At 42.0% G+C, this 72,089-nt stretch overlaps 1 protein-coding gene, 1 long non-coding RNA gene and 4 other non-coding genes across 9 annotated transcripts in view; 3 read left to right on the top strand and 3 right to left on the bottom strand.

Moving 5' to 3' along the window:
- Positions 1–3,514, bottom strand: part of LOC129857590 (uncharacterized) — a 7,718-nt gene extending 4,204 nt beyond the window's left edge. The window contains exons 1-3 of one of the 2 annotated variants that reach the window (XR_008759917.1): positions 3,088–3,514; positions 2,431–2,594; positions 1,738–1,798 (exon numbers count right to left, since the gene is read on the bottom strand). This is a non-coding gene — a long non-coding RNA (uncharacterized LOC129857590). The remainder of the gene's footprint in view (positions 1–1,737; positions 1,799–2,430; positions 2,595–3,087) is intronic. The other variant, XR_008759918.1, reaches the window with a different exon arrangement.
- On the bottom strand, positions 1,859–1,965 carry LOC129858745 (U6 spliceosomal RNA). Its single transcript, XR_008760097.1, has one exon. It is a non-coding gene; the product is annotated as a U6 spliceosomal RNA (small nuclear RNA).
- Positions 3,515–15,687: 12,173 nt separating the features above from the next.
- trnat-ugu (transfer RNA threonine (anticodon UGU)) lies at positions 15,688–15,760 on the bottom strand. Its single transcript has one exon. It is a non-coding gene; the product is annotated as a tRNA-Thr (tRNA).
- A 7,436-nt stretch (positions 15,761–23,196) lies between these two features.
- Positions 23,197–61,662, top strand: LOC129857589 (protein O-linked-mannose beta-1,4-N-acetylglucosaminyltransferase 2-like). Of its 3 annotated transcripts, none has more exons than XM_055926012.1 (5): positions 23,197–23,623; positions 24,143–24,280; positions 24,913–24,973; positions 28,575–29,669; positions 53,168–61,662. In XM_055926012.1, exon 5 carries the CDS (start codon positions 53,242–53,244, stop codon positions 55,015–55,017), a length of 1,776 nt encoding a protein of 591 aa, XP_055781987.1. In that variant the 5' UTR covers positions 23,197–23,623; positions 24,143–24,280; positions 24,913–24,973; positions 28,575–29,669; positions 53,168–53,241; the 3' UTR covers positions 55,018–61,662. The 3 variants fall into 3 exon arrangements, with proteins under 3 accessions (XP_055781987.1, XP_055781985.1, XP_055781986.1); XM_055926010.1 differs by having other exon boundaries at positions 24,117–24,280; XM_055926011.1 differs by lacking the exon at positions 24,913–24,973 and having other exon boundaries at positions 24,117–24,280.
- LOC129858743 (U6 spliceosomal RNA) lies at positions 24,746–24,852 on the top strand. The gene has a single exon (XR_008760095.1). It is a non-coding gene; the product is annotated as a U6 spliceosomal RNA (small nuclear RNA).
- On the top strand, positions 27,626–27,698 carry trnat-ugu (transfer RNA threonine (anticodon UGU)). The gene has a single exon. It is a non-coding gene; the product is annotated as a tRNA-Thr (tRNA).
- Positions 61,663–72,089: the final 10,427 nt, after the last annotated feature.

The following is a 72,089-nucleotide window of genomic DNA, read 5'->3' as shown; positions in this document are numbered from 1 at the left end:
ACTAAAATGGATGAGTGGAACATTTTTGGCAGCATGACTATGGAATAATTGGGAAAAAGAGATGGCAATAATACACAGGCATACAGATTTGTGGGATACTGAATTGAATGACCTAGAGAAAAGCCGCAACGGGGGAAAAAAACACAGTTAAGAATACAAACTGGGCTGTGCGTTGCTTCGAGGGCTGTCTAGCAGAGAATAAAAAAGTTGTTGACTTCAAAACTGTCACTAAGGAAGAGTTTACCATTGTTCTCCGACAGTTTTATGGAAATGTATGAAATGGGAAGGGGGAAGAGTACAGCATAAGTAGCTACCTGGCACTCCGGAGTGGGCTCAACGGGTTTCTAAATGACCCAACCACCAGTCGCAGCTAGTTCCTTATGAAGGACACTGAATTTACCACCTCGAATCATGCATTTCTGGCCAACATCAAACAGCTAAGGCAAGGACAATATATCACAAACAGCCACCCTCCCATCACTGATAAGGACATGGCCCAGCTCCAAAACTGCCAGGCTCTGAATCCTGGTACACCAAGGGGTCTGGTCCAGAAAGTATGGTTCGACCTCCAGTTACATCTGGGTCAAAGAAGAGGGGAACAGACAACTAAAGCCCAACTCATTCCTTATTCCTTGTAAAAACAGACAAGAACAGTCTAAGGTATGATGTTCATAGCCTGTTTTTTTTTTCTTCTAATTTGCACTCGTAATAGGCTACTGGAAAGCAATATTATAACAACGCATTCTCTCTCTCAGATACGCCACTCTCGCATATAAACGAGGCCACAAAGAATCGTCTGGACCCAAGGGAGAGAGGCAGGGAGTCCAAGAGGGGATTCATGTTCGAGCAGCCAGGGAACCCACTATGCCCGGTGGCATGACTGGAGAAATATCTACTGAAATGCCTGGAGAACAGCCTTGCATTTTTATCTCCACCCAAGGAGAGGAGTGTATCGGGGACTCGATCTGGAACACGTCAGTGCCGATGGGCGTGAACTATCTGGCAGCACTTCTACCCAAGATCTGCAGGGCAGCGGGAACAACTACATACACAAATCCCAGCATCAGGACCACGACAGTCCAGAAACTGGCCAATGCTGGTTTAGATGCGACGGAGATTATGTCAGTGAGTGGGCGTCGGTTCCAGTCAATGAGTTCAGCCCCTCGCTACTTGAGTGACAGCTAGCAAGAATCAGAGAAGAGCGAGAGAGAGAGCGCAATGACGTGGTGCACACATCTGCACATATGTGATGTAGTACGCAATTGTCGGGGACAACTTTTGGCTCATGAGTTCTACTTTCAGAACTACTGGCTAAAAAGTATTTAAAAGTACGGGAAAATCCCTTTAAAATATATGTACAGTAGCACCAAATGTTCCAATAGAATAACATTCTAAATGTTGATACTTTCGGTGCTTTTAGAAAATATTAAATTTCAATCTAGGTTGCCAAACTCACACAGAAACAAGCCTGGGCAGGATAACGAATAGCTTTAACACGGGAATAGTGTAAAACACAAAAACAAGTTGAATCTTACATCTAATGAAGGAATGAATGAGTCATGGGGGTTCTGGTCCTCAAGGAGGGAGCTGTCATTTTTCCCGTGTTGTCACAATTAATTGTCACAAATGTATTAAGTCACGGCCTGTTTGCAATTATATGGTGTGGTTTAGTATGGGTATAAGTGATTTTCTGTCTACATTGGTCTGGGTTTAGTTCAGCTGTCCTGTTGCACTTACCCAACATGACCACTAGAGGGTACCAAACATCCACAGGAGTGCCTGCTTTCTCCACCACACACTGAATAGAGAAAACACAATGTTTTAGGTCTGAAAAATAGAATTTTACCCCTCAGGGAGAGAAAAGTTGGAAACGCTTCCGGTTATGCGTGTCATCCTTGCGCAGGGGCCATGCTAATCTTCTCTGTATCGTTCCAATTTTAGTATATGTGCTGCCGAAGCGAGCACAAATAGTCCTTATTTACAGTCCTTAACTATAGGACCAGACTAGACTAGCAGTCTCATTGACGGTTAATCTCTGGAACCACCCTGACACTCACAATTACTTAAAACACAGTCAACCACCGCTATACACACACAGCACTTTTGGAGGTACTATCTAAAAGATTCTAACAGATGCCTTTCACCGACCCGGAGAGCAGGCTGGGGGTTATGTAGAGTAGCGGGCTGTGCTGTGATTGGTGTCGTTAGACAAAAACCAGGCTGTATTCCCCCCTCCCTTCCCCCATAACACTCTTTGTTAGGCTAGTAGAAACTAAACTTATCTTAAATCTGTATCTAGTGGCAGCTTTTACATAGAGCTATGACAGGTCAGGCTTAGTGTGTGTGCTTTGAACACTTTCACATCTGTAAACAGCAGAAACGCTTACCAACAAGGAGGGTATAAACTAAAGACATTTGTGCTACACTCACAAGTCGCCATCTTGGATTATTTTTTTTTAAAACCAGTCTTCTTTCACGTCTGCTGGTGCAGTACTGATTCTGTCCGCCAGACGGGGCTCCATCCACAGCAAATAAGACTTTGCAGAGGGCTGATAAACGCTGTTCCACCTAGCAGCCAGAAAGTCAAGTCAAGTCTGTTGACAGCAGATGGACATTTTATTAATTTCACACGTTTGACATCAACACATTTCTACAATTTAGGATAAATGGTCAAATACAACAACCATGTTTTCCCAGACGAATCTAACGTTATATATTAGAAGACAAAGTTCAAAGTAGACAAACTGACAGACTCAAAAATGGAGGGGAGTGAACCCGTTTTAATATAAATGGGTTGCACTTTAGAATGCAGCAGCACTGAATAAAGTGGTGGTAATTACATGTGGTAATTAACAAGTTGTAGCTAGCTACTCACACCGAAGTGCAGCGGAACGTGTGTAGCTAGTCTGAAGGTGCCCCAGTATCTGCGCGTTAGAGATGTCGACGATGAATATCAACATCTCTAAAGAACAGATACTTGGGCTGTCTGAAGGGAATGCGTGGCCATAACATAGTTCACTTTGACTTTTTCAACAGCAGCAGCTATAACATTAGGTATTTTATAAAACCAGAGCATCTCAAGCTTACCTTTCGCAAGCAAGTATATAACTTTCAAGGTGTGGTTCTGGTAGCTGCTAAACCGTATTTTCGATAGATTACAGTCTCCCAAATGCGCTATCATCAGAAATGGCTCTTCATAGTTCAACGCCAATCAACGCTCGAGGCGCCCTATCACCGCAAATTGTCTACACACTCCTGGAGATGGTTGAAAGAAATAGACCCTGCTCTGCATGCATTATGCAAATATCCATGTACACACTAGGCCTACACACAAAATAAAATGTGGTAGTTGTTACTCCAGATATGACGTTTGAGAACCACGGTAGACGGTTTGAAGAACGTTTTTGAGTAGCGATTCTAGAGGCATGTTTCTAATATCAGTGCGCCATTCTATATTCTCTCTGCCATTTCCAGAGAGGCAACGTGCAAACACAACGGTATTCCAACCACTCAGGCTGACGTCAACATTGAAGGATCATACCTGAAATATTGATGTCATCATGTGAACCAATGTCCAACATAGATGGAAAATATTGTAGAAGGTGTTGACTTTGTAAATCTGAAAAACGCAAGATCAGCTAATGTTTACTATCAGAGAAAACAATAAACTGGGCAAATGTATCTACAGCTGTTTATTCCATTCTAAACCCTATCCTGGCCTGCGTATATACACTACATTACCAAAAGTGTGTGGACACCAGCTCGTTGAACATCTCATTCCAAAATCATGGGCATTAATATGCAGTTGGTCCTCCCTTTCCACTAGATGTTGGAACATTGCTGCGCTGACTTGCTTCCATTCAGCTACAAGAGCACTGATGTTAGGCGATTAGGCCTGCCTCTCAGTCGGCGTTCCAATTCATCCCAAAGGTGTTCATTGGGGTTGAGGTCAGGGCTCTGTGCAGGCCAGTCAAGTTCTTCCACACCGATCTCGACAAACCATTTCTGTATGGACTTCACGTTGTGCAAGACAAGTAACGAACAGCAAAATCACTAGCCTATGTCAATCTACTATGCCCCATAGTAGAGCAGTTTACCTATTCTATTGGTCAGCTTGTTGAGAAAGAAATAGCCCAATAGCGTGAATGTTTGTTCCATAATGCAATTAGCAGGAAAACCTGTCAAAAGCGCTCTGCACATCCAAGCGGTTTCCTATGACAGAGCTTCAAATATCCATCAGAAATGTAAAAAGAGGGGAGATGTAATATGCAACAACTAGCATGGGTTGCTAATATGACTAGGATTGTGCCTTTGGCTATGGACAATGAAAGAAAGTTGATATAAAATAATTGCCTCCATGGATAGTCTGATTTTGGCTAGGCTACTTTGAAGCAAGATACGACCTGCACGTCATAATATGTATTAAAACTTTCAGGTTTCAAACAATTAAGTATATATGTTTTCAAAATGCATACTGTCTTCCGCTCATTGGAGAGTGGTGTGTGACGCGCTGATGAAGCCTAACTACCGTTGCCTATGCATTTGCTGTTTGAGATGCTGTAGCAGCAGCTCTCGCGCTGTCTGACAGATTTTCCGCTCAAAGGCTCTGTATATGTATGCTGAACGAGTGTGATAAGATACATAACGTATATACTGTACACGCCAATTTAATTCCACTAAATTATTCAAAATCTCAGACTGATAAGCATAACCAGTCAAATGTACACTGAACAAAAATATAAAATGCAACATGTAAAGTGTTGGTCCCACGTTTCCTGAGCTGAAATAAAAAATCCCCCAAATCTTCCATAGGCACAAAAAGCTAATTTCTCTCAAAGTTTGTTCACAATTTTTTTTACATCACTGTAAGTGAGCATTTTTCCTTTACCAAGATAAACCATCCACCTGACAGGTGTGGCATATTAAGAAGCTGATTAAACAGCATTATCATTACACATGTGCACCTTGTGCTGGGGACAATAAAATGCCACTTTAAAATGTGCAGTTGTCACATGACACAATACCACAGATGTCTCAAGTTTTGAGGGAGCGTGCATTTGACATGCTGACTGCAGGAATGTCCACCAGAGCTGTTGCCAGAGAATTTAATGTTAATTTCTCTACCATAAGCTGCATCCAACTCCATTTTACAGAATTTGGCAGTACGTCCAACCGGCCTCACAATTGCAGACCACGTGTAACCACGCCAGCCTAGGACCTCCACACCCGGCTTCTTCACTTGCAAGATCGTTTGTGCTGGGGAGTATTTCTGTCTGTAATTAAGCCCTTTTGTGGGGAAAAACTCATTCTGATTGACTGGGCCTGGCTCCCACCTAATTAGTTTTCCCCCCAAAATGGGCTTTATTACATGGCTGCAGGGCCTAATGACTTTATTTCAATTAACTGATTTCCTTATATGAACTGTGGAATCTCAGTAAAATCTTTCAAATTGTTGCATGTTGCGTTTATATTCTGCAGTATATTTCCAGCGATTGCCATTTCCATCAATGAATAAGCTAAACAACATTTATTATTCTCCCAGATAATTGGCCGGCACCAATTTTAATTATCGCTTTTCTATTATTATTATATATACATATTTATTTATTTTAATCGGTCAAAAGCCAGCTATTACCGGTTAATGGAAACCCTGCACCGTGGATACCATTTCTGCCTTCGGAAAGTATTCAGACCCCTTTTCGGATTCCTTTCTCTGCAAGTTGAACGAGTGGATTACTCAAATCGATGGTGCCAACTAAACAGACATCTAGGGATATGAAGAAGGATTTTATCTAACAAAACGACACTACTTGTTATAGCTGGGACCCTTTGGACGACAAATCAGAGGAAGATGTTCAATAAGTAAGTGAATATTTAATTGTTATACGTGAATGTATGAAATCTGTGCCGGTGGAAAAATATTTTGATGTGGGCGCCGTCCTCAAACAATCGCATGGCATGTTTCGCTGTAATAGATACTGTAAATCGGACAGTGCAGTTAGATTAACAAGAATTTAAGCTATCAGCCGATATAAGACACTTATATGTACATGTACCTAGCCCTATGTACCTAGCCCTAAGAAGATTATTAATACATTTAGAATAAGGCTGTAATGTAGCAAACTGTGGAAAAAGTCAAGGGGTCTAAATACTTTCTGAATGCACGGTATGTCTTTGTGTCAACGCCTTCAAGACTGTTGGAAAAGCATTCCAGGTGAAGCTGGTTGAGAGAATGCCAAGAATGTGCAAAGCTGTCATCAAGGCAAAGGGTGGCTACTTTGAATATATTTGGATTTGTTTAGCAATATTTTTTGTTACTACATGATTTCATGTGTTATTTCATATTTTGATGTCTTCACTATTATTCTAAAATGTAGAAAATAGTACAAATAAAGCAAAGCCCTTGAATGAGTGTGTGATATTTATACACACACACACACACACACACACACACACACACACACACACACACACACACACACACACACACACACACACACACACACACACACACACACACACTTTATTTTTAATAATACCATCTTTGAGAACTAACAATAAAAAAAGCTATACAGTCAAGGAGAAAAGAAACTGGGCATTCTGGGCACATGCACATTGATTTACTTCAGAGGAACACAGCATTAGCCATTGCAAAATGCATAGAATTGCAGGAAATTAACTTTAAAATTGCAAAATTATCAGAGCTCCATGCAAACTGTGTAGAATTTATGGAAATCAACTTCAACACTTCAAAATGTTCTCAGCTCAATGGAAACATGTGTAGAATTGCAGAAAATGTGCCTTAAAAAAGCAAAATTCTCTACGCCGCCAAGATAACTTTCGAGCTAATAGACTATGTTAGTTTACATTTCCTCTTCCAATGAACTGTGGGGATCTGAAAACAATAACTGTCTACCAAATCTCTTCACTTTTAAAATGTTGATTACTTCTACTTGCCATTATCATTCACCTGATAAGACGTGATTTTATATTTTTGCTAACATATGATGAGGGTCCCTGGTTTGCCTGGCCGGGGGTCTCTGGGCAGGAAAAGTTTGAAAACCCCTAGACTAAATAATTTTAAAAATGATATACTATAGAACTACACTTCTACTAAACAAATGATTAGGCCTAGATAGACATTGACAGCCTAGGTTGTTTGAAAACCGATGTCCTCACATAGCAATAGAAGTTAGGCTATGGGGAATAACACAATCTGAATGAAGAGTAAACAGAGCGCTTTTTGCTTGACATTTTCCGTGTGAGGAAGTAAATGTTGCCTTAAGAGTAACATGATCCAATTGGAGAAAGGTCAGCATAGTTTCCATCATAATCATATGCATGCATGAACTCGGGCTACAACTGGGAATGCTTCACATTTAAATTATATTTCTGTCTGGCGTAATGTTACTGCTCCAGCCCCACTTCAGTCTCCCTAGAGTTCCCACCCACCCACCACGCTTCTCAGTCAACCACCTCGCCCACATCCGCTTTCCCCTAATAGTCCCAAAATCTTTGTTATACTGAATGCTGCTTATAAATAACAAAACAGGCATTAAGAAAAGTAAATATTCCCTTAGAAGGCAGCAGGCATGCGGTACAGTAAGTAAATATGCTGTGGGTAGAAAAACTGCTAAACAAGCCAGATTGGACAACACATTTCTAGCCTGATGTTTCACCTGACTTCTCTCTATGCTTTTACAGTAAAACATGGCTTTCTGCTTTTGTCTCTCTGAGAAGACAAAAAGCCTGGAGTAGTTCTGTCTTTTTGAGATGTCCCTGGGTGACCTTGTAATCCCAAGGCTCTTTCTCAATTGTCCTCCTGATTCCTCACATCCTCTCTCTTCACCTCCTCAAAATGCACAGAAGATCCTAGGTTCCTTTGTCTAATCTTCTCCTCCAATGCATTTTGAGGAGGCGAAGAGAGAGGACGTGAGGAATCAAGGAAAGACAATTGAAAAAGAGCCCTTGTTTCACAGAAGCTAAAAAGGTCTTTGAAATAGTAAAGACAATTCAGCATCTGGGCAACTCCACAGTAGAGCTCAGCAGAGTACAGCACAGCAGAGTGCATTTGAGTACAGTACTATAGTGTATTTAACTTATGTGCTCTACTGAACTATACTGTAGTTATTTACTGAACAGTACAGCCCTGTGCTATACTTTTCTGTACTCTACTTTGCTGTCCAAACTTGTGAACCCAACTGTGGTTTGTGACTATTATGATTTCCCCCATTGTAGCCAATCAACTGCAGAAATTCAGTTAGCGAACAAGTTATCGTCACAATAATTCATAAACAAAATTGATATCAGTAAAACACTGACTAATTAATAGATCTACCTTTATTTGTTACTTCTGAATGTTCATTATCCTCCCCTCTTAATGAGGGAGAGCAATTAGAAAATATCTTAAAGATATGTGGGTTTTTGCTAACAGAATTTTAAGGCACAAGGCAATTGTTCTTCAAAGTACAGAAGGCAGACAAATATATTCAAAACTAAATATAAAGTGTTGATATTTGTTGGCAAGGGGTCTTTTACTTCAATATGAGTGTTATGTATTTCTAATACCTTTAAACTATTTCTGGTAGATGTTCTCCAAAAAAAGACCCCTTTTCCATCTTTGCTTATTCCTACATTTTAAGATGGAAAATTGTAAAAACATATATATATCCCTTCATAAAAAAAAACTCAACTTAAATTTGACATGCTCCTATGAACTTCACATGTTGCTGCTCATGAGTTCTTTTAGATGGAAAACACTATATCCTTTTCACATAGTCACCAATCTCTTTCATCTATACATGATCACACCTCTGACATTTGTAGTGATGGGAGCAGGAGACAGTAGCGTTTCCAAACTGCTCCTATATGGGTTTGGTTACAAAAATGTGAGCAGTAGCAGCAGTAACCAAGGCAAATGTTATTAAGCCTCTCTCTGATGACATCACAGCTGTAGCAACTGAGCTAAGGCCGAGAGTGCCAGGTCTCTTCTATCAGGACTTGGCTGACAGGCCTTGCACGGCTCCCTAGTGTTTTGTATTGCCGTTTGCCTTGGAGACGATAAGCACCCTGATGATGGGGATGGGAGAAGTAGCGTAGAGCGGAGCAGCCTGGAGATTCTAATGCATTTTAATAAGGCTCCCGCTCCGCGATAGGCAAACAGCGCTGTTAGTATCTTACTCTGGCATTTCTCCTCACTACCTGTCGCTGGCTTGTCCCTTCAGGATCACCTTGGAGATTCCCTCCCTGCCTTGCATCCTCATCCTTTTGAAGGACAACTTGTTCACCTCTCCGCTATCACAAAGAACCACTTAATAGGCCTCTCTTCTCGGCTGCTTTATTGCCTGTGTCCTCCAGGCTTGTCATTTTTATTCCTGGCCCAATTGTGGCATGTCAGGTTGGATCAAGCCTCCTAGCGCTCATGTTAGCTAGAGCTACAGCCCAATGCACAACATTAGTGGCTGTACCATACTCTCCCTCTCTTTCTCACTGCTGGGGACACACTGTCAGCCTGCCACAACAACCCAGATACAGTTAAAGCCACTGCAGTCTAAGGTTTCCAATCATTTAAAATGCACCCGTTGAATTCTAAAATAACTTATAAACCCCTTAATAGCCTAGATTATTCTCCTTTAAAAAAATCTTCCAGTTTCCTTAAAGTTAACCGTACAAACAATTAATTAGGGCCGATTTCAAGTTTTTATAACGATCGGTAAATCTACATTTGTGGACGCTGATTATGGCCGATTACATTGCATTCCACGAGGAAGCTGCATGGCAGGCTGACCACCTGTTACGCGAGTGCAGCAAGGAGCCAAGGTAAGTTGCTAGCTAGCATTAAACTTATCTTATAAAAAAACAATCAATCTTCACATAATCACTAGTTAACTACACATGGTTGATGATATTACTAGGTTAACTAGCTTGTCCTGCGTTGCATATAATCAATGCGACGCCTGTTAAGTTATCATCGAATCTCAGCCTACTTCGCCAAACGGGTAATGATTTAACAAAAGCACAATCGTTGCACGAATGTACCTAACCATAAACATCAATGCCTTTCTTAAAATCAATACATAGAAGTATATTTTGTAAAACCTGCATATTTAGTTAAAAGAAATGTATGTTAGCAGGCAATATTAACAAAGGAAATTGTGTCACTTCTCTTGCGTTCATTGCACGCAGGCTCATGGTATATGCAACCGTTTGGGTCGCCTAGTTCGTTGCGAACTAATTTGCCAGAATTTTACATAAATATGACATAACATTGAAGGTTGTGCAATGTAACAGCAATATTTAGATTTAGGGTTGCCACCCGTTCGATAAAATACAGCACGGTTCCGTATTTCACTGAAAGAATAAACATTTTGTTTTCGAAATGATAGTTTCTGGATTTGACCATTGTAATGACCAAAGGCTCGTGTTTCTGTGTTTATTATATTTGTCACGGTCGTCTTGAGGTGAGAGAGTGGACCAAGGCGCAGCGTGAGAAAAATACATCTTCTTTTATTAGACGAAGATGAACCACGAACTAAACACTTACAAACTGAACAAAACAACAAACAACCGTGAAGCTAATGACGTAAGTGCATACACAAGCATCAAACGTACAACATAGACAATTACCCACATTAACCTAATGCCTATGGCTGCCTTAAATATGGCTCCCAATCAGAGACAATGAATGACAGCTGTCTCTGATTGAGAACCCTTCAGGCAACCATAGACAACTACAATAGACACTGCCCCATACACATACAACACCCCTAGACACTACAAAAACACATACATTCCCCATGTCACACCCTGACCTAACTAAAATAATAAAGAAAACAAAGATAACTAAGGCCAGGGCGTGACAGTACCCCCCCCCCCCCCCCCCCAAAGATGCGGACTCCGGCCGCAAAACCTGACACAGAAAGGGGAGGGTCCGGGGTGGTCCCCATCATGGCGGCGGCTTGGGTGCGGGACGTGGTCCCCATTCCACCATTGTCAATACCTGCTTTGGTAGCCTCCTCCAAATGGCCACCCTCCAAATTAACTCCACCGGACTGAGGGGCAGCTCCGGACTGAGGGGAAGCACCGGACTGAGGGGCAGCACCGGACTGGATGGCGGATCCTGGCTGGATGACGGCTCTGGCGGATCCTGGCTGGATGACGGCTCTGGCGGGTCATGGCTGGATGACGGCTCTGGCGGCTCCTGTCTGGCGGACGGCTCTGGCGGCTCCTGTCTGGCGGACGGCTCTGGCGGCTCCTGTCTGGCGGACGGCTCTGGCGGCTCCTGTCTGGCGGACGGCTCTAGCGGCTCCTGTCTGGCGGACGGCTCTAGCGGCTCCTGACAGACGGGCGGCTCTGAAGGCTCGGGACAGACGGGCGGCTTTGATGGCGCTGGGCAGACAGATGGCTCAGATGGCGCTGGGCAGACGGATGGCTCAGATGGCGCTGGGCAGACGGATGGCTCAGACGGCGCTGGGCAGACGGATGGCTCAGACGGCGCTGGGCAGACGGATGGCTCAGACGGCGCTGGGCAGACGGATGGCTCAGACGGCGCTGGGCAGACGGATGGCTCAGACGGCGCTGGGCAGACGGATGGCTCAGACGGCGCTGGGCAGACGGATGGCTCAGACGGCGCTGGGCAGACGGCAGACTCTGGCCGGCTGAGACGCACTGTAGGCCTGGTGCGTGGTGCCGGAACTGGAGGTACCGGGCTAAGGACACGCACCTTCAGGCTAGTGCGGGGAGCAGCAACAGGACGCACAGGACTCTGGAGGCGCACAGGAGGCTTGGTGCGTGGTGTATGCACTGGTGGTAATGGGCTGGCGACACGCACCATAGGGCTAGTGCGTGGAGGAGGAAAGGGGAGGAGGAAAGTGGCTCTGGAGACGCACAGGAGGCTTGGTGCGTGGTGTAGGCACTGGTGGTACTGGGCTGGGGCGGGGAGGTGGCACCGGAAATACCGGACCGTCCAGGCGTACTGGCTCCCTTGAGCACTGAGCCTGCCCAACCTTACCTGGTTGTATGCTCCCCGTAGCCCGAGCAGTGCGGGGAGGTGGAATAACCCGCACTGGGCTATGTAGGCGAACCGGGGACACCATGCGTAAGGCTGGTGCCATGTATGCCGGCCCGAGGAGACGCAGTGGTGGCCAGATGCGTTGGGCCGGCTTCATGACATCCGGCTCAATACTCAATCTAGCCCGGCAGATACGAGGAGCTGGTATGTACCGCACCGGGCTATGCACACGTACAGGAGACACCATGCGCTCTACTGCGTAACACGGTGTCTGCCCGTACTCTCGCTCTCCACGGTAAGATCGGGAAGTTGGCGCAGGTCTCCTACCTGACTTCGCCACACTACCCTTTAGCCTCCCCCCCCCCCCCCTTTGGCCTCCTCCACGTCTCCTGATGTACTGGCCTGTCTCCTGGTAGCGCCTCCATGCTCTGGACACTACGCTGACAGACACAGCAAACCTTTTTGCCACAGATCGCATTGACGTGCCATCCTGGATGAACTGCACTACCTGAGCCACATGTCTGGGTTGTAGACTCCGTCTCATGCTACCACTAGAGTGAAAGCACCGCCAGCATTCAAAAGTGACCAAAACATCAGCCAGGTAGCAGGAACTGAGAAGTGGTCTGTGGTCACCACCTGCAAAACCATTCCTTTTTTGGGGGTGTCTTACTAATTGCCTATAATTTCCACCTTTTATCTATTCCATTTGCACAACAGCATGTGAAATTTATTGTCAATCAGTGTTGCTTCCTAAGTGGACAGTTTGATTTCACAGAAGTGTGATTGACTTGGAGTTACATTGTGTTGTTTAAGTGTTCCCTTTATTTTTTTGAGCAGTGTGTATATATCTCACACACCTCTCATCAACTCCCCCAGACTTCCACTTCATCTACCTCAACTACAGACTGCCAGCTGAGCTCCCATTCATTATAGATGACCTTCCTAACAGAAGTGTGAAGGCAATGAAATTTAGGCATTCATATTTAGGATAGGTTGGCTGTTTGTCACTACCATGCTCCCCCACTACATCATGATATGTAGGCTATAGCAGCACCCACTCATCTGAGACCAAGAGCAACTGGTGAAAGAGGTCCATATTGCAGAAGAAGTAGCCTACTTTAAAAAAGATTAATCATTAATTTTGTTGGCTAGGCCTATTTGTGAAACTATCAACTGCATGTGTATTCAAAACGGGGGATTCAAGTGGGTCTGAGCAGGTGTAATGTTTGTAGGATGTAGTCGTGTGTATGTGTTGTATTGTTTATAAGAGATCAAATAAAATATCATAAAAATAAAGGTAGATTCAAAAACTATATGAAAACCTCAAGTTAATGCTGGTTTTCAATTTTAGTTGGTGGAATTTTCATAAAAGTCCTCCTCAGTCAACATGGATTTAGGTATTTCTTGAAAATCTAAGGGATTGATTACATGGTTTGTAATTGTCCTAGTGTAGCTAAATCTCTCCAGGATGAATGATTTGAAGGAAAAACAGTCAATCCCAGACAATACTACCTGACCAAACTGTGTTAGAAGTTACCATTTAAGTCATCCTGAATTGAGATGAACACACGTAATGACAGATTTAAAGCAAGGACAAATGAGTGTTTACTACTTCAGTCTTGTTTAGGCCTAGACAAAACTGTGTTCATGAACAATCGCGATTGAGAACAATGTCGGGGTTCAGATTACCATAGTTAGGATTGAACACGTATAGCCTAGCCATTGTAGGAATAAGCTTGATTGATATTTATAAAGACTCCATGAGCTACTTAGAAACAACAGGTCCTGTTTATATTTGAAGCCATAACGTAATTTGTCCAGGCAAACTGTTAACGTTACATTCGTGCGTTAAAATAAATTGGGTCATGCCCATGAGCAGAATGCATGGGTAGCGTCAAGATACAGTAGCGTCAAGATAATTCGCCAAGAGCCACAGTGCTTTTGAATTCGAAAATTTGTCCTGAAACTAAAAGCTTTCAAACAAACACCACATTGAAAACATGACATGCACCGATAATAAAACGTCTTTATTATTCTTACCGGGGAGTTTCGATAAAACGGAAAGGTATTTTCTTCACTGCAGCTGAACTATGGCAGCATTACTAGTGTTAGGGTTGCGTCAATCAAATCTGGTATCAGGATAAATGTGATGCAGAGTCACTGAATATACTATAAGTACTTTTAATAAAACTCAAGCGATAAATGGTAAATGCAATTTTCGTATATACGGGTTCACTGTAACACCTCGCAGGGTAGAACAGAGAACTAACTAGTTCCTGACAAAGTTCTTCTAATATACTTCTGACAGAGTTAGTTCCCGCTTCTGGGCTGGCCTGTCAGAGTAGAGGCTGAGTGTGGTTTAGACTCACTCAGCCTATCGTTGGCGCACAGGCTGGTCCCAGCCCCCAGGCGCTCCCGTTTGCAGGTGTAGTTGTTGCTGGGCAGATTATCTTCTGGGCCCACACCCTGGATACAGTTATCACACATCTGGTTCCTGTTATTGTCTAACAAAAGACAGTTTGTTCTCGCAACACTATGCTCTGTATGTGTCCCCCACAACTCATGATAACTGCCTACACCCAAGGTAAGCCACAGCTTTCCCGCTAGTCACACCATATGTTGCAAAATGTTACTTCCAGCACACACAGACACCCTCATGATAGGCCAAGCATATTTTCAACCCTCACACTAGCTCCAGAGCATATGTTACTCTCCGCAGAAACGTTCCAGAGGATTGACGTGATCGAATGAACCTCCTTAACGATATGCCTCAATGTAGGTGCAACTGTACGAAATACCAACGCATTCATTCAAGTTGAAAGTTAGACAGTATTTTTTTAAATGTTAGCTGTCAAAAAGGCGATTTCGATTCTACTTGCTATCCTGTCTCCACCCACTGCAAAGTCAAATCCCATATCCAAACCTTGAGAGATGTTATCGGTGTGTGGCCATCAAAGGTGAGCATTTGCCCGATGAAGTTGGTTACAATGCCGAACTGCAGTCAGGTCAAGACCCTGGTGAGGAAGATGAGCACGCAGATGAGCTTCCCTGAGACGGTTTCTGACAGTTTATGTAGAACTTATTTGCTTCTGCAAACCCACATTTTCATCAGCTGTCCGGGTGGCTGGTCTTAGACGATCCCACAGGTGAAGAAGCCGGATGTGTAGTGCGTACCCGCTAACTAGCTAGCCATTTCACATCCGTTACACTCATCCCCCTTTCAACCTCCTCCTTTTTCCGCAGCAACCAGTGATCCGGGTCAACAGCATCAATGTAACAGTATAACTTAAAACCATCCAGGTCACGGCACCAATGTAACAGTATAGCTTTAGACCGTCCCCTCGCCCCGACACAGGCGCGAACCAGGGACCCTCTGCACACATCAACAACAGTCGCCCACGAAGCGCCGTTACCCATCGCTCCACAAAAGCCGCGGCCCTTGCAGAGCAAGGGGAAACCCTACTTCAGGTCTCAGAGCAAGTGACGTAACCGATTGAAAGGCTAGTAGCGCGTACCCGCTAACTAGCTAGCCATTTCACATCCTTTACATTGACACAAGACATAAGCTTCTACAACAACATAATTATTCACAAGGTATGTATGTATACATGGGGAGAAGAATTGAACACAAATCGGGATTGTACTGACATGGATTAAAACATGTGATCCTTTAGTCAAGGCCCCAGCGAGAATTGAACTCGCGACCCCTGGTTTACAAGACCAGTGCTCTAACCACTGAGCTATGGAGCCTTACCTTCTCACACCTTGAGACAACAGACTATTTACATATTACAACGGATCTTGCCAGTAAAAAGACAGAAGGCCACACCTCATGCCACTCAGCTGTTAGTGCAGTCTGGCCCAACCAGCTAAACAGGTTGTTAGCATATGAAGCAAAGTAAACTACTCTAGGCTTGAGTGTCTGCTGGTTTTCAGTCTTGCTGTTACATCATGATCTACATGAGATTTAGACCAGAGAAACATAATACACATTTTTACATGCCAATTGGACCTGTGCAATAAAACACACACACACGCACACACGCACACACACACACATCTTTGGCACTGCCAGGACTTGCCACTAGAGAGCAGCAACAGACCATAAAATCCTTTGCCATTGCCAGAGAACAGCCTACAAATGATCACTGCATTTTATTGTCTGTTGCTGCGCTCTAGTGGTGAGTCCTAGCAGTGCCACAGAGAGTGTTTATTAGTCACATGCGCAGGGTTGCAGATGTAAATGCAGGGTACAGTGAATATCTTAAGCACCTACAGTGCAGGTCAAAGGGAAGTGAATGAAACAATAGCAGCATAATAATAATTGCATATTTACAACTAACATGATAAAGGTCCATTGGGTGGGGGCAGGTAAAATGTCAGATGAGGTGGTGGTGGGGGGGGGGTTAGGGGGAGCATCAATGTATAAACTTTATCTCCACTATAAAAAGCATCTAGACATTATCTCCCATTTCTTTTAGACTAGCATTTAGTTCTCAACAGTAGAGATTTGTATAAACGGGTCTGTCTCTCCGGCCTTTTCAATATTGAATTGCGATCTCCACCGTCTCATATAAAGTGAATGTGTCTGAACGAGACAGACAGCAAATTGAGCTGGTTGTCATACAGTAGCAACATACAAAACATTTTTTCAGTTGGCTGGCTACTTTTTTTCAGTTGGCTGCCAAAACTAAAATGGATGAGTGGAACATTTTTGGCAGCATGACTATGGTATAATTGGGAAAAAGAGATGGCAATAATACACAGGCATACAGAATTGTGGGATACTGAATTGAATGACCTAGAGAAAAGCCGCAACGGGGGAAAAAACACAGTTAAGAATACAAACTTGGCTGTGCGTTGCTTCGAGGGCTGTCTAGCAGAGAAGAAAAAAGTTGTTGACTTCAAAACTGTCACTAAGGAAGAGTTTACCATTGTTCTCCGACAGTTTTATGGAAATGTATGAAATGGGAAGGGGGAAGAGTACAGCATAAGTAGCTACCTGGCACTCCTGAGTGGGCTCAACGGGTTTCTAAATGACCCAACTACCAGTCGCAGCTAGATCCTTATGAAGGACACTGAATTTACCACCTCGAATCATGCATTTCTGGCCAACATCAAACAGCTAAGGCAAGGACAATATATCACAAACAGCCACCCTCCCATCACTGATAAGGACATGGCCCAGCTCCAAAACTGCCAGGCTCTGAATCCCGGTACACCAAGGGGTCTGGTCCAGAAAGTATAGTTCGACCTCCAGTTACATCTGGGTCAAAGAAGAAAAGAGGGGAACAGACAACTAAAGCCCAACTCATTCCTTGTAAACCAGACAAGAACAGTCTAAGGTATGATGTTCATAGCCTGTTTGTTTTATTTCTAAGTTGCACTCGTAATAGGCTACTTGAAAGCAATATTATAACAACACATTCTCTCTCTCAGATGCTCCACTCTCGCATATAAAAGAGGCCACAAAGAATCGTCTGGACCCAAGGGAGAGAGGCAGGGAGTCCAAGAGGGGATTCATGTTCGAGCAGCCAGGGAACCCACTATGCCCGTTTAACAGTATAACTTTAGTACGTCTCCTCGCCCCGACACGGGCGCGAACCAGGGACCCTCTGCACACATGAACAACAGTCACCCACGAAGCATCGTTACCCATCGCTCCACAAAAGCCGCGGCCCTTGCAGAGCAAGGGGCAACACTACTTCTAGGTCTCAGAGCAAGTGACGTAACTGATTGAAACGCTAGTAGCGCGTACCCGCTAACTAGCTAGCCATTTCAAATCCGTTACACTCAACCCCCTTTCAACCTCCTCCTTTTCCGCAGCAACCAGTGATCCGGGTCACGGCACCAATGTAACAGTATAACTTTAGTACGTCCCCTCGCCCCGACACGGGCGCGAACCAGGGACCCTCTGCACACATCAACAACAGTCACCCACGAAGCCTCGTTACCCATCGCTCCACAAAAGCCACGGCCCTTGCAGAGCAAGGGGCAACACTACTTCTAGGTTTCAGAGCAAGTGACGTAACTGATTGAAACGCTAGTAGCGCGTACCCGCTAACTAGTTAGCCATTTCACATCCGTTACACTTGGTGGCTGGAGAAATATCTACTGAAATGCCTGGAGAACAGCCTTGCATTTTATCTCCACCCAAGGAGAGGAGTGTATCGGGGACTCGATCTGGAACACGTCAGTGCCGATGGGCGTGAACTATCTGGCAGCACTTCTACCCAAGATCTGCAGGGCAGCGGGAACAACTACATACACAAATCCCAGCATCAGGACCACGACAGTCCAGAAACTGGCCAATGCTGGTTTAGATGCGACGGAGATTATGTCAGTGAGTGGGCGTCGGTTCCAGTCAATGAGTTCAGCCCCTCGCTACTTGAGTGACAGCTAGCAAGAATCAGAGAAGAGCGAGAGAGAGAGCGCAATGACGTGGTGCACACATCTGCACATATGTGATGTAGTACGCAATTGTCGGGGACAAGTTTTGGCTCATGAGCGCTACTTTCAGAACTACTGACTAAAAAGTATTAAAAAGTATGGGAAAATCCCTTTAAACTATATGTACAGTAGCACCAAATGTTCCAATAGAATAACATTCTAAATGTTGATACTTTCGGTGCTTTTAAAAATATTAAATCTCAATCTAGGTTGCCAAACTCACACGGAAACAAGCTTGGGCGGGATAACGAATAGCTTTAACACGGGAATAGTGTAAAACACAAAAACAAGTTGAATCTTACATCTAATGAAGGAATGAATGAGTCATGGAGGTTCTGGTCCTCAGGGGCCTCAAGGAGGGAGCTGTTGTTTTCCCCCGTGTTGTCACAATTAATTGTCACAAATGTATTAACTCACGGCCTGTTTGCAATTATATGGTGTGGTTTAGTATGGGTATAAGTGATTTTCTGTCTACATTGGTCTGGGTTTAGTTCAGCTGTCCTGTTGCACCTACCCAAAATGACCACTAGAGGGTACCAAACATCCACAGGAGTGCCTGCTTTCTTCCCCCTGCCATTTGAAGCTTATTCTTCTCTGTTCCAAATACCCATATTGTTCCATTTGTCCTCTCCTCCAATCAGAGCTTCAGCTTGTTCCAAATTGGAGAAAGAGAGCAAAAACCCACCAATGAAGAGCCTAGCTTGTTCCATAAGTTTTTCAGCCAATGATCGTCCTCCGAAGTTCTTGTAAAGTCACTTCATCACAAAAATATTTTTCTGGCAGCCATTGATTGATCATACATTCCCGGTGAATATCGGAGGCAATTTTGCCTAATTTGCAAAGAATTTAACATCAACGACTATAAATGTGAAGAAATATGACAATAACACTTCTAGCCAACCGAATTGTTTCACTACAGGGGCTACCCAAATTGTGTAATTTAACAACGTCTGTTGATCGCTAGCTACTGTAGCTATAGTATAGTGTACCGCATGCTGCGCACAGGCAAGTTAGCATTGGCTATAAAATATTTTTCTGACAGAAATTGATGATCTAAAATATTTCGCTGACAGACATTGATGATACCTGAAAATAATCGACGAGTACCACGTCTAGTCAACCGACTTGTTTGACTACAGGGGCTACCCAGGCTGTGTAATTTAATAACGTCTTTAGATCGCTAGCTACTGTAAACAAGGTTTACAAAAACTCAAAAGTTTATTTGACCGCTGACAACCCTATAAAACCTTAGCTAACATTTATATCAACTCAAAGTTGGAATTGTATACTATTTAATTGTCTATTTACCTTCGTTTTTTTGATGGCATGCGTTTGAAGTGTATGTAGTTGGATGCATTGTATGATATGTGACAACCTGATTGTCATTGGGGCAAACGTGTCTTTCTATGAATTTAACTAAACAGAATTTAACTGCATATGAGTTAATAATCAACCTAACCCTAACCCTGACCCGGCACCCCCCACCACACCACTGATATGTCCTATGCTCCCCCCCACACACACACTGCTGAACTCCTCCTAGCAGACCTATCAAGCAAACATGAGTTCCTTTATATGTATCTAATACGGTTATTCTGTCACTTGTAACTGCACTCTTCTCTCATGATAATAGTTTTTTTCTTGCCTCCTAAGATGGAAAATCCTAGGTTCCGGTTCACGCCCTCACAGGAGTTGGTCCTCAAGGCCACACCCCAGGCAGTTAAAGTTGCCGCTGACTGCCCCCCTGCTTCGGGTGCTCAGGGCCCTCCTGTGAGGGCTAAGAAGTGTGGAGGAAGTGGAGGCAGAGGCTTGAGCCCGCGTCGTCTCCGAGGGAGGTGACCCCGGTGCAGAGATGGTTGTCCTGAGCCTGTACACGGTTCAGTTCGGCAAGTACCGGGGTCAGACCTTCAAGTGGTTGATGGAGAACGACGTGGGCTACATGGTGCACCTGGTAACGGTGCATCAGAAGGAGAGGGAGCGAGAGTGCAGCGTTTCCCAGCATCCCCTGATGGCCAACAAGGACGCCTTGACTCGCTACTCATGCGCCTATCCGTCCTTCGCTGAGATGGTCAGATTCAACCGGGCACACCAGAAAGCTAAAGTCCTGTCCTCCCAGCCAGGTGAGTTTGTTTAATTCTCCTCATTGTATGTAAGATGTAACTATTTTGCTCTGACAGTTAATTGGTTTCCGTGCTGATTTCAGGCCAGGAGGGCAAGGCCCTTGTTGGCATGGGGAAGTACAAGTGGGACACGCTGCAGGACCTGTATGAGGCTACGGGTGCGGACAGGATAAGGTAATGGGCGCGCGTCTATTGTGTTTTCTATGTCCATCTCAGTGTGTTTTATGCAACATTTTACATCTGAAATGTTCCCTCTGCTGTGTCTCTCACAGATATGTCAGGAGCATGAGGACGCAGACATCCCGTTATCCTGGGAGTGCGATAGCCGCCTTGATTGACTACATTCAGAGCAGAGACCAGGAGGGAGTAGGTGCTGTGGCCAGCCCCGCCGCAGCCAGCACCACCCCCGCCAGTAACACCCGACCCAACACCCGGCCACACCCGGTCAAAGCAGCTGCTGACATAGACACGTATGTTTTTACGTCACTATTAATTGACATAGGACATTTGAGAACTATTCAGTTAAAGTTTGCTGACATATTAAAGTGTTTTGAATATTTTTTCCTATCATCAGCCCAAGGAAATGCATTGGTAAGAGTCATCTGGGTTTAGAGGAGTCATTGCATATATGCACTATTAAATATCTTACCTATTTTGGAAATACATTTTAGAATAAGGCTGTAACGTAGTAAAATGTGGAAAAAAGTCAAGGGGTCTGAATACTTTCCGAAAGCACAAATGGTATCCACAGTGCAAGGTTTCCATTAACCGGTAATAGCTGGCTTTTGACCGATTAAAATAAATAAATATATATATATAATAATAATAGAAAAGCGATAATTAAAATTGGTGCCGGCCAATTATCTGGGAGAATAATAAATGTTGTTTAGCTTATTCATTGATGGAAATGGCAATCGCTGGAAATATACTGCAGAATATAAACGCAACATGCAACAATTTGAAAGATTTTACTGAGATTCCACAGTTCATATAAGGAAATCAGTTAATTGAAATAAAGTCATTAGGCCCTGCAGCCATGTAATAAAGCCCATTTTGGGGGGAAAACTAATTAGGTGGGAGCCAGGCCCAGTCAATCAGAATGAGTTTTTCCCCACAAAAGGGCTTAATTACAGACAGAAATACTCCCCAGCACAAACGATCTTGCAAGTGAAGAAGCCGGGTGTGGAGGTCCTAGGCTGGCGTGGTTACACGTGGTCTGCAATTGTGAGGCCGGTTGGACGTACTGCCAAATTCTGTAAAATGGAGTTGGATGCAGCTTATGGTAGAGAAATTAACATTAAATTCTCTGGCAACAGCTCTGGTGGACATTCCTGCAGTCAGCATGTCAAATGCACGCTCCCTCAAAACTTGAGACATCTGTGGTATTGTGTCATGTGACAACTGCACATTTTAAAGTGGCATTTTATTGTCCCCAGCACAAGGTGCACATGTGTAATGATAATGCTGTTTAATCAGCTTCTTAATATGCTACACCTGTCAAGTGGATGGATTATCTTGGCAAAGGAGAAATGGTCACTTACAGGGATGTAAACAAATTTGTGCACAAACTTTGAGAGAAATCAACTTTTTGTGCATATGGAAAATGTTTGCGATTTTTTTTATTTCAGCTCATGAAACGTGGGACCAACACTTTACATGTTGCATTTTATATTTTTGTTCAGTGTACATTTGACCTGAAAGTTTTAATACATATTGTGATGTGCAGGTCTACCTTGCTTCAAAGTAGCCTAGCCAAAATCAGACCATATCCATGGAGGCAATTATTTTAGATCAACTTTCTTTCATTGTCCATAGCCAAAGGCACAATCCTAGTCATATTAGCAACCCATGCTAGTTGTTGCATATTACATCTCCCCTCTTTTTACATTTCTGATGGATATTTGAAGCTCTGTCATAGGAAACCGCTTGGATGTGCAGAGCGCTTTTGACAGGTTTTCCTGCTAATTGCATTATGGAACAAACATTCACGCTATTGGGCTATTTCTTTCTCAACAAGCTGACCAATAGAATAGGTAAACTGCTCTACTATGGGGCATAGTAGATTGACATAGGCTAGTGATTTTGCTGTTCGTTACTTGTCTTGCACAACGTGAAGTCCATACAGAAATGGTTTGTCGAGATCGGTGTGGAAGAACTTGACTGGCCTGCACAGAGCCCTGACCTCAACCCCAATGAACACCTTTGGGATGAATTGGAACGCCGACTGAGAGGCAGGCCTAATCGCCTAACATCAGTGCTCTTGTAGCTGAATGGAAGCAAGTCAGCGCAGCAATGTTCCAACATCTAGTGGAAAGGGAGGACCAACTGCATATTAATGCCCATGATTTTGGAATGAGATGTTCAACGAGCTGGTGTCCACACACTTTTGGTAATGTAGTGTATATACGCAGGCCAGGATAGGGTTTAGAATGGAATAAACAGCTGTAGATACATTTGCCCAGTTTATTGTTTTCTCTGATAGTAAACATTAGCTGATCTTGCGTTTTTCAGATTTACAAAGTCAACACCTTCTACAATATTTTCCATCTATGTTGGACATTGGTTCACATGATGACATCAATATTTCAGGTATGATCCTTCAATGTTGACGTCAGCCTGAGTGGTTGGAATACCGTTGTGTTTGCACGTTGCCTCTCTGGAAATGGCAGAGAGAATATAGAATGGCGCACTGATATTAGAAACATGCCTCTAGAATCGCTACTCAAAAACGTTCTTCAAACCGTCTACCGTGGTTCTCAAACGTCATATCTGGAGTAACAACTACCACATTTTATTTTGTGTGTAGGCCTAGTGTGTACATGGATATTTGCATAATGCATGCAGAGCAGGGTCTATTTCTTTCAACCATCTCCAGGAGTGTGTAGACAATTTGCGGTGATAGGGCGCCTCGAGCGTTGATTGGCGTTGAACTATGAAGAGCCATTTCTGATGATAGCGCATTTGGGAGACTGTAATCTATCGAAAATACGGTTTAGCAGCTACCAGAACCACACCTTGAAAGTTATATACTTGCTTGCGAAAGGTAAGCTTGAGATGCTCTGGTTTTATAAAATACCTAATGTTATAGCTGCTGCTGTTGAAAAAGTCAAAGTGAACTATGTTATGGCCACGCATTCCCTTCAGACAGCCCAAGTATCTGTTCTTTAGAGATGTTGATATTCATCGTCGACATCTCTAACGCGCAGATACTGGGGCACCTTCAGACTAGCTACACACGTTCCGCTGCACTTCGGTGTGAGTAGCTAGCTACAACTTGTTAATTACCACATGTAATTACCACCACTTTATTCAGTGCTGCTGCATTCTAAAGTGCAACCCATTTATATTAAAACGGGTTCACTCCCCTCCATTTTTGAGTCTGTCAGTTTGTCTACTTTGAACTTTGTCTTCTAATATATAACGTTAGATTCGTCTGGGAAAACATGGTTGTTGTATTTGACCATTTATCCTAAATTGTAGAAATGTGTTGATGTCAAACGTGTGAAATTAATAAAATGTCCATCTGCTGTCAACAGACTTGACTTGACTTTCTGGCTGCTAGGTGGAACAGCGTTTATCAGCCCTCTGCAAAGTCTTATTTGCTGTGGATGGAGCCCCGTCTGGCGGACAGAATCAGTACTGCACCAGCAGACGTGAAAGAAGACTGGTTTTAAAAAAAAATAATCCAAGATGGCGACTTGTGAGTGTAGCACAAATGTCTTTAGTTTTTACCCTCCTTGTTGGTAAGCGTTTCTGCTGTTTACAGATGTGAAAGTGTTCAAAGCACACACACTAAGCCTGACCTGTCATAGCTCTATGTAAAAGCTGCCACTAGATACAGATTTAAGATAAGTTTAGTTTCTACTAGCCTAACAAAGAGTGTTATGGGGGAAGGGAGGGGGGAATACAGCCTGGTTTTTGTCTAACGACACCAATCACAGCACAGCCCGCTACTCTACATAACCCCCAGCCTGCTCTCCGGGTCGGTGAAAGGCATCTGTTAGAATCTTTTAGATAGTACCTCCAAAAGTGCTGTGTGTGTATAGCGGTGGTTGACTGTGTTTTAAGTAATTGTGAGTGTCAGGGTGGTTCCAGAGATTAACCGTCAATGAGACTGCTAGTCTAGTCTGGTCCTATAGTTAAGGACTGTAAATAAGGACTATTTGTGCTCGCTTCGGCAGCACATATACTAAAATTGGAACGATACAGAGAAGATTAGCATGGCCCCTGCGCAAGGATGACACGCATAACCGGAAGCGTTTCCAACTTTTCTCTCCCTGAGGGGTAAAATTCTATTTTTCAGACCTAAAACATTGTGTTTTCTCTATTCAGTGTGTGGTGGAGAAAGCAGGCACTCCTGTGGATGTTTGGTACCCTCTAGTGGTCATGTTGGGTAAGTGCAACAGGACAGCTGAACTAAACCCAGACCAATGTAGACAGAAAATCACTTATACCCATACTAAACCACACCATATAATTGCAAACAGGCCGTGACTTAATACATTTGTGACAATTAATTGTGACAACACGGGAAAAATGACAGCTCCCTCCTTGAGGACCAGAACCCCCATGACTCATTCATTCCTTCATTAGATGTAAGATTCAACTTGTTTTTGTGTTTTACACTATTCCCGTGTTAAAGCTATTCGTTATCCTGCCCAGGCTTGTTTCTGTGTGAGTTTGGCAACCTAGATTGAAATTTAATATTTTCTAAAAGCACCGAAAGTATCAACATTTAGAATGTTATTCTATTGGAACATTTGGTGCTACTGTACATATATTTTAAAGGGATTTTCCCGTACTTTTAAATACTTTTTAGCCAGTAGTTCTGAAAGTAGAACTCATGAGCCAAAAGTTGTCCCCGACAATTGCGTACTACATCACATATGTGCAGATGTGTGCACCACGTCATTGCGCTCTCTCTCTCGCTCTTCTCTGATTCTTGCTAGCTGTCACTCAAGTAGCGAGGGGCTGAACTCATTGACTGGAACCGACGCCCACTCACTGACATAATCTCCGTCGCATCTAAACCAGCATTGGCCAGTTTCTGGACTGTCGTGGTCCTGATGCTGGGATTTGTGTATGTAGTTGTTCCCGCTGCCCTGCAGATCTTGGGTAGAAGTGCTGCCAGATAGTTCACGCCCATCGGCACTGACGTGTTCCAGATCGAGTCCCCGATACACTCCTCTCCTTGGGTGGAGATAAAAATGCAAGGCTGTTCTCCAGGCATTTCAGTAGATATTTCTCCAGTCATGCCACCGGGCATAGTGGGTTCCCTGGCTGCTCGAACATGAATCCCCTCTTGGACTCCCTGCCTCTCTCCCTTGGGTCCAGACGATTCTTTGTGGCCTCGTTTATATGCGAGAGTGGCGTATCTGAGAGAGAGAATGCGTTGTTATAATATTGCTTTCCAGTAGCCTATTACGAGTGCAAATTAGAAGAAAAAAAAAACAGGCTATGAACATCATACCTTAGACTGTTCTTGTCTGTTTTTACAAGGAATAAGGAATGAGTTGGGCTTTAGTTGTCTGTTCCCCTCTTCTTTGACCCAGATGTAACTGGAGGTCGAACCATACTTTCTGGACCAGACCCCTTGGTGTACCAGGATTCAGAGCCTGGCAGTTTTGGAGCTGGGCCATGTCCTTATCAGTGATGGGAGGGTGGCTGTTTGTGATATATTGTCCTTGCCTTAGCTGTTTGATGTTGGCCAGAAATGCATGATTCGAGGTGGTAAATTCAGTGTCCTTCATAAGGAACTAGCTGCGACTGGTGGTTGGGTCATTTAGAAACCCGTTGAGCCCACTCCGGAGTGCCAGGTAGCTACTTATGCTGTACTCTTCCCCCTTCCCATTTCATACATTTCCATAAAACTGTCGGAGAACAATGGTAAACTCTTCCTTAGTGACAGTTTTGAAGTCAACAACTTTTTTATTCTCTGCTAGACAGCCCTCGAAGCAACGCACAGCCCAGTTTGTATTCTTAACTGTGTTTTTTTCCCCCGTTGCGGCTTTTCTCTAGGTCATTCAATTCAGTATCCCACAAATCTGTATGCCTGTGTATTATTGCCATCTCTTTTTCCCAATTATTCCATAGTCATGCTGCCAAAAATGTTCCACTCATCCATTTTAGTTTTGGCAGCCAACTGAAAAAAAGTAGCCAGCCAACTGAAAAAAAGTTTTGTATGTTGCTACTGTATGACAACCAGCTCAATTTGCTGTCTGTCTCGTTCCGACACATTCACTTTATATGAGACGGTGGAGATCGCAATTCAATATTGAAAAGGCCGGAGAGACAGACCAGTTTATACAAATCTCTACTGTTGAGAACTAAATGCTAGTCTAAAAGAAATGGGAGATAATGTCTAGATGCTTTTTATAGTGGAGATAAAGTTTATACATTGATGCTCCCCCTAACCCCCCCCCCCCCACAACCTCATCTGACATTTTACCTGCCCCCACCCAATGGACATTTATCATGTTAGTTGTAAATATGTAATTATTATTATGTTGCTATTGTTTCATTCACTTCCCTTTGACCTGCACTGTAGGTGCTTAAGATATTCACTGTACCCTGCATTTATATCTGCAACCCTGCGCATGTGACTAATAAACACTCTCTGTGGCACTGCTAGGACTCACCACTAGAGCGCAGCAACAGACAATAAAATGCAGTGATCATTTGTAGGCTGTTCTCTGGCAATGGCAAAGGATTTTATGGTCTGTTGCTGCTCTCTAGTGGCAAGTCCTGGCAGTGCCACAGATGTGTGTGTGTTTTATTGCACAGGTCCAATTGGCATGTAAAAATGTGTATTATGTTTCTCTGGTCTAAATCTCATGTAGATCATGATGTGACAGAAAGACTGAAAACCAGCAGACACTCAAGCCTAGAGTAGTTTACTTTGCTTCATATACTAACAACCTGTTTAGCTGGTTGGGCCAGACTGCACTAACAGCTGAGTGGCATGAGGTGTGGCCTTCTGTCTTTGAATTGGCAAGATCCGTTGTAATATGTAAATGGCCTGTTGTCTCAAGGTGTGAGTAGGTAAGGCTCCATAGCTCAGTGGTTAGAGCACTGGTCTTGTAAACCAGGGGTCGCGAGTTCAATTCTCGCTGGGGCCTTGACTAAAGGATCACATGTTTTAATCCAGGTCAGTACAATCCCGATTTGTGTTCAATTCTGCTCCCCATGTATACATACATACCTTGTGAATAGTTATGTTGTTGTAGTAGCTTATGTCCCGTGTCAACAGAACATCCAGCACAGAAATTACATTATTGATGCAAGCTCTCACAAACACCCAGAAGAGCATCTATATTTATTGTTACATTTTTGTGGCGAGTTACTGGGTTTTATGGCATCAGTCATGGCTCCATAGCTCAGTGGTTAGACCACTGGTCTTGTAAATCAGGGGTTGTGAGTTCAGATCACGCTGGGGCCTTCCTCGAGGGGTCATATGTTTTGGCCCGGCTGATGTGTGCTCCAGCAGCACCACACTGCCTCCGCGACAACCTGTGTAGCCTAACATGCAGTCTTGTCTACACATTGCATTGGAGTAAAACAATGTGTGTATTAACAACATACAACTGTTATTTTGCCTCTCAATGATCATTCAACGCCGCACGATTTGATGGACAGACAGCACATCATTGAAGTTCGCCAGAGTAGCCAACTGTTCCACCTGTGGGCAGATAACAAACAGATATTTTATTAACATCTTCAATGCCTGGATCGGGAGCCGGGGTGGGGCGTGTGTGGAGCTTTGTCCCCTTGGGAAGGGCCTTGCTTGAGAGACCAATGCAACCAATGTTGACATATGAGATGAATGTGTGAAAACTGTGGATGTCGTTGTATTTGATCATGTCACCACTACAGATTTGTTTTGTTTCTGCATTTTATTTCCATTGATCTTTTTCTGGCAGAGATTAATGTATTTTTCTATATGGCATTAGGAAAGCTGTCCTACTTGAGCATTTGTTTCACTCTCCCCTCGCCAGTACGTCCAACCGGCCTCACAAACGCAGACCATGTTTAACCACGCCAGCCCAGGACCTCCACATCCGGCTTCTTCACCTGTGGGATCGTCTAAGACCAGCCACCCGGACAGCTGATGAAAATGTGGGTTTACAGAAGCAAATAATTTCTACATAAACTGTCAGAAACCGTCTCAGGGAAGCTCATCTGCGTGCTCATCATCCTCACCAGGGTCTTGACCTGACTGCAGTTCGGCATTGTAACCAACTTCATTGGGCAAATGCTCAACTTTGATGGCCACTGGCACGCTGGAAAAGTGTGCTCTTTTATATTTTTTAAGGTATCTGTGACCAACTGATGCATATCTGTATTCTCAGTCGTGAAATCCATAGATTCCATTTATTTAGAGATTGATCATGATTAATGCAAAAGTAATGTCCCCTAACCTGTCAGAAGGGTGCAAGCTAGGATTAATGAAATGCCAAATGTACTGTGAGTTGTGAGGAGAGCGGAGAAATGCAGTATGTGCAAATGTTTCCTTATATAAACACTTTACATGCAATTTGTGATATGTGTATATTAAGCTTGTCCTGAAAAACAAAGTAGTTCGCATGTGAGTGAATTGTAAGTAGTGGTCTATGCAAGATAAACATAATACAAGAGAGAAGGATTAATTTTACATACTTTTGTCGCCATAAATTATACAATCAAATCGTTGTACATATTCTGGGACCTCAATTTATATCCTCTTCTGTTATCATTATGGTCACATCATCAGGGAGTGTGGAGAAAGCGCCGATAACATCTCGCGAGGTTTGGATATGGGATTTGACTTTGCAGTGGGTGGAGACAGGATAGCAAGTAGAATCGAAATCGCCTTTTTGACAGCTAACATAAAAAAAATACTGTCTAACTTTCAACTTGAATGAATGCGGTGATATTTCGTACAGTTGCACCTACATTGAGGCATATCGTTAAGGAGGTTCATTCTATAACGTCAATCCTCTGGAACATTTCTGCGGAGAGTAACGTATGCTCTGGAGCTAGTAAAGCTGCCTTAGCTGAAATGTTTCAGCTGCAGTGAAGAAAATACCTTTCCGTTTTATCGAAACTCCCCGGTAAGAATAATAAAGACGTTTTTTATAGGTGCATGTCATGCTTTCAATGTGGTGTTTGTTTGAAAACTTTTAGTTTCAGGACAAAGTTTCGAATTCAAAAGCACTGGCTCTTGGCGAATTATCTTGACGCTGCCCATGCATTCTGCTCATGGGCATGACCCAATTTATTTTAACGCAAGAATGTAACGTTAACAGTTTGCCTGGACAAATTACGTTATGGCTTCAAATATGAACAGGACCTGTTGTTTCTAAGTAGCTCATAGAGTCTTTATGAATATCAATCAAGCTTATTCCTACAATGGCTAGGCTATACGTGTTCAATCATAACTATGGTAATCTGAACCCCGGCATTGTTATCAATCGCGATTGTTCATGAACACAGTTTTGTCTAGGCCTAAACAAGACTGAAGTAGTAAACACTCATTTGTCCTTGCTTTAAATCTGTCATTACGTGTGTTCATCTCAATTCAGGATGACTTAAATGGTAACTTCTAACACAGTTTGGTCAGGTAGTATTGTCTGGGATTGACTGTTTTTCCTTCAAATCATTCATCCTGGAGAGATTTAGCTACACTAGGACAATCACAAACCATGTAATTAATCCCTTAGATTTTCAAGAATTACCTAAATCCATGTTGACTGAGGAGGAATTTTATGAAAATCCCACCAACTAAAATTGAAAACCAGCATTAACTTGAGGTTTTCATATAGTTTTTGAATCTACCTTTATTTTTATGATATTTTATCTGATCTCTTATAAACAATACAACACATACACACGACTACATCCTACAAACATTACACCTGCTCAGACCCACTTGAATCCCCCTTTTGAATACACATGAAGTTGATAGTTTCACAAATAGGCCTAGCCAACAATATGAATGATTCCTTTTTTATAAAGTAGGCTATCATGACTTCTTCTGCAATATGGACCTCTTTCACCAGTTGCTCTTGGTCTCAGATGAGTGGGTGCTGCTATAGCCTACATAGCATGATGTAGTGGGGGAGCATGGTAGTGACAAATAGCCAACCTATCCTAAATATGAATGCCTAATTTTCATTGCCTTCACACTTCTGTTAGGAAGGTCATCTATAATGAATGGGAGCTCAGCTGCCAGCCTGTAGTTGAGGTAGATGAAGTGGAAGTCTGGGGGAGTTGATGAGAGGTGTGTGAGATATATATATATCTCTCTGAATATTAGGAAGGTAGCCTATTTGCTATCAGCTAATTCGTTGGTGTGTTATTGACAATACTCAGTTTCTGCTTTTTAGGAAGATCTATGTAATGCACACAATTCCTCTTAGGCCTGTAAATTGGGCAGCAGGTAGCCTAGTGGTTAGAGTGTTGGACTAGTAACCGGGAGGTTGCAAGATCGAATCCCCGAGCTGACAAGGTAAAAATGCTGTTCTGCCCCTGAACAAGGCAGTTAACCCACTGTTCCTAGGCTGTCATTGAAAATAAGAATTTGTTCTTATCTGACTTGCCTAGTTAAATAAAGGTAAATTTGATTTATATTCTTCTGGACTATTTCATTTAATTTTCTGGCCTTTTAGGAGTCTGTCATGTAGCTGAATTCTGTGCTATGCTGCAATGTTTCCATAGGATGATCTGTCCTCCCTTGTGTCTGACATTTCTCCTCACCCTCTGCAGAATAGATGCAATAACACTCATTTCTCATGGGCCCCTGGGGCAACGACTGGAAACAATCTCGACCGATTGTGGTTTGAGGTCGACCGATTGTGATTTTTCAACGCCGATACTGATTATTGGAGGACCAAAAAATGCTGATAGCGATTAATCGGCTGATTTTTTTGGGAATATATATATATAATTACACTTTTTTTTAACTTAATATAATACATAAATAAAATCAATTTAGTCTCTAATAAATAATGAAACATGCTCAATTTGGTTTAAATAATGCAAAAACACAGTGTTGGAGAAGAAAGTAAAAGTGCAATATGTGCCATGTAAAAAAGGCTAGCATTTAAGTTCCTTGCGCAGAACATATAGTTAAGAAGTTTTAGTTTGTAGTTATTATAGGAATTATGACTCGTCGACTATTTCTCTCTATACCATTTGTATTTCATATACCTTTGACTATTGGATGTTCTAATAGGCACTTTAGTATTGCCAGCCTAATCTCAGGAGTTGATAGGCTTGAAGTCATTAACAGCGCTATGCTTCAAGCATTGTTAAGAGTTGCTGGCAAACGCAGTAAAGTTTAAATGAATGCTTACGAGCCTGCTGCTGCCTACCACCGCTCAGTCAGACTGCTCTATCAAATAAATCATAGACTTAATTTTAATATAATAAACACAGAAATACGAGCCTTTGGTCATTAAAATGGTCAAATCCGGAAACTATCATTTCGAAAACAAAATGTTTATTCTTTCAGTGAAATACGGAACAGTGACGTATTTTATCGAACGGGTGGCAACCCTAAATCTAAATATTGCTGTTACATTGCACAACCTTCAATGTTATGTCATAATTATGTAAAATTCTGGCAAATTAGTTCGCAACGAACTAGGCGACCCAAACGGTTGCATATACCATGACCCTGCGTGCAATGAACGCAAGGGAAGTGACACATTTTCCCTAGTTAATATTGCCTGCTAACATGCATTTCTTTTAACTAAATATGCAGGTTTTACAAAATATACTTCTGTGTATTGATTTTAAGAAAGGCATTGATGTTTATGGTTAGGTACATTCGTGCAACGATTGTGCTTTTGTTAAATCATCACCTGTTTGGCGAAGTAGGCTGAGAGTCGATGATATGGCATCGCATTGATTATATGCAACGCTGAACAAGCTAGTTAACCTAGTAATATCATCAACCATGTGTAGTTAACTAGTGAATATGTGGAGATTGATTGTTTTTTTATAAGATAAGTTTAATGCTAGCTAGCAACTTACCTTGGCTCCTTGCTGCACTCGCGTAACAGGTGGTCAGCCTGCCATGCAGCTTCCTCGTGGAATGCAATGTAATCGGCCATAATCGGCGTCCAAAAATGTAGATTTACCGATCGTTATAAAAACTTGAAATCGGCCCTAATTGATTGTTTGTACTGTTAACTTTAAGGAAACTGGAAGATTTTTTTAAAGGAGAATAATCTAGGCTATTAAGGGGTTTATAAGTTATTTTAGAATTCAAGGGGTGCATTTTAAATTTCACCAGCAGTGAGAAAGAGAGGGAGAGTATGGTACAGCCACTAATGTTGTGCATTGGGCTGTAGCTCTAGCTAACATGAGCGCTAGGAGGCTTGATCCAACCTGACATGCCACAATTGGGCCAGGAATAAAAATGACAAGCCTGGAGGACACAGGCAATAAAGCAGCCGAGAAGAGAGGCCTATTAAGTGGTTCTTTGTGATAGCGGAGAGGTGAACAAGTTGTCCTTCAAAAGGATGAGGATGCAAGGCAGGGAGGGAATCTCCAAGGTGATCCTGAAGGGACAAGCCAGCGACAGGTAGTGAGGAGAAATGCCAGAGTAAGATACTAACAGCGCTGTTTGCCTATCGTGGAGCGGGAGCCTTATTAAAATGCATTAGAATCTCCAGGCTGCTCCGCTCTACGCTACTTCTCCCATCCCCATCATCAGGGTGCTTATCGTCTCCAAGGCAAACGGCAATACAAAACACTAGGGAGCCGTGCAAGGCCTGTCAGCCAAGTCCTGATAGAAGAGACCTGGCACTCTCGGCCTTAGCTCAGTTGCTACAGCTGTGATGTCATCAGAGAGAGGATTAATAACATTTGCCTTGGTTACTGCTGCTACTGCTCACCCTTTTGTAACCAAACCCATATAGGAGCAGTTTGGAAACACTACTGTCTCCTGCTCCCATCACTACAAATGTCAGAGGTGACTATGTGAAAATGTCAGATTGGTGACTATGTGAAAAGGATATAGTGTTTTCCATCTAAAAGAACTCATGAGCAGCAACATGTGAAGTTCATAGGAGCATGTCAAATTTAAGCTGAGTCTTTTTTTATGAAGGGATATATAATTGTTTTTACAATTTTCCATCTTAAAATGTAGGAATAAGCAAAGATGGAAACGGGGTCTTTTTTTGGAGAACATCTACCAGAAATAGTTTAAAGGTATTAGAAATACATAACACTCATATTGAAGTAAAAGACCCCTTGCCAACAAATATCAACACTTTATATTTAGTTTTGAATATATTTGTCTGCCTTCTGTACGTTGAAGAACAATTGCCTTGTGCCTTAAAATTCTGTTAGCAAAAACCCACATATCTTTAAGATATTTTCTAATTGCTCTCCCTCATTAAGAGGGGAGGATAATGAACGTTCAGAAGTAACAAATAAAGGTAGATCTATTAATTAGTCAGTGTTTTACTGATGTCAATTTTGTTTATGAATTATTGTGACGATAACTTGTTCGCTAACTGAATTTCTGCAGTTGATTGGCTACAATGGGGGAAATCATAATAGTCACAAACCACAGTTGGGTTCACAAGTTTGGACAGCAAAGTAGAGTACAGAAAAGTATAGCACAGGGCTGTACTGTTCAGTAAATAACTAGAGTATAGTTCAGTAGAGCACATAAGTTAAATACACTATAGTACTGTACTCGAATGCACTCTGCTGTGCTGTACTCTGCTGAGCTCTACTGTGGAGTTGCCCAGATGCTGAATTGTCTTTACTATTTCAAAGACCTTTTCAGCTTCCGTGAAACAAGGGCTCTTTTTGAATTGTTTTTCCTTGATTCCTCACGTCCTCTCTCTTCGCCTCCTCAAAATGCATTGGAGGAGAAGATTAGACAAAGGATCCTAGGATCTTCTGTGCATTTTGAGGAGGTGAAGAGAGAGGATGTGAGGAATCAGGAGGACAATTGAGAAAGAGCCTTGGGATTACAAGGTCACCCAGGGACATCTCAAAAAGACAGAACTACTCCAGGCTTTTTGTCTTCTCAGAGAGACAAAAGCAGAAAGCCATGTTTTACTGTAAAAGCATAGAGAGAAGTCAGGTGAAACATCAGGCTAGAAATGTGTTGTCCAGTCTGGCTTGTTTAGCAGTTTTTCTACCCACAGCATATTTACTTACTGTACCGCCTGCCTGCTGCCTTCTAAGGGAATATTTACTTTTCTTAATGCCTGTTTCATTATTTATAAGCAGCATTCAGTATAACAAAGATTTTGGGACTATTAGGGGAAAGCGGATGTGGGCGAGGTGGTTGACTGAGAAGCGTGGTGGGTGGGTGGGAACTCTAGGGAGACTGAAGTGGGGCTGGAGCAGTAACATTACACCAGACAGAAATATAATTTAAATGTGAAGCATTCCCAGTTGTAGCCCGAGTTCATGCATGCATATGATTATGATGGAAACTATGCTGACCTTTCTCTAATTGGATCATGTTACTCTTAAGGCAACATTTACTTCCTCACACAGAAAATGTCAAGCAAAAAGCGCTCTGTTTACTCTTCATTCAGATTGTGTTATTCCCCATAGCCTAACTTCTATTGCTATGTGAGGACATCGGTTTTCAAACAACCTAGGCTGTCAATGTCTATCTAGGCCTAATCATTTGTTTAGTAGAAGTGTAGTTCTATAGTATATCATTTTTAAAATTATTTAGTCTAGGGGTTTTCAAACTTTTCCTGCCCAGAGACCCCCGGCCAGGCAAACCAGGGACCCTCATCATATGTTAGCAAAAATATAAAATCACGTCTTATCAGGTGAATGATAATGGCAAGTAGAAGTAATCAACATTTTAAAAGTGAAGAGATTTGGTAGACAGTTATTGTTTTCAGATCCCCACAGTTCATTGGAAGAGGAAATGTAAACTAACATAGTCTATTAGCTCGAAAGTTATCTTGGCGGCGTAGAGAATTTTACTGTTGTAAGTAGAGGTCGACTGATTAATTGAAATGGGTTAGGGTTAAAAAATAAAAATATTTTTTTTAAATATTTTTTTATATATATATTTTTTTTACACCTTTATTTAATCTTTATTTAACTAGGCAAGTCAGTTAAGAACACATTATTTTTTTCAATGACGGCCTAGGAACGAGGCAGAACGACAGATTTTTGACCTTGTCAGCTCGGGGGATCCAATCTTGCAACCTTACAGTTAACTAGTCCAATGCTCTATCACTGATTACATTGCACTCCACGAGGAGCCTGCCTGTGCCGCGAATGCAGTAAGCTAAGGTAAATTGCTAGCTAGCATTAAACTTATCTTATAAAAAACAATCAATCAATGACTGTCATTGCTCCAATGTGTACTTAACCATAAACGAAAATGCCTTTCTTAAAATCAATACACAAGTATATATTTTTAAACCTGCATATTTAGCTAAAAGAAATCCAGGTTAGCAGGCAATATTAACCAGGTGAAATTGTGTAATTTCTCTTGCGTTCATTGCACGCAGAGTCAGGGTATATGCAACAGTTTGGGCCGCCTGGCTCTTTGCGAACTAATTTGCCAGAATTTTACGTAATTATGACATAACATTGAAGGTTGTGCAATGTAACAGGAATATTTAGACTCATGGATCCCACCCGTTAGATAAAATACGGAACGGAATAAAGTTGATAGTTGATAGGTGATAGGTGATAGTTTCCGGATTAGTCAAAGGTATATGGTTTAGAGAGAAATAGTCGACGCGTTATAATTCCTGTTATAACTTGCGGCTGAACTTGAAAGGGGTTCCTTCGTTATTTTACCGTTCATGTCTTCCATAGAGAATGTCTTGATCTACTTCAAATAAAAGTTTGTGTTTCGTGCAGGCTTAAACCGCCTCTGTTTTGATACCCGTGTAAATCTCACTAGGACAAGGTAACGTTTGTCAACATATTTTCATAAATCCACTCTACAATTTTTTTTATATTCGCTTATATTTAGCCAATATTGATCAGAGTTACTTGTCCTATGGATATCTACACAGTTATAAAATCGGCACGGTGGTGTAAGCCTACACGAAACACAGACCTTATTTTAAGTGAATCTAAAAAATATCCTATGGAATAAATGAAGGAACCGCTTTTCAGATTTTGCTGTCATGGGAATTATGACTCGCACTTTGGTCGTCAATTCTTACCATGCCCATTATTAAAATAGGATTTCCTGCATATAGAAATGACAGTTTTTGTTTTCAACATTCATCACAGGTAACTTAAATTCCTTTTTTTTTTCTCTATTTTTATTCAAACAGTTGAAAGTATTTGTCTCCTAAGCAGACTCTTCAGTATCATTGTCACTTCAGATGCTGTGTGTGTGTGTGTATTTATGTATTATATTAAGTTAAAATAAGTGTTCATTGTTCTTTCAGTATTGTTGCAATTGTCATTATTACAAACATTTGTGTGTGTGTATGATATATATATATTAAGCATTTTTCTTTTTATATATATATATAAATCGGCCGATTAATCAGTATCGGCTTTTTTTGCCCTCCAATAATCGGTATCGGTATCGGCGTTGAAAAATCATAATCGGTTGACCTCTAGTTGTAAGGCACATTTTCTGCAATTCTACACATGTTTTCATTGAGCTGAGAACATTTTGAAGCTAATTTCCAAGCATTCTACACAGTTTTGCATGGAACTGAGACAATTTTGCAGTTTTAAAGCTAATTTCCTGCAATTATATGCATTTTGTAATGGCAAATGCTGTGTTCCTCTGTAGTAAATCAATGTGCATATGCCCAGAATGCCCAGTTTCTTTTCTCCTTGACAGTATAGCTTCTTTTATTGTTAGTTCTCAAAGATGGTATTATAAAAAATAAAGTGTGTATGTTTGTGTATAAATATAAATATCACACACTCATTCAAGGTTTTTGTATTATTTGTACTATTTTCCTCAACATGGGGGGCCCTCAGGGGTGCGTGCTTAGCCCCCTCCTGTACTCCCTGTTCACTCATGACTGCATGGCCAGGCGCGACTCCAACACCATCCATTAAGTTTGCTGATGACACAACAGTGGTAGGCCTGATCACCGGCAACGATAAGACAGCCTAAAGGGACGAGGTCAGAGACCTGACCGTGTGGTGCAAGGACAATAACCTCTTCCTCAACGTGATCAAGACAAAGGAGATGATTGTGGACTACAGGAAAAGGAGGACGCCCCCATTCTCATCGACGGGGCTGTAGTGGAGCAACAAACTAACATGCTCCAAGCACACCAAGACAGTCGTGAAGAGGAGACGACAAAAGCTATTCCCCCTCATGATACTGAAAAGATTTGGCATGGGTCCTCAGATCCTCAAAAGGTTTTACAGTTGCACCATGGAGAGCATCCTTACTGGTTGCATCACTGCCTGGTATGGCAACTGCTCGGCCTCTGACCGCAAGGCACTACAGAGGGTAGTGCATATGGCCCATTACATCACCGGGGCCAAGCTTCCTGCCATCCAGGACCTCTATACAAGGCAGTGTCAGAGGAAGGCCCTAAAAATTGTCGCAGACTCCAGCCACCCTAGTCATAGACTGTTCTCTCTGCTACCACATGGCAAGCGGTACCGGAGCACCAAGTTTAGATCCAAGAGGGTCCTAAATAGCTTCTACCCACCCAAGCCATAAGACTCCTAAACAGCTAATTAAATGGCTACCCAGACTATTTGCATTGCTGCTACTCTTTTATTATCTATGCATCGTCATTTTAATAACTTCACCTACATCCTCAAAAGGTTTTACAGCTGCACCATCGAGAACATCCTGACTGTTTGCATCACTGCTTGGTATGGCAACTGCTCGGCCTCTGACCGCAAGGCACTACAGAGGGTAGTGCGTATGGCACAGTACATCACCTGCTTATTGACACATTGACTCTGTACCGGTACCCCCGTGTATAGCCCCGCTATTGTTATTTACTGCTGCTCTTTAATTTTTTTGTTATTATCTTTTTTACATTTTGGGGGGGTATTTTATTAAAACTGCTTTGTTGGTTAAGGTCAACACCTGTTGTATTCAGCGCATGTGACAAATAAAATTTGATTTGATTTATTTGGAGTTTTCCCATTTTTCTCTGCAGATCCTCTCAAGGTCTCTCAGGCTGGATGGGGAGCGATGCAGCACAGCTATTTTCAGGTCTCTCCAGAGATGTTTGATCGGGTTCAAGTCCGGGCTGGGCCACGCAAGGAGATTCAGAGACTTGTCCTGAAGCCACTCCTGCGTTGTCTTGGCTGTGTGCTTAGGGTCGTTGTCTTGTTGGAAATTGAACCTTCATCCCAGTCTGAGGTCCTGTGCGCTCTGGAGCAGATTTTCATCAAGGATCTCAATGGACTTTGCTCCGTTCATCTTTCCCTCAATCCTGACTGGTCTCCCAGTCCCTGCTGCTGAAAAACATCCCCATATCATGATGCTGCCACCACCATGCTTCACCGTAGGGATGGTGCCAGGTTTCCTCCAGATGTGTTGCTTGGCATTCAGGCCAAAGAGTTCAATCTTGGTTTCATCTGACCAGAGAATCTTGTTTCTCATGGTCTGAGTCTTTAGGTGCCTTTTGGCAAACTCCAAGCGGGCTGGCATGCCTTTTACTGAGGAGTGGCTTCCGTCTGGCCACTCTACCATAAAGGTCTGATTGGTGGAGTGCTGCAGAGCTAGTTGTCCTTCTGGAAGGTTCTCCCATTGCCACAGAGGAGCTCTGTCAGTGACCGACCATCTGGTTCTTGGTCACCTCCCTGACCAATGCCCTTCTCCCCGATTGCTCGGCCAACTCCAGGAAGAGTCTTTGTGGTTCCAAACTTCTTTCATTCAAGAATGATGGAGGGCACTGTGTTCTTGGGGACCTTCAATGCTGCAAACAGTTTTGTAATACCCTTCCCTAGACCTTGCCTTGACAAAATCCTGTCTCGGTGCTCTACCGACAATTATTTCGACCTCATGGCTTGGTTTTTGCTCTGACTTGCTTTGTCAACTGTGTGACCTTATATAGACTTTCCAAATCATGTCCAATCAGTTGATTTTACCACAGATTGACTCCAATCAGTTGTAGAAACATCTCAAGGATGATCAATGGAATCAGGATGCAACTGAGCTCAGTTTCTAGTCTCATAGAAAAGGGTCTGAATACTTATGTAAATAAGGTATTTCATTTATTTTTTTGACATTTGCAAACATTTCTAAAAACCTGTTTTTGCTTTGTCATTGTATTGTGTATAGATTGAGGAAAAACATTAATTTAATACATTTTAGAATAAGGCTGTAACGTAGCAAAATGTGAAAAAAGTCAAGGGGTCTGAATAGTTTCCTAAGGCACAAATGGTATCCACGGTGCAGGGTTTCCATTATCCGTTAATGGCTGGCTTTTTGCCGATTAAAAAAAAATAAAAAAATATCATAATAGAAAAGCGATAATTAAAATTGGTGCCGGCCAATTATTCGGGAGAAGAATTTTTTTTAAATCCCATTGCGAAGTAATGCTTTTTAGCTTATTCATTGATGGAAATACCAATCATTGGAAATATACTGAACAAGAATATAAACGCGACAATTTGAAAGATTTTACTGAGATTCTACAGTTCATGTAAGGATATCAATCAATGGAAATAAATTCATTAGGCCCTGCAGCCAAGTAATAACGCACTTTTGTGGGGGGAAACTAATTCTGGGCCTGGCACCCACCGGAGAGTCTGGCCCAGCAAATCAGAATTAGTTTTTCCCCACAAAAGGGCTTTATTACAGACAGAAATACTCCCCAGCACAAGTGAGCTTGCAAGTGAAGAAGCTGGATGTGAAGGTCTTGGGCTGGCGTGGTTACACATGGTCTGCAGTTGACCGAATATAAACAGTGTAGATATTCCCTCCGCAAGGCAATCAAACAAGCTAAGCATCAGCATAGAGACAAAGTAGAGTCGCAATTCAACGGCTGAGACATAAGACGTATGTGGCAGGGTCTACAGTTAATAACAGATTACAAAAAGAAAACCAGCCCGTCGCGGACACCGACGTCTTGCTCCCAGACAAACTAAATTTCTTTGCTCGCTTTGAGGACAATACAGTGCCACTGACACAGCCCGCTTCCTTCACCGCAGCCAACCTGAGTAAAACATTTAAACGTGTTAACCCTCGCAGGGCTGCCGGCATCCCTAGCCGCGTCCTCAGAGCATGCGCAGACCTGCTGGCTGACAAATTCAATCAATCCCTATCCCAGTCTGCTGTTCCCACATGCTTCAAGAGGGCCACCATTGTTCCTGTTCCCAAGAAAGCTAAGGTAACTGAGCTAAACGACTATCGCCCGTAGCACTCACTTCCGTCATCATGAAGTGCTTTGAGACTTGTCAAGGATCATATCACCTCCACCCTACCTGACACCCTAGACCCACTCCAATTTGCTTATCGCCCCTTTATGTCCACAGACGACGCAATCACACTGCCCTAACCCATCTGGGCAAGAAGAATACCTATGTAAGAATGCTGTTCATCGATTACAGCTCAGCATTTAACACCATAGTACCCTCCAAACTCGTCATTAAGCTCGAGACCCTGGGTCTCGACCCCGTCCTGTGCAACTGGGTCCTGGACTTTCTGACGGGCCGCCCCCAGGTGGTGAGGGAAGGAAACATCTCCACCCCGCTGATCCTCAACACTGGGGCCCCACAAGGGTGCATTCTCAGCCCTCTCCTGTACTCCCTGTTCACCCATGACTGCGTGGCCATGCACGTGTCCAACTGAGACGACACTACAGTGGTAGGCTTGATTACCAACAATGACGAGATGGCTTACAGGGAGGAGGTGAGGGCCCTCGGAGTGTGGTGTCAGGAAAATATCCTCACACTCAATGTCAACAAACAAAGGAGATGATCGTGGACTTCAGGAAACAGCAGAGGGAGCACCCTCCTATTTACATCGATGGGACAGTAATGGAGAAGGTGGAAAGTTTTAAGTTCCTCGGCGTACACATCATGGACAAACTGAAATGGTCCCCCACACAGACAGCATGGTGAAGAAGGTGCAACAGCACCTCTTCAACCTCAGGAGGCTGAAGAAATTTGGCTTGTCCCCGAAAACACTCTCAAACTTTTACAGATGCACAATCGAGAGCATCCTGTCGGGCTGTATCACAGCCTGGTACGGCAACAGCTCCGCCCACAACCGTAAGGCTCTCCAGAGGGTAGTGAGGTCTGCACAACGCATCACCGGGGACAAACTACCTGCCCTACAGGACAACAAAACCACAGATGTCACAGGAAGGCCAAAAAGAATATCAAGGACAACAACCACCCGAGCCACTGCCTGTTCACCTCGCTAACATCCAGATGGCGAGGTCAGTACAGGTGCATCAAAGCTGGGACCGAGAGACTGAAAAACATCTTCTATCTCAAGACCATCAGACTGTTAAACAGCCATCACTAACATTGAGTGGCTGCTGCCAACATACTGACTCAAATCTCTAGCCACTTTAATAATTAGAAAATTGGATGTAATAAATGTATCACTAGTCACTTTAAACAATGCTACTTGATATAATGTTTACACAACCTACATTACTCATCTCATATGTATATACTGTACTCTATACCATCTACTGCATCTTGCCTATGCCGCACGGCCATCGCTCATCCATATATTTATATATTCATATTCATTCCTTTACACTTGTGTGTATAAGGTAGTTGTTGTGAAATTGTTAGTTTACTTGTTAGATATTACTGCACAGTCGGAACTAGAATCACAAGCATTTCGCTACACTCTCATTAACATCTGCTAACCATGTGTATGTGACCAATAAAATTTGATTTGATTTGAAGCCGGTTGGACGTACTGCCAAATTCTGTAAAATGGAGTTGGAGGCAGCTTATGGTAAAGAAATTAACATTAAATTATCTGGCAACAGCTCTGGTGGACATTCCTGCAGTCAGCGTGTCAATTGTACGCTACCTCAAAACTTGAGACATCTGTGTCATGTGACAACTGCACATTTTAAAGTGGCATTTTATTGTCCCCAGCACAAGGTGCACATGTGTAATGATAATGCTGTTTAATCAGCTTCTTAATATGCCACACCTGTCAGGTGGATGGTTTATCTTGGTAAAGGAAAAATGCTCACTTACAGTGATGTAAAAAAAATTGTGAACAAACTTTGAGAGAAATTAGCTTTTTGTGCCTATGGAAGATTTGAGGGATTTTTTATTTCAGCTCAGGAAACGTGGGACCAACACTTTACATGTTGCATTTTATATTTTTGTTCAGTGTACATTTGACTGGTCATGCTTATCAGTCTGAGATTTTGAATAATTTAGTGGAATTAAATTGGCGTGTACAGTATATACGTTATGTATCTTATCACACTCGTTCAGCATACATATACAGAGCCTTTGAGCGGAAAATCTGTCAGACAGCGCGAGAGCTGCTGCTACAGCATCTCAAACAGCAAATGCATAGGCAACGGTAGGCAGGCTTCATCAGCGCGTCACACACCACTCTCCAATGAGCGGAAGACAGTATGCATTTTGAAAACATATATACTTAATTGTTTGAAACCTGAAAGTTTTAATACATATTATGACGTGCAGGTCGTACCTTGCTTCAAAGTAGCCTAGCCAAAATCAGACTATCCATGGAGGCAATTATTTTATATCAACTTTCTTTTATTGTCCATAGCCAAAGGCACAATCCTAGTCATATTAGCAACCCATGCTAGTTGTTGCATATTACATCTCCCCTCTTTTTACATTTCTGATGGATATTTGTATCTCTCATAGGAAACCGCTTGGATGTGCAGTGCGCTTTTGACAGGTTTTCCTGCTAATTGCATTATGGAACAAACATTCACGCTATTAGGCTATTTCTTTCTCAACAAGCTGACCAATAGAATAGGTAAACTTCTACTATGTGAGATAGTAGATTGACATAGGCTAGTGATTTTGCTGTTCGTTACTTGTCTTGTTGGCTGAGGAAAAGTAAATGTAGTATTTTGGTTTTTTATTAGGTTCGGCAAGGCTATTTTCTTGCCTGCCGAAATCCCCCCCCCCTCCCCCCCCCCCCCTTCTATCTTGGGACTGCGAGCCCTGGCACACTTCAGAATCATTTTGGTAGCTCATTTTGACTAGTAGTGTGTGCCACAGAAAACAAAATTAGAGTATAAAGAAACATAAACATTTATTTTAGAAACATTTTGTAATGTTTAAGAAAATAATGATAATACACAACTATTATCACACAATAACACAAAAACATCACAGAAAGTTAAGTTTGTTAACAAACATTAAATAAGAAATACAAATGTCGATTTGAATAATAAGATATAAAATGATAATAAATCAAATATAAAAAGACAAATAACAAACAAATATTGGAAAGCTGCAACAGCTCGACTGAACATTTAGTCCACTTTAACTCAAGCCTAACCTAGTCCTGACAGGCAGCACAGACATAATCCTCCAATGATGTGATGGTTTGGTTTGAACTGGTGGAACCATCGTGGGCATCGGTCACAACCAATCTGAAATTTATGATGAAAAATGTAAATATATTAAACATTCAATACATTTTCTTGAATTACAATTATTTCATTATCAGACAAAGTGGATAATGCTACCTCTAGAAATAATTACTGCTTATACAAATTCGTACTCCTAAAAATGTGCCTTTAGAAGTGAACAAGCAATTACCCAGTTAGTGTCTTTCTCATTATTGTCCAACTCCCCACAGAAGTGGCACAGTTGGCTCAGGTCATCTAGCAAAACATAATGTCAAGTAGTCTATATATCTTTACATGTATTTTTCTGAGAAAACAGGGAACAAGGGAATAGTGTAGGTTTCTTGTACCATAACTATTTAAATACATGTGTTTTAGTGGCCGTCTAGTCAGAAGTTGAATCACAGATAACCTTGAAAGATCCATATAAATGTTTTTGTTTTTTTATCTACAATTATATTAAATTAGAAATTGAACATACCGGTGTTTTGGAGGAGAGTGACTGCTATTTCTTCTCTCATGTTAACATCTTTGTCCATATTTGAAAAGACAATCGACTCCCCCTTCAGAACACATTTAGCAAACTGAGGGAAAAAATTGATGGGCGTTTCAGTTTTCCCCAACAAAATTATGTTACACTTAAGATTCTAATTCGCAAGTATACAACGACACAGCTATAATATAATTTGACAGTTCTGTTTTGTCTTTTAGTCAGTATACTTTCAGTAGGTTAATTGTACATTACTTATACTCTCATACTTACTTTCAAGGCAAAGACCCCACAAGAAGTGACATCTTGTTGGCATGGGTGAGGAAGGGTACCACACGCCCATCTGGAGATATTACACCCCTTCTCTCTCAGGGATGATCTGAACATGTATGTTAATAAAAGTACAGCATTTTGGAACACTTTATTGATTACAATATAGAGATTAATAACAGAAGGGAATCTGAGAAGGCAGGGATTCCAGCAGGGTGTGAGTTGAAGTAGTCAAATATGGAGCTGACAATGGCTGGAATGTAAATGACGTGATAATCATTATCTAACATCTGAGAATGGGCAGGCATTCCCTTGGATGAAGAGCATCTCCGTCTTGCTGATTATGTGCTGTCATCCAGGTGAAAATGTCACCTGTATATCTGATGTAGGAAAAGAGATAAGAGATAAGTTGAGTGTCCTGTGCATATGTACTGTGCATGTGTGTGTGTGTGTGTGTGTGTGTGTGTGTGTATGTGTATGTGTATGTATATATATATATATATATATATATATATATATATATATAAACATATATCTATCTATCTATATATATATATATAAACATATATCTATCTATCTATCTATCTATCTATCTATCTATCTATCTATCTATCTATCTATCTATCTATCTATCTATCTATCTATCTATCTATCTATCTATCTATCTATATGAACATCTATTATTGTGGTTGAGGGGTGGGGGGAGGTTGATGGTGGAGGTGCTGGGGGTGTCCTATTGAGGGCGAAGGGACCCATTGGGGAGGGGATTCTTCATGGAGGCACATTGTCATAGTTTTGTTTATTATATTATTATACATTTATTCTTTTTTCTTTTTTTTCTATTATAACAGTTTACTGTGATTATGGATATGTACTCATGTTGACTTATATATTTGAACTTTTTTGCGCAGAGTACAAATTGTATTATTATTATTATTATTTTATTATTACTACTGTACCTACATTCTTAAAAACTCAAACGGAAAAAGTTTAAAACAATGTAGGAAAAGCCATAAGAGGGAAAAGCACGATGGGATGGGGGATTGAGGGATGGGTAGAGAGAACAGTAGAGGGCTCTGAAAACTATTATTGCTGAAATAACCACTTCCTTTTGTGACTAGTCTAATAATTCCTGTGGCACACATCAGAGGGCATGATAGGTCACCAAAAATGATTCTGAAGTCGGCCAGGCCTTGCAGTCCCAATGAATAATTAATAATGAATGTACAGTGTGGAGAACAAGTATTTGAAACACTGCCGATTTTGCAGGTTTTCCTACTTACAAAGCATGTAGAGGTCTGTAATTGTTATCATAGGTACACTTCAACTGTGAGAGTAAGTAATTCATTTGCATTTTATTGCATGACATAAGTATTTGATCACCTACCAACCAGTAAGAATTCCGTCTCTCACAGACCTGTTAGTTTTTCTTTAAGGAGCCCTCCTGTTCTCCACTCATTACCTTTATTAACTGCACCTGTTTGAACTCGTTACCTGTATAAAAGACACCTGTCCACACACTCAATCAAACAGACTCCAACCTCTCCACAATGGCCAAGACCAGAGAGCTGTATAAGGACATCAGGGATAAAATTGTAGACCTGCACAAGGCTGGGATGGGCTACAGGACAATAGGCAAGCAGCTTGGTGAGAAGGCAACAACTGTTGGCGCAATTATTAGAAAATGGAAGAAGTTCAAGATGACGGTCAATCACCCTCGGTCTGGGGCTCCATGCAAGATCTCACCTCGTGGGGCATCAATGATCATGAGGAATGTGAGGGATCAGCCCAGAACTACACGGCAGGACCTGGTCAATGACCTGAAGAGAGTTGGGACCACAGTCTCAAAGAAAACCATTAGTAACACACTACGCCGTCATGGATTAAAATCCTGCAGCGCACGCAAGGTCCCCCTGCTCAAGCCAGCGCATGTCCAGGCCCGTCTGAAGTTTGCCAATGACCATCTGGATGATCCAGAGGAGGAATGGGAGAAGGTCATGTGGTCTGATGAGACAAAAATAGAGCTTTTTGGTCTAAACTCCACTCGCCGTGTTTGGAGGAAGAAGAAGGATGAGTACAACCCCAATAACACCATCCCAACCGTGACGCATGGAGGTGGAAACATCATTCTTTGAGGATGCTTTTCTGCAAAGGGGACAGGACGACTGCACCGTATTGAGGGAAGAATGGATGGGGCCATGTATCGTGAGATCTTGGCCAACAACCTCCTTCCCTCAGTAAGAGCATTGAAGATGGGTCGTGGCTGGGTCTTCCAGCATGACAACGACCCGAAACACACAGCCAGGGCAACTAAGGAGTGGCTCCGTAAGAAACATCTCAAGGTCCTGGAGTGGCCTAGCCAGTCTCCAGACCTGAACCCAATAGAAAATCTTTGGAGGGAGCTGAAAGTCGGTATTGCCCAGCGACAGCCCCGAAACCTGAAGGATCTGGAGAAGGTCTGTATGGAGGAGTGGGCCAAAATCCCTGCTGCTGTGTGTGCAAACCTGGAAGAACTACAGGAAATGTATGATCTCTGTAATTGCAATCAAAGGTTTCTGTACCAAATATTAAGTCTACTTGTCTGATGTATCAAATACTTATGTCATGCAATAAAATGCAAATTAATTACTTAAAAATCATACAATGTGATTTTCTGGATTTTTGTTTTAGATTCAGTCTCTCACAGTTGAAGTGTACCTATGTTAAAAATGACAGACCTCTACATGCGTTGTAAGTAGAAAAACCTGCAAAATCAGAAGTGTATCAAATACTTTTTCTCCCCACTGTATGTGTTTTATATTAAACATAGAGGAGGGAGTAAAATGTAGGCAAGAAATAAACATTTCAGAACAACTACTAGTCGAATAAGACATGGGAGAGATGACACATTTTGGCAGTGATTTATTTATAGACTAACACACTTCAAACAAATAGTCAAACTGAAAACTGCAGACATTACTAGTACCTCCCCCGCGATCAAACCGACATAAAAAATTAAATGAAACGCAGCCGAACGTGATCAGAAATCTCAACTAGCAAGCAAGTCGCAGCAATGAAGAATTGAGTGTGTGCGTGTTCATTTGAAGGGGGGGGATTCTGGCAGGGGGGAGCTTTTCAGCACACCGTTCCTCAAGTTATAACGGGTTAGTTGCTTACTGGACCCTGGCAAAGCTAACGAACTAACTACTATCTGTGAACTAATGTTTTCCCTCTACAATATGTGGTTAATTTTCAGAATGAGAGAATTAGGTGAAAATGAGGCGTTGCTTGTTAAACCAGTGGATTCAGGGATCAAGTGTAGCTGGAGCTGGGCCTGGCTTAAGCTGGATGCTGCTATAGAGGTGAAAGGAACACCACACCCTTTCCCTCTTTCTCACTTTGTCAATACAGTGGATAAAAGGGGTATGCCAGGTGTACTCTGCCTGAAAGAGCTCAATTATGCCAACAAAGGGTATTATGCTCTGCTGGCATATTGTAGAACAGATGTCCACAGGCAGAAAGTGTAAAATGTAATAATGTGCAGTGTAGCCCAAAGATATTGCTTTTGTTGTGACGAACTTGACAGTAACACGTCTGTGTGTGTGAGAGAGGGGGATTATTACTTGTTTTACTCAGTGAACGTTATTTTTGCACACATGTAGCCTTGTGCACTTGATCGACGTCTACTATAGTGGGCAATTCTTTTGAGCAAAAATAGATGCCTGTTTGTTTCATTCTAGTTCTACTTTAAGATGTTGTGCAATATTTAGATGTGTGTGTGGTCACAAGCCTCCTATTATAAAGGTTGTCATGGCTAACTGCAATATTAGTGTATTGTTTTTTTCTCAAGACTTGAGTGTCATTGCAGTAAAGTCTAGGCAAAAAATGTGAGTTAGGTTCACATTAACCACTTTTTATTTTACACACACAGAATGAGCATGTAGATCATATTCTTTTGTTGTTTAATTAGTTAACCTGCATTTCCCCCTAGCAGTGCAAAAAATAATAATCACCTTTTATGGCCCTCACCCGATTGCATCCCTGCTCTGTAGGGAGAACACTGGAGAGCTGAGCAGTGGAGTTTGATTCACATTTTCGCTCACAAAAACGTTAAATCTCAAGCCTGAAACCTCAACGGCTCGGTGCAGTGTTAGCTGAAGATGGTGCCATAGAATTGCCTGCTAATTTATCACAGAGGCAGGCTGACCTTTGGAATGCCCTTCAGTACTTGGCACAGTGGAATTGCAATAGGCCCTGCACGCATCCCTGTGGGCCGCCTGTGTGCATCGAGGAGAATTAACACTCACCACTGGCACTGGCACCATTGCCCTTGTCCTCATGGATTGGAGGGCAATGCTGCTTTAGGTCTTCATGCTGTGACATTTAAGCAGCAAAACAATGCATTGAGCACTATTAGCCTATTAGTAAAATGAAGTGGTATTGTCTGAATGGCATACCAACTTAAACGCTTGTAGGAATTGGTTAAATGGGTAGGCTAAAAGGGAAAGCTGAGGGGTTTGTGCTATCTGCCTATACAGGTACATTTAAAATCTTAGAAGTAATTTCTGGACCTAAATCCCATGTAGGGGGCTTGGTCAAACTTCAGAGGAACCATGTAGGTAATTCATTTTTTTTAGGGACAGCCAGAGGTGCTTCCCAAATGGCATCCTATTCCCCTTGTAGTGCACTACTTTTGATCAGGTCACATCAAAAGTAGTGCACTGTAAAGGGGATAGGGTGCCATTTGGGACAACCGTGTCCTCCTGATGACACCCAGGTCATGAAGCCTATAGGCCCAACTGTCAAGGTCACCAGCAGTGTCTAATTATGGGCTTTAGCCCGCTGTCAGTACAATATGGATCAGTGGGCAAAGGTGAGTTAACCAAACCTGTCTCCTCTGCCAGTGCCCTTGGCGAATGGCGATCCTAGTCAAACATTTGGGGAGAGGAGAAAAAAGGAGGCCCGGGTTTGGATGACAAATGAACAATGGGATTCACTCAGTTTAACTTCAAATGTAGTGCAGTTCACATATGAGTATTATGAGTACCAATACGTCTGCATTGCTATCATATTGTATCTATAGATGGAGATAAGGGCTTCCCCAATACTTTTCTCACCTGAATTAGTATCATGCTCTTTTGGTAAACTAAATCTCAAGTCGTAATGAAAACAAGTGGAAAAAGCTCTTGTGTAACTGATCTTTTTCCTGTAACTTAGCTAAAACTGCAGGGTATTACCGCAAAGACTGAGCCTACTACTACCACTGACATTGTAGCCTAGGTATTTGGATGTCAAAATAGCCTGAGGACTTTTTAGCCTGCCTCTATTGCAGCATATGAGAGCAGATATGGAAAGAGAGAATGAGAGCAGCAAGAGAGAGAGTGAAAGAGAGAGCAGGGAGGGAGAGATGGAGCCATTATGTCTTTGTTCAATCCGGCTTCTTCCTCCAGGGCCCTTGGCTTGGCTGGCTGTTAGAGGAGAGAGAGTCCGGGGCTTTAGGAGAGTGTAAGGCTGGCTGTGTCCAATGGGCCCTGGTCAAAAGTATTGCACTAAATAGAAAATAGGGTGCCATTTGGGATTTAGACAGAGTCAGGCCAGAGATACTGGAGTTCATTATGAGCTCAGTCTGGAGAGGAGAGAGAGACAGGAAGACCGTGGGGGGATGGCTACTCTCTGGGGATGCTAGTGGCAAAGGAGGATTCTCAAGGAGTTTTTAGGATAGAGCGATTTGACCCAAGGAGAAAATGAAGAAATCAGAGGTGCATGTGTGTGTGTGCAAATATGTGTTGGAAGTGGCAGTGACATTTCATTATGTTTCCATGATATCTGCTGTATGAATCTTGTGCTCCATAATGTCTGCTGCTCAAAGCATTAGAGGCATTGAGGTAGGGATAAACTTATTTTACTTAACCTGTGATTGAAGGATAGGCCAGCATCCCGGAGTCGCTTCTTCACTGTTGACGTTGAGACTGGTGTTTTTGCTTTGTCATTATGGGGTATTGTGTGTAGATTGATGAGGATTTGTTTGTTGTTGAAAAGGTTAAGGGGTCTGAATACTTTCCGAAGGCACTGTATTTGCTTGCTAACAAGGTAGAACAGTTGAACTTTTATGAATACACTCTCCTGTCTGCCTCCAACTGTTTGAACAACATTTTGTTCATTAAGTTTAGATGTTGAAAAATAAAAATTAAAAAGTGGCCTACCTGGATAAGATGCTTATTCTCAGAATGAAAACAAGTTGCTAATTTCTTATATAAATGCATATTTTTATGCTCATTGCACATTTATAAAACATAGACTAGATGGCTAGCACATAAGTCTGTGGCTAAAATGCTGCTAGCGGTATGTGGTACCCCGCCTGACAAACAGCATTAATTGATTTCCCACAATCATGTTCATTGATACTTCCATTTTAATAGATAACTAGCTACTAAATTAGCAAACCAAATGCACAACTGTAAAACATTTAGCGCTGCAAAACACAGCATCATATGATGTAAAATTCATCATATGGGCCAGATTTCTGTATTTTGAAAGTTACATATCTTGAAACCTTGATCGCTGACATGCAAAACATTTTGGGACTATATCAACAATGGACTAATGAAACAAATACCAAAAGATAGTTTTTGAGTGTAGTTTTCCTTTAATAGTTATAAGATATCTAGCTGGCAAACATTTAGTTGTGAATTCCATACTTTAACTAGATCACCTGGCGCGTGCTCACAAAGCTCCGATCTTTTGTGTGCTTGTAAACAAACGTGACTGGGGACTACCGGTAGGCCTAAACTTCACAATGAAAAATAATCTGACAGGTGAAATGAAGAACGTGATCTGCTTTATTTCCTAACCTACTGCACAAGTTGACTGCAGGTATTTACTTAAAGTAGCTAAAAATATTAAAATTTATATTAAAAATAAATAGTTTCAATGATATTGAAAAACCATCCCGTGGCTATTACCAAATACTCTGGAATACGGCATATACAGTATACCGACCAAGCCTACTGCAGACAGTCTTGCTCCAGGGAGAGGAAGGGAGTGTATTTAGTGTCTGCAGCCCAAAGTTGAAGGTTAGGGAGATAGTCCGTAGATCCTGATGAATATTATAGATGCCAATGACTACGCTAACTCTCTTGCCTCTTCTTTTTGAGTATTGCTAAGTTATGGTGATATAAAGCATATTTTAAATTAATTGATTTTGTCTCAAACCTGTATGTTATTTACACACCCTCAACTTTTTTATACTGGAATAATTATATTATTTTAATCTCAGCCGCTATTATGGAAAGTGATATTTATAGTATCCCAGGCAGAGGCTAGCCTACTGAAACATTTGTTCTTGTAGCAGTCAACCTTTAGATGACTATTTACCCACATAGTCTGGAAGCAGCTGCTTGGGATCCCAAAATCTGTATTCCCAAGATAGTGCACTACTTTTTACTGCCGCCCTATGGGTCCTGGACTGATCAAAAGTAGTGCACTATATAGGGAATAGCATTTAGGACGCAGTAGTCTGTCTCACCACATGACCTGTTCTCTCAATATGCAGATTAGTGTAGTTTTAAGAGGAACTTTTCTTTTCTCCTTTCTCTCCTCACAATGTCATTCATCAAGACATAACCAGGAGGGGAGTGTGATTTGAGATTCTAGGAAAGCCTGTGCTTATCCACAAAGGTAAACAAAGGATACGTCCCAAATGACACACTTTTCCCTAGCCTATACGGTGCACTACTTTTGATCAGAGCCATATGGGTCCTGGTCAAAAGTAGTGCACTTAAAATGAATTCTTTGAGGTTTTGGCAATGAGGCCCTTTGTCTACTTCCCCAGAGTCAGATGAAATTGTGGATACCATTTGTATGTCTCTGTGTCCAGTATGAAGGAAGTTAGAGTTAGTATTGCGAGCCAATGTTAACTAGTGTTGTTAGTTCCCATAGACTTCCAGTCATTGCCTTAACACTAGATAGCCATTGAGCTAACGCTAGTGAGAAACTTCCTTCAAACTGCACGCAGAGACAAAAAAATGGTATCCACAAGTTCATCTGACTCTGGAGAAGTAGGTAAAGGGCTTCATTGCCAAAATCCCTTTATTTGGGACACAGACAAAGGCTTCTCAAAGGGAAGGTGCTCTGAGCCATGCTTTGATCCCTAAAATGTAAATTGTTCTACCGGTATGTAGACCTTCATCAATAGCACTCCAAATAATAGGCTTGCACTTTGTTTGATATTATTTATATGATTACTTTGAGTTTGAATGTAATTTGAATTTGGAAAGTCTGAAATATATTATGTTCAGTTGGAAACATGATATCAGTAATATGCTAAAAATAATCTCTCTCCCTCCCCCCTTCTCTCTCTCCTCTCCAGGTGTATCGGCGCCTGGCTAGTGGGAGTCGGAGCATGCGTGTGAGGTCAGAGATCAAATTGGACGTGGAGCTGTGATGCGTGCGGCGAGCTGCAGGATGAACGCGGCGGCCATTCTGAACGGCCTGCTGGTGTCGGTGGTGGCAGCACTGCTCTGGAAGTACGTGAGGCTAAGCGAGCACGCTGCAGTACTGGAGGAGGAGCTGCAGCTGACCCACCAGTCCCAGGAGTTGTCCCAGGCCCGGATAGACTACCACGCCGCTCTGCTGGCCCTCCAGGAATATGGCACCCGTATGGTCTGCACCGGCAAGATGCACACTGATCGCATCTGCCGCTTCGACTACCTGTGCTACTGCACCGAGGCCGAGGAGTTTGTCTTCTTCCACAGCAACTCCTCCTTCATGCTGCCCAACCTGGGGCCCCGGCGATTCCAGCCGGCCCTGCTAGACCTGTCCTCTGTGGAGGATCACAACACCCAGTACTTCAACTTCCTGGAGCTGCCCGCAGCTGCCCTCAAGTTCATGCCCAAGCCTGTGTTCGTCCCTGACGTCACCCTCATCCTCAACCGTTTCAATCCGGATAATCTGATGCATGTGTTCCACGATGACCTGCTTCCCATCTTCTACACCATGCAGCAGTACTCGGACCTGGACGATGAGGCCCGCCTGGTCTTCATGGAGGGCTGGGGTGAGGGCGCACACTTTGACCTCTACCGCCTGCTGAGCAGCAAGCAGCCACTTCTCAAAGAACAGCTGAGGAACTTTGGCAAACTTATGTGCTTCACAAAGTCCTATGTGGGCTTGTCCAAGATGACCACATGGTACCAGTACGGCTTTGTCCAACCACAGGGCCCCAAAGCCAACATCCTGGTCTCTGGGAACGAGATCCGTCAGTTTTCCTCATCGCTGATGGAGAAGCTCAATATCACCACGCGAGGAGGAGAGGAGAGCGCAGCGGAGGAAAAGGACGAGTACATCGTAGTGTTCAGTCGCTCCATCAACAGACTCATCCTGAACGAAGCGGAGCTGATCCTTGCGTTAGCGCAGGAGTTCCAGATGAGAGCGGTGACGGTGTCTCTGGAGGAGCAGACCTTCCCCAGCATCGTCAAGGTCATCAGCGGGGCCTCCATATTGGTCAGCATGCACGGGGCCCAGCTGGTCTCCTCTCTCTTCCTCTCCCGGGGGGCCGTCGTAGTGGAGCTCTTTCCCTATGCGGTCAACCCAGAGCAGTACACCCCTTACAAAACCCTGGCCTCTCTACCAGGCATGGACCTGCAGTATGTGGCTTGGAGGAACATGGTGGAGGAGAACTCTGTGGCCTACCCAGAGAGGCCCTGGGAGCAGGGTGGTATAGCCCACCTGGATAAGGAAGACCAGGAGCACATCCTGGCCAGTAAGGAAGTGCCCAGACACCTGTGTTGCCGCAACCCTGAGTGGCTCTATCGCATCTACCAGGACACCATAGTGGACATCCCTTCTTTACTAGAGGCTCTCAGAGCGACAGTGAAAACCAGGCCCAACCTGAAGAAGGCCAAGCGTGCCAGCACGGTCCACCCAGGCCAGGTCAGAGAGCCCCAGTGCCAGACGTCGGTCCAGGCCACCAACGAGGCCAAGCTGACTGTGTCGTGGCAAATCCCCTGGAACCTCAAGTACCTGAAGGTCAGGGAGGTGAAGTACGAAGTGTGGATCCAGGAGCAAGGAGAGAACACGTACATGCCTTATATTCTCCCCCACCAGAACTATACCTTCTCTGAAAACATCAAACCCTTTACGACGTACCTGGTGTGGGTGCGCTGCATCTTTAACAAAAACCTCCTGGGGCCCTTTGCAGATGTACTCACGTGCAGGACATAATTTGAGTTGATATTTACAGTTTCAAGTATGTGACTGCTTGTTCCAGATGATCAGATATTGGGGCTGTGGAGTAGTAGTAGTTTTGAAAGTAGCGCTCACGAGCCAATATGGGTCCCAGAAAATGGTGCACAATTGTATACGACGTCATTCATTTTGTATGACATGTTACGTCCTGCACGATAAATGTATGTTTCCTGCAATTCGTATGATATGTTACGAATTTGTAAGTGCTTAAGATCCCGTTCAATCTCTTTTTAAAAGGAACATCTGTGATTGAGGATCGTCTCCGATTTGAGGATAGTTGATATTATGTAATCTGTATCTAGGATGAGAGACTGTGCTGTTTGATGAGACAACCATGTCCTCACACAGAGGAGAGTGAAATGCAGTAGAAATTCAATGGCATTTAGCATGGGACGCAGGAATACATGAGTCACAATTTAAGGATGCATGGACCTGCAGAAAGTGCTATATGTCTTTTTGAGATATAGGAATTTCCTTAATATACTTATTTATGAGCAAAAATGTATAGTATAAATTCATTTATGTTTTTTTTATTAGTCTCAAACACTGAACCTATTTATACCTGTACTTATTTAAGTATGTAATGCAGGTTTTCAGCAAAGCCCAGGTGGGACTTCAGGATGACTTGGTCTTGGTTTCATACTTATTTGATTGGTTTGTGATTTGTTATACAGTTATCTGATAAATCACACCTTTGTGGCTTAGCCTACCCTCCTGCACAAAGTTGTAGCTTTGTCATGTTGCCTTTATAATTGGCAATTTACATAATTGCAGAATGTTGCCAAAACCTTAAAGGGATACTGTGAGATTCTGGCAATTTTCTACTTACCCAGAGTCAGATGAATTCGTGGGTACCATATTTATGCCTCTGCGTGCAGTATGAAGGAAGTTAGAAGTAGTTTCGCGAGCCAATTCTAACTAGCATTAGCACAATGACTGGAAGTCTATAGGTATCTGCTAGCTGGGTATCTGCTTCAGGCCTGGGCAACTCCAGTCCTCGGGGACCTGATTGGTGTGACACTTTTCCCCCATCCCTAGCAAACACACCTGATTTAAACTAATTGCGTTTTTAACGCATGATTAGTTGACTATTGGAGTCAGGTGTGTTAGCTGGGGCAAAAGTGTGACACCAATCAGGCCCCCGAGGACTGGAGTTGCCCAGGCCTGCTTGCTGCAGATACCCATACACTTCCAGTCATTGCGCTAACACTAGTAGTGCTAGCAACTTCCTTCAAACCACACGCAGAGACATTAAAAGGGTATCCATGAGTTCATCTGACCCTGGGTAAGGAGATAAAGGGCCTCATTGCCAAAATCCCGAAGTATCCCTTTAAGAGCAACCAAAATGAATTTGAAAATATGGTCACCAGTCTACAGTACCATTAAGTATGTGTTATTAGTTGTGATCTGGATTATCTTGTGCTTCATTGAGGCTTTAATATTTGCCATTTACCGTTTTGAACTATTGTGGCCCATGGATAATAAATTCTTCCCCTTCTAGATTATTTGAGATATTAATTCAAGGCAGATAAAAACTTTCAAAGAGTGTGTCCAGGAAAATATGTTGCCAGTTTTCTAAAGATGCTGACTAAAACATGCATTATTCATTCAAATGTAGCAGTCTTTTAAGAACAGGGTTCCTCTAAATGAAAATTAAGAGACTCTATTATCATGTATTTATGTGAAAGGTTCTGTTGCTATGCGGTGTGGTCACTAGATATGCAAGGGGTAGTTCTATTTCTTTCAGAAAAACTGGAGCTTCTTTAATCATTTTTTTTGTCATTGCCCTGTGTGTCAAAAGATAAATACAAAAAGGTTCATGTCACTTCAGTGTCCCCATTACAGCAATTCTGAGTTCAATTGTCCTATTCTTTTTGTTATTCAGTCCACACAGTTGCAGAAAATGATCAGAATTCCTTACTTACTATTAATGGGTACCATTTCTGATTGTGATCATTTACATTTTGCGCAGGTTATATGCATGCATAAACCTGTGCTATAATTAGCCTGTGATGCTTTTAATTTGAAAGGGTGGTAATGACTGCTCTGCCCCAAATCAAGCTGGAGGAATAACCCATTCTATGGCTCATCAGTGCTGCTAACCATGCGTGATGTAGGGTTTGTATCCCAAATGGCACCCTCTTCCCTTTATAGTGTACTACTTTTGACCAAGACCTATAAAGGTGAACAGAGCCTAAAAATAGTGCTCTATATAGGGAATAGGGTGCCATTTTGGGACTCAGCCCAAGTCTATATGGTGGTGTGCAATGCTGCCTGTTACTTTTCATTGACTTGTGGTGTGGAAAACCAAAGTAATGACTAGCTTCCCAGTATGTACCAAGCCCCCAGAGAAAGAGTGCTGATGTAGGATCAGGTCTTGCTGCAGCCCTCCTGTCCTACTGAGCGTATATACAGTACATTGCCTTCAGAAGTTATTTACACCCTTCGACTTTTTCCACATTTTGTTGTTACAAAGTGGGATTAAAATGGTTGAAAAAATGTACAATTAAATCCATCTACAAATAATCTGTAATGTCAAGTGGAAGAAAAATACTAACACTTGTAAAAAAAAAAAGAACACTAATACAGTATATCTTTATCAGGTAAGTATTCAACCCACTTAGTCAACACATGTTAGAATCACCTTTGCCAGCGATTACAGCTGTGAGTCTTTCTGGGCAAGTCTCTAACAGCTTTTCACACCTCGATGGTGCAACATTTGCCCCTTATTATTTTCAAAATTCTTCAAGCTCTGTCAAATTGGTTGTTGATCATTGCTAGACAACTATTTTCAGGTCTTGCCATAGATTTTCAAGCAGATTTAAGTTAAAACTGTAACTCAGCTACTCAGGAACATTCACTGTCTACTTGGTAAACAACTCCAGTGTACAGTTGTGGCCAAAAGTTTTGAGAATTAAACTAATATTAATTTCCACAAAGTTTGCTGCTTCAGTGTCTTTAGATATTTTTGTCAGATGTTACTATGGAATACTGAAGTATATTACAAGCATTTCATAAGAGTCAAAGGCTTTTATTGACAATTACATGAAGTTGATGCAAAGAGTCAATATTCAGTGTTGACCCTTCTTTTTCAAGACCTCTGCAATCCGCCGTGGCATGCTGTCAATTAACTTCTGGGCCACATCTTGACTGATGGCAGCCCATTCTTGCATAATCAATGCTTGGAGTTTGTCAGAATTTGTGGGTTTTTGTTTGTCCACCCGCCTCTTGAGGATTGACCACAAGTTCTCAATGGGATTAAGGTCTGGGGAGTATCCTGGCCATGGACCCAAAATATCGATGTTTTGTTCCCCGAGCCACTTAGTTATCACTTTTGCCTTATGGCAAGGTGCTCCAACATGCTGGAAAAGGCATTGTTCGTCACCAAACTGTTCCTGGGTGGTTGGGAGAAGTTGCTCTCGGAGGAGGTGTTGGTACCATTCTTTATTTATAAAATTGTGAGTGAGCCCACTCCCTTGGCTGAGAAGCAACCCCACACATGAATGGTCTCAGGATGCTTTACTGTTGGCATGACACAGGACTGATGGTAGCGCTCACCTTGTCTTCTCCGGACAAGCTATTTTCCGGATGCCCCAAACAATTGGAAAGGAGCAAATGACTTTACCCCAGTCCTCAGCAGTCCCATCCCTGTACCTTTTGCAGAATATCAGTCTTCCCCTGATGTTTTTCCTGGAGAGAAGTGGCTTCTTTGCTGCCCTTCTTGACACCAGGCCATCCTTCAAAAGTCTTCACCTCACTGTGCGTGCAGATGCACTCACACCTGCCTGCTGCCATTCATGAGCAAGCTCTGTACTGGTGGTGCCCCGATCCCGCAGCTGAATCAACTTTAGGAGATGGTCCTGGCGCTTGCTGGACTTTCTTGGGCGCCCTGAAGCCTTCTTCACAACAATTGAACCGCTCTCCTTGAAGTTCTTGATGATCCGATAAATGGTTGATTTAGGTGCAATCTTACTGGCAGCAATATCCTTGCTTGTGAAGCCCTTTTTGTGCAAAGCAATGAGGATGGCACGTGTTTCCTTGCAGGTAACCATGGTTGACAGAGGAAGTACAATGATTCCAAGCACCACCCTCCTTTTGAAGCTTCCAGTCTGTTATTCGAACTCAATCAGCATGACAGAGTGAACTCCAGCCTTGTCCTCATCAACACTCACACCTGTGTTAACAAGAGAATCACTGACATGATGTCAGCTGGTCCTTTTGTGGCAGGGCTGAAATGCAGTGGAAATGTTTTTGGGGGATTCAGTTCATTTGCATGGCAAAGAGGGACTTTTTCATCTGATCACTCTTCCTAACATTCTGGAGTATATGCAAATTGCCATCATACAAACTGAGGTAGCAGACTTTGAAAATTAATATTTGTGTTATTCTCAAAACTTTTGGCCATGACTGTAGATTTGGACTTGTGTTTTAGGCTATTGTCCAGCTGAAATGTGAATTAATCTTCCAGTGTCTGGTGGAAAGTAGACTGAACCATGTTTTCCTCTAGGATTTTGCCTGTGCCTAGCTCCATTCCATTTATGTTTTACCCTGAAAAACTCCCCAGTCTTTAGCGATTACAAGCAAACACATAACATAATGCAGTCACCGCTATGCTTGAAAATATGGAGAGTGGTACTCAGTAATGTGTTGTATTGGGTTTGCCCCAAATACAACCTTGTATTTAGGACAAAAAGTGAATTGCTTTGCAACATTTTTTAAGTATTCCTTTAGTGCCTTGTTGCAAACAATGCATGTTTTGGAATATTTTAATTATGTACAGGCTTCCTTCTTTTCACTCTGTCAATTAGGTTAGTATTGTGGAGTAACTACAATGTTGTTGATCCATCCTCAGTTTTCACCTCTCACAGCTGCTCAAAGGGATATTCAATGTCTGTTTATTTTATTTATATATTTTTTAAACGTATTTAGGCTTGCCATAAAAAAAGGGGTTGAATACTTATTGACTCAAGACATTTCAGCTTTTCACTTTTAATTATACTGAACAAAAATATAAACACAACATGCAACAATTAACAATTTTACTGACGTACAGTTTATAAGGAAATCAGTCAATTTTAATACATTCATTAGGCCCTAATCTATGGATTTCACATGACTGGGTAGAGGTGCAGCCATGGTTGGGCCTGGGAGGGCATAGACCCACCCACTTGGGAGCCAGGCTCAGCCAATCAGAATTAAGTTTTTCTGCACAAAAGGGCTTTATCACAGACAGAAATACTCCTCAGTTTCATTAGCTGTTCGGGTGGCTGGTCTCAGACAATCCCGCAGGTGAAGAAGCCAGATGTGGAGGTCCTGGGCTGGCATGGTTACATGTGATCTGTGGTTGTGAGGCCGGTTGGCCATACTGCCAAATTGAAAAATGAAATGATGTTAGAAGCGGCTTATGATAGAGAAATTAACATGAAATTCTCTGGCAACAGTTCTGGTTGACATTCCTGCAGTCAGAATGCTCATTGCACGCTCCCTCAACTTGAAACCTCTGTGGCATTGTGTTGTGTGACAAAACTGCACATTTTAAAGTGGCATTTTATTGTCCCCAGCACAAGGTGCACCTGTGCAATGATCATGCTGTTTAATCAGCTTATTGATATGCTACACCTGTCAGGTGGATGGATTATCTTGGTAAAGGTGAAATGCTCTCTAACAGAGACTTAAAGAAAGTTGTGCTCAAAATTGGAAAGAACATTTCTGGGATCTTTTATTTAAGCTCATGAAACATGGGACCAACACCTTACATGTTGCATTTATATTTTTGTTCAGTGTAATTTAGACATTTTTTGAAAATCATTATTCCACTTTGACATTATGCTGTATTGTGTGTAGGCCAGTGGAAAAATCTCAATTTAATTTATTTAAATTCAGGCTGTAACACAACAAAATGTGGAAAAAGTCAAGGGGTGTGAATACTTTCTGAAGGCACTGTATTGTGATCGAAAAGGTTAAGCTGTCCAAAATCAGCACTCCTACTCTGAGACACTTGATATGCGGCCCCAGATCTTTCTGTCCCGGGGTTGAGTTTTCAGCAGAGGTCACTCAGCTACTCAGGAACATTAGGCAACAGAGTGGTGACAGGAATCTGTGAATCAACAGCATTGGATTGGGTTTCTCTCTTCCCTTAAAACAGCACGAGTGACACATAGATTGCCAGTGTCAATTCATGGACTTTGCAATGCGTGTATTGGTGTCATAATTTAATGGACATTAATAGTGTCATAATAATCAAGGGATTTAAATGTAGTGCTGACTGGCTAGTATGTGAATATCCTACCCATTGTGCTGTACCCATTGAGGTATCTTACCGATGAACTAAATTCCTCATTAACTGGAATGTATCCGTTTTTGATTGAGATGTGTTTCGGTTTGAAAGTCAACTTGAACTGTTTAAAAAATATATGTTCTCAAATGCAGTTCTGTCAGTGTTGGGATTCAAGAGATTATTTTGAACTGTTCAATGTGATGTTGTATTTTGTGTGTTTGTAATGCTTGTTAGTTTGTGTATACCACCTCCAGTAAATAAATTATATTTGCTAAGACTGAAGTGTGTCAGAAACTAGTGTACATGTATTATGTTTACTATAATGATAAAAAAATATATATGTGCATTGAGTAATTGTGAGTTATTGAATAAAACATTATTTTATATACAGTACCAGTCAAAAGTTTGGACACCTACTCATTCAAGGGTTTTTCTTTATTTTTTACTATTTTCTACATTGTAGAATAATAGTGAAGACATCGAAACTATGAAATAACACATACGGAATCACGTACTAACCAAATAAGTGTTAAACAAATAAAAATATATTTGAGATTTGAGATTCTTCAAAGTAGCCACCCTATGCCTTGATGACATCTTTGCACACTCTTGGCATTCTCTCAACCAGCTTCATGAGGTAGTCACCTGGAATGCAATTCAATTAACAGGTGTGCCTTGGAAAGAAATTCCACAAATTAACTTTTTCATGCGTTTGAGCCAATCAGTTGTGTTGTGACAAGGTATGGGTGGTATACAGAAGATAGCCCTATTTGGTAAAAGACCAAGTCCATATTATGGCAAGAACAGCTCAAATAAGCAAAGTGAAATGACAGTCCATCACTTTAAGAGATGAAGGTCAGTCAATCCAGAAAATGTGCAGTCACAAAAACCATCAAGCGCTATGATGAAACTGGCTCTCATGAGCACCACCACAGGAAAGGAACACCCAGAGTTACCTCTGCTGCAGAGGATAAGTTCATTAGAGTTACCAGCCTCAGAAATTGCAGGCCGAATAAATGCTTCACACAGACACATCTCAACATCCAACTGTTCAGAGGAGACTTCATAGTTAAATTGCTGCAAAGAAACCACTACTGAAGAACACCAATAAGAATAAAAGACTTGCTTGGGCCAAGAAACATGAGCAATGGACATTTGACCAGTGAAAATCTTTCCTTTGGTCTGATGAGTCCAAATTTGAGATTTTTGGTTTGACCAAGAAGGAAAGTGATGGAGTGCTGCATCACATGACTTGGCCTCCACAATCACCCGACCTCAAACCAATTGAGATGGTTCGGAATGAGTTGGACCGAAGAATGAAGGAAAAGCAGCCAACGAGTGCTCAGAATATGTGGGAACTCCTTCAAGACTGTTAGACAATTATTCCAGGTGAAGCTGATTGAGAGAATGCCAAGAGTGTGCAAAGCTGTCATCAAGGCAAAATGTGGCTACTTTGAAAAATCTAAAATATGTATAACACTTTTGGTTACTACACGATTCCATATGTGTTATTTCATAGTTTTAATGGCTTCAATATTATTCTACAATGTAGAAAATAGTAAAAATAAATAAAAACTCTTGAATGTGTAGGTGTATCCAAACTTTTGTCTGGTACTGTATATTTTGTCCTTTTTCGTAGTTCTGGCAAACATCTCATGAGAATAATCATTCTAAGCAATTACATTCAAATTACATATGTAATCAAATCATTTTTGATTGAGAAGTAAATTGCACACACGAAAAAGAAGAGCGACCCAGATAACTTCTATAACTGATACTCCTAGACTGAGTCAAACTCAAAGCAGTATTTATCTGCTTATTTTTAGGTTCTAAATAAAGGCATTACCTTGGTTCATTTTGTTGGGCTCTAAAGATATTTTAGGCCATACATACAGGTTTTTTAGTTACACATGCCCCCCAGAACAAACTGTACTGCATCAAAATGTAATTATAACAAACATCTGAGACAGAAAGTGAGTGCATGCACTCTTGGTCTCATCATCATACATTGTCCTATGAAAAGTAGACTACCTGCATTTCCCTTGGAAGACAGGCATCCCTCATTCTCTTCCCTCCCATCCTTCCCTCTTCTCCACGGGGCTATTTTCTGCCAGCTTAGCCTGAGAGATGAGATGCGCTCTGACAAGCCCAGATGGGCAGCACTGGCGTATGGGGGTAAGTGACAGTGGCCTGCCCCCAGAGTGGAGGAGTGGCAGGGGGAAGCCGGGTGGCAGAGCATAGCAGAATGAGTGTGCGTCCCAAATTGCACCCCTTTCCTTATATAGTGAACCATAGGGCTCTGCTCAATAGTAGTACACTATGTGGGAAATAGGGTTCCATTTGGGACTCCGCCTCTGCGTGAATGGCTGTAATGGAGGAAGAATGAGAAGAACTCTCACAGTGGCTATGAAGAACGTTCAGCGCTAGAAGTTTGGAGTTTGTCACCTTACCCAGTGTAAAAGCAAGCTGGAGAGACATAACATATAGTGTGACTATATGATTTGTGGGATGATGCTCATCATAACATTTTTAGGACTCTTCTCTTCTACTACCTCCCCATGACGCAAAGCAGCAAGCGAGCCTGATGTGATGGTAGCCGCGGTGGGGATACACCTTCTGGAAAGCCATTTATCCATGCAGACTTGGTGTCAGTCTAAATATAAGGGCGTCAGCCGCATTGTCTCTAATCAGCTGGTCACAAAGGACTAGCCTGGGTGTAGAAATATATACTTTTTTTTGTTTGCTCAAGGTCCCACCAGTGAGCCTCACACAAGCCAAGCCACTCAACGTGCAAAATATGTTATTTAGGGAAGTCAGAAGTTGGCAGGAAGCAGCTACTGACTTGCTCGTGTAGGCCTGTGTGTCCGACTGCAGAGGGAATGGATGTGTCTTTCTTATTTGTATTCAGATGGGGTTAAACCAGTGGCTCTTTTTCCTCCTAAAGAGAGCAGTAACTCACCAGTAGTTTTTTTTATATTTGCAGAAATGCCCCAACGCTGAAACAAGGGGAGAAGGTTAATCTGCCGGCTTTTGAAGTCAGGGTTATGTCTCATTGACTATACACAAAAGGGAAAGCTACCCAAGGCTGCTTTGAACTCAAAATAATGCAGCTTTTCCATCTCTCTGTGTTTTATCTTTGAACTGCTTAGTAAAGGGTTAAGGTGACTTTGGGGATTTAGCACACAGCTTAATGTAGTGCTGTAGTATACAATACATTTCCTCTGTGATATCACAATAATATCCTCATAGTAAACTCAAGGTTATTTTGACAAAATATGCTGCTAACAAAATTGTATAGCAGAAGTAGTGCAATTAACACTTTGTGGCCTGGTTTGGTTTATGTGCAAACCATGTTCAGGACTTGATATTGAAAGCTTGAGTTGGTTTTCATTTCCACACCTGATATTTTCCCACAGCCCACCTGAGAAGTTTCAAAAACATGCACGTTGACATGTTCATTAGCAGAACACCTGAGACCAGCCTGAAGAAGGTGCTGTAAATGATTCTATGGCAATGCACCTTTCATCATTACAGCAACATACCTGAGAGAGGAGCCGTAAAGATTCTCTCATTATTATCACAGACAGTCTCCGACTTGAGAGAGCCTTGGCTACATTTCCTCACAAAGTATTCATATCCCTTGACTTATTCCACATTTTGTTGTGTCAAAATTGATTAAATTGATTGTTTTTCTCACCCATCTACACACAATTCCCCATAATGACAAAGTAAAAACATGTTTTAGAAATGTTTGAACATTTATTGGAAATTAAATACAGAAATATCTCATTCACGTAAGTATTCACAGCACTGAGTCAATACTTATGTTAGAATCACCTTTGGCAGTGATTACAGCTGGGAGTCTTTCTGAGTAAGTCTCTAAGATCTTTGCACACCTTTATTGTTCAATAGTTGCACATTATTATTTAAAAATTCTTCAAGCTCTGTCAAGTTGGTTGGTGATCATTGCTAGACAGCCATTTCAAAGTCTTGCCATAGATTTTCAAGACTATTTAAGTCAAAACTGTAACTAGGCCACTCAGGAACATTCAATGTTGTCTTGGTAAGCAACTAGGTTATTGTCCTGCTAAAAGGTGAATTTGTCTCCCAGTGTCTGGTGGAAAGCAGACTGAACCATGTTTTCCTCTAGGTTTTGCCTGTGCTCAGCTCTATTCCATTTATTTTTATCCTAAAAAAACTCCCTAGTCCTTGCCTTGCCAATGACAAGCATACCCATAACATGATGCAGCCACCACCATGCATGAAAATATAAAGAGTGGTACTCAGAGATGTGTTGTGTTGAATTTTCCCCAAACATAACGCTTTGTAATCAGGACATGAAGTTAATTTATTTGCCACAAACAGGATGCATGTTTAGGAATATTTTTCATTCTGTACAAGCTTCCTTTTTTTCATTCTGTCATTTAGGTTAGTATTGTGCAGTAACTACAATGTTGTTGATCCATCATCAGTTGTCTCTTATCACAGCCATTAAACTCTGTAACTATTTTAAAGTCACCATTGGTCTCATGGTGAAAACCCTGAGAGGTTTCCTTCTTCTCCAGCAACTGAGTTAGGAAGGACGCATTTTAGTGACTGGGTGTATTGATACACCATCCAAAGTGTAATTAATAACTTAACCATGCTCAAAGGGATATTCAATGCTTTTATATTTTTACCAATAGGTGCCCTTCTATGCGAATCATTTGAAAACCTCCCTGGTCTTTGTGGTTGAATCTGTGTTTGAAATCCACTGCTCGACTGAGATAATTACAGATAATTGTATGTGTGGGGTAAAGAGATTAGTTAGTCATTCAAAAATCACGTTAAACACTATTATTTCTCACAGAGTGAGTCCATGCAACTTATTATGTGACTTGTTAAGCACCTTTTAATTCCTGAATTTACTTAGGCTTGTCATAATAAAAGCGATTGAATACTTACTGACTCAAGACATTTCAGCTTTAATTTTTAATGAATTTGCAAACATTTCTAAAAACATTATTCCACTTTGACATTGTGGCCAGTGACACAACATATCGATTTAATAAATGTTAAATTCAGGCTTAACACAATAAAATGTGGAAAAAGTCAAGGGGTGTGAACTTTCTGAAGTCACTGTACCTGGAATAATAGAAAGGAATGAGGTTTTTCCTTTCCCTTTTCTTGTTGTTCTTTCCTTTCATTTGCTTTCCTTTTGCTTTCCCTTTCCATTCCTTTCCCTTCCTTTCCTTTCGTTCCCTCTGTTCCAGCATGACCTTTCCCTTATCTCTCCATCCTCACCAAGCCGAGGGAACAAGCCCAAGGACAGCATCATCAATAAGACGTGGTGGTGTGCCGTTACTAAGTACCCCAATGTAAAGAGAGAGAGAGTGGAGTCTGTAAGTGAGGTACAAAGCAAAGACCATTGGAAAAAAAACAAGAGCCAGAAAATAGTATTACACAAACAGGTAGAAGAACACAAATGGATTCCAAAGGGCAAAGCGTGATGAGTTTGCCAGTGCTACAAAAATGAGTTTAAAATGTTAATTGTTGGACACGCTTTACATTGCGTTGTTGGTATTACTGTTATTACTGTGTTATTAGTGTGTACTTATTTATATAAATACAGTGAAACAAGTATTGTGTTCTATTTACTCATTGTTACAGTGTATTCACACAAATAGGGTGTTAAGGCTTGGATTGGTGTTAAGGGTTAGGGTTAGGGTTGTGGTTGAGGCTAGTGTTAGGGTTGGAGTTATGGTTGTGGTTGAGACTAGGGTTAGCGTTGAACTGGGGTGTGGACATGAAGCTAGGGTTAGGGTTGTGGTTGAGGATCGGTTTAGGGTCAAACTGGGATGTGGAGATGAAGCAAGGGTTAGGGTTGTAGTTGAGGCTGGGGTTAGGGTTGAACCGGGATGTGGACATGAAGCCTCAACCCTAACCCTATGTACAGTTTAGCAATACCTATCATGACCTAGGCCTAGATTAAATCCGTAGCGCGAAATATCAGAGTAAAGCGTGATTGACATTTAAAGGCAATATTACCGTGTTTGCGGAGACTGCATTCATGGTAAAAAGCTGCCTATGTCGGCTCAGTTGGAAATTACCTTTAAATGGCAACCGCTACAACATCTAGCATCTAGCCCTTAGCATTATGAGCTTTTGTTGCAAGGTGCCCCATAATATTATAGTGCGCTCAGCTGACCCAACTCTCTTGGGTGCAGTCGGTGCAATTTAGTAACAGGAAACTAGCTCTGCCAGTGCCCTGGTTAATATCCTCCAAACGCTTCCAAACTGGCAACTCTACCGGAACAGTTCATACTTTCCAGAGGGGAGAGGGAGTGAGCAGAATGAGAGTGTAGTGTAGGTTGTGAAAATATCATTCTGTTCTCCAGTGTGAATTTCTGTCCTGTTGAATATCCTCTTTTTCCAGTTTCATTGGTCCATCAACTATTCATTTCAACCCCTTTCACCATTCCATGATAAACTTTTGATCGTTGAGGTTACCAAATCTGCATATCTTTACACATATTTTGCTTCAATCCCTTTTCCATGTAGCCTATTTGGAATTGCCTCACATGGTGAGTTCAGGTGAATATGGAAGTCTGCTTTAACTTGACAATGTCCTAGACTGGTGTTTGGTGTGAGGTTATATTAGTTAGGATCCTCAGTTTTATAGCTTTGCTAAGTGTTGCTTTGCCTGGAGGAATATCTCTTGATGGGCCTGCCAGTCAGCAGACGCAATTACAAAGAGAACGAAGCCTTAGCTCTCTGAGAGATGTATAATTACCTCAAAGCATCTCTCGCACTCGATCTCTCTCTCAATCTCTCTGTCTCTCAATCTCTGTCTCTCGATCTCTCTCTCTCTCGATCTCTCGATCTCTCTCTCTCGTTCTCTCTCTCTATCTTTCTGTGTAATCACAATATCTGTGTTTATGACAGTTGCTCCCCTAGTTATGATTAATTGAAAGGTTTCCATAAAAATAATTACAAGCTAAGGAAACACGTTGGAGACTTCTGTTGTGAGGACATAGCTTGACTAAGCTTGAAACCACAGTGCATTCCATTTGGTTGGAGGCTGTGCCTTTATTTCTGTTATGTCTGATGGTGTGGTTTCTCTCCCCTAAAAGACTAAATGTTAGTTTTGGTAAATAGATCCACTAAAATGCAACTTTTGTGGAAAGGCTTTTACATACCCATTGGCTAACAGATCATAGAAAAATAAGACATGACGGAAGAGATTGAAAATAAGAAAAGAGGACAATAAATAATGATTGCCAGTTGAAGATCAGAGATGATAAGTGGAGTTCATTGCGTTTTTAAAACAATTAAAATGTTGCTCTTATCTAAGGCCAAATGACAAAGTGGCCCAATGGCAGAGGATGAGTCAGATTGAAGAGGGAGGGACAGGTGGCTCGGGGCCATGTTTATCTGCACTGACTAACTTTAACATTTACATGCAAATTAACTGGTAAGTGGCAAGTCCTCCGAGCATCAACACTGAGTTAGCCCGCTGAGCTGAAGCCTAGGCATTAGCTCACGGGAGCTAATGCGAGTCCTCAAATCTCAGGCAAGGTTAGTCATCAGGCAAGGTTCTGGACCACTTCTTACACAAGCACTCTGCTAGGGTTGATTTGTGGTACATTAACGTCTGTCAAGAAAATTTCAAAAGCTGAAGATGACAGCAAATGTGTAAACAGCCTTTTATTCATGTCTGGGTAGCAGTAATAAGAGCATGAAGGGAATGGACTACCAATTAAGGGAAGATTTCAGGGGGAACGCAGAGATTATAAAATGAGCTGAGCCTAAAGCTTTGCACTGTTAGAATAATCATGATTTATAGTAGAAGCACTGACAAAAATCCTTTCTGTACATTTACATCAAACTGCCAAGAAAATATGATAACACTCCTCTTGTCGTGATTAATTGAAAAAGTGCACAACTTTATTTAACAACAAAAGACATAGAATTTAGAGATCTAACGGTTATCATTCAGATTCAGGCGTTTCCTCTCATGTTGGAACGATATGGAATCAACGTGAATGTGATTTCAGGGAGCAAACTCAATCACTATTCCTCAATATCTGTGATCCAATTAAATCTTTCCACATGGATTGGGAGTATCACTGTCTGAAGCGTTTAATATTTTTTTGAGGAAGATACTACTTAAATCTGTAGATATTATGAAGTAACTTCATGCATTTAACATTTTTTTTAGCACGTAGCATGTAAGAAAGTTGGCATAAATGTTTTACCAATGATCAGGTTAGCTCTTATAATAAGACCAAAAACTGTGAACAACTGACTGACTGCTAAGCCATTGGACTGTAGATGGATACCACCATCCATGGGACGGTCCCGAATGGCACAAGCAAGGTACTAAATCCTAATTGCTCCAGGGGAACTGTTCAATGGTGACCCTGGCTGTGACCCCAATCCCTGCGGTGTCTCAGGGGGGAGTTGGGATATGCAAGAAACATATTTCCATGACACACCTCCCACTGGACACAGACATCAATTCAACATCTATTCCATGTTGATTCAACGTAATTTCCTTGAAATGACGTGGAAACAACATTGATTCAACCAGTGTGTGCCCAATGGGTTGTGTGTAACAGGACAAATATAAGTACCCTCAAAAATATTATTATTAATATTATTATTATAAATAGTGCCCTTGTTTTGACCAGGGCCCTGATCAAATGTAGTGCACTATATAGGAAACACTTTAGTTACCCATTCAATTCCATCTCACAGAGAAAGACAGTCTTTAATTTTCTTTATCAGATTTTTCTACAGCTGAGTTGGTTCAGTGGCTGGGTGTTCTATTGAATAGTTTTCTATTTTTAATAGAATGGGTAGCATGGATAAAACCCTGTAATAGCCTCCAAAGTGAGAGAATATAGATTGAACACAATCAAAGAATGCAATTTGTGACTCATCTCTTTTAGAGACATTTTATAATTGTTTTTGTTTGCTCAGCCTCTTTATACCTAACAAAGTAGTTTTCCATCTTATTGTGAGATATTCTTCTCTGAAACAACCTGTATTCTGTCCCCAATTCATACGCATTGGCTATGTAACGATGACTATTCACCCTGCAGTAACAAAGAAATGGATTAGCGATACACTACCGCTCCACACACAGTCTGTCATGATGAATAACATTGTAGCTGGGAGATGATTTTCTCCACGTGTAATGTTGAGTTTTAATAGCATGCTAGCCCTGACCTGTCTCCTGTTACTTAAATTATGCATGGAGAGTACTGTGCTGTGCTCTTCCCTTAAGAATGTGTATGCGTGGCGGTTCAGTGGCGGTTCTAGCTTGTATGGCTCTCTGGGCGAACCCCCTGTAACTGCAATTTTTATTCAGACATTTGGAACAACACAAATAAATAATCCTAACATTTAAAACTATATAAATATAAAAATATATGTAAAAATAACACTAATAAATATCAAAAAGAAGTAACAAAGACAAATATAAACAAATTTGTGTTGATTTGGCACTCGAGCAGCAATACATTACCCAGCCCCCAACACTGTCAACCAAGAGTCAAGACTAAACCAATTCACCTTGGTGGTGTGCAGACGGCTTTTATATTATTCTTAATGATTTCGCACAAACCAGAAAAAAATGCAACAATATGTCTGTGAAACTATATATTCACAGCATTATGAATGAATTGTGGTTTATTTGGTATTATTTCGTAGTGTGACTGATTTTACTAATTGCATTAGTACTGTACAAAGTTGGTACTCTATTTGATAAATTCCCCCGCTCCCCCTACCTCTGGCTTCCAGTGGGGAGACCTGAGGTCTTACCACCGCCCCCCTCCCCATCTCGTACTTCTGAGTGGGAGACCTTCACAGGCAGTAGCCTGCCTAGCTCACAAACTAGAATCAGGGTGCCCACTCCGACAAGGTTAATTGACCCACAGTCCCACACCGTGACATGATATCATTGACGTGACGTGCAAATGAGCGATAGAAAACAGATTGCGCAAATGTCACCATTCAGAATTCTTGGGTGCGGGCGCCCCGTGCCGCCCCCGGCAAGATGCCACCCTGGGCCATGTCACCTATACCTAAGTCCTCTACTGTGCGTGTTTGTCTGACATAGCGGGGTTGACAAGACACCAGACCAGAGAGGCTTTTACTCACGACACATCCACCATGATGAGGAATCCCCTAGCTATGCACTATAATAATACGACTAAGTCCGTATCCTTAATGGCACCCTATGTCCTGCAGATTCTCAGGGTTAAGGTGCCAACCATTATCTGATCATAGGGAGATACTGTATGAAGGATCTAATCTTTTTTCTTCATCTTTTCTTTCCTGCCCTACCATCCCTACCATCCCTCCATACCTCCCATCTCTACCATCCCTCCATCCCTACTGTCGTGTCTTTGCTATCATTAAATTGAAGACTTATAGTTTTTATCAAAGATTCCTGTAATTAGGGATTACGTAATCAACTGAGTTGTAACGTAACTAATTAACTATGAATTCGAGGGCACCAGGGAAAGTAGTCAGATTACAAAGTTATAATTTCCCAATATAACCTTTCAGATATTTTCATATCTGATCAATAGTCTTCTGATTAATGATTTATTTATTTTTACCTCACGTTAGTCTCATTCCAAACGTCGTAAATTGTTGGTTATCTGCACGAACCCAGTCTACACTATGAGTCATCCATACATCAATTGTCTTAAATCATTTATTTATTACTAACTAATTAATTCACAGAAATGCATAAACAAACAAACTAACTTAAAAATGG

This window comes from Salvelinus fontinalis, chromosome 6, assembly GCF_029448725.1.
Source record: "Salvelinus fontinalis isolate EN_2023a chromosome 6, ASM2944872v1, whole genome shotgun sequence".
Lineage (NCBI taxonomy): Eukaryota > Metazoa > Chordata > Actinopteri > Salmoniformes > Salmonidae > Salvelinus > Salvelinus fontinalis.
Note: the sequence above shows the minus strand (reverse complement) of the source record. Positions and strands in the feature narration are given on the sequence as shown.

Coding starts and splice junctions, on each gene's coding strand:
- LOC129857589 (XM_055926012.1), top strand. CDS start 53,242: ATGCGTGCGGCGAGCTGCAGGATGAACGCGGCGGCCATTCTGAACGGC.